The sequence below is a fragment of the Cupressus sempervirens genome, chromosome 11 (assembly GCF_028749045.1).
Source record: "Cupressus sempervirens isolate cs-2001-9-10 chromosome 11, ASM2874904v1, whole genome shotgun sequence".
Lineage (NCBI taxonomy): Eukaryota > Viridiplantae > Streptophyta > Pinopsida > Cupressales > Cupressaceae > Cupressus > Cupressus sempervirens.
This window is the reverse complement of record NC_143128.1, coordinates 86,224,187-86,296,275: the sequence shown is the minus strand read 5'-3', so window position 1 is coordinate 86,296,275 and position 72,089 is coordinate 86,224,187. Positions and strand designations below refer to the sequence as shown.

Genomic DNA, 72,089 nt, shown 5'->3' with positions numbered 1-72,089 from the left:
ATTGCAAAACTTCTCCTCATGGAAAATTTGAATTATAGCTTTACTTGAAGAACTCAGATTAGAGTCTTTTATAGAAAAAGACATTAAGATGCCTGAAGAAGAATCATAAAAAGATAAAACTTGGAAAAGATGAAAAAATAAAGCTAAGAAGATCATAATTGATGTTTTAAGGGGTCACATACTTCCTTCCATAGCAAGATTGAAAACAACGTATGAAGTATTTAAAACTATAAAAGATACATTTGGAATAAACAATGCAAATAGAACACTAACATTAAAACATCAACCCTTGAATATAAAAATAAACAAAGGAGAGTCAATGACAAATTATTTTTTAAGAATCTCTGAGATAAAAGACCAACTTGCCACAATTTGAAACAATACAGATAATGAACTTACTCTAATTGCTCTAAGAGGCCTACCTATATCATGGTAACCTTTCATTCAATGTGTAAGTCACCACTCTCTTCCTAAGTTTGATCAACTTAAGAATGAGTGTATTCAAGAAGAATATGGGTTAATCTCTAGAGGAATCTGCACAAATCAAGAAGGCGAGATTCAAGCCTTACATACTAACAACAAAGGGAAGAAGAGAAAATTCAATTCTAAGAGAGGAAATAATTCTCAATACTAAAAAGAAAAGGATATATCCAAAGCTCAATGCTACTAGTGTGATAAATTTGGTTACATCCAAAGAAATTGTCCTAAAAGGAAGAAAATTCAAGCTACCATATTGTAATCTCATGAAGTGGAAATCCTCTATTCTATGTAGCCTTGTCAAGTGAATTAAATGAAAATAATAATATTTGGATAATAGAAAGTGGAGCTTCAAGACACATAACTGGATTTAGAAATCACTTTGAAACATTTAAAGAGTATTACACAGAAGAAGTTACAATTGGAGATGATTCTACTCATCTAGTAAAAGGAATTGGGACCTTCTCCTTACAACTAAAATCAAGAGAAACTCTTCTACTAAAAGATGCACTATTTGTACTAGGGATGAAAAGAAACCTAATTTCCATTTCTGGCCTAGCAGACCAAGGATACCATGTCACTTTCAATGAACATAAAGTGTTACTCTGAACTAAAAACTCCAACATTAAGAACACCATCAACATAGGATCAAAAGATGGAAGTTTGTACAAATTAAACACTAAATAAAAATTTCAAGCCCTAAATAATGCAGTCCATAATTTAAATGAAATTTGGCATAGAAGTTTAGGACACCTTGGCTTTAGTGCTCTTCCTACCTTAGGGAAAATCACTATAGGTATACCTAATCTAAAAATTGATCACATTATCATTTGTAAAGGGTGTGCTCTAGGAAAAAAAAAGAAATGACACTTTCCTTGAAGTAAGCACAATTCAAAATTTGTACTAGAACTCGTCCACTCTGATTTGTGTGGACCCATGTCAACACAATCACTCAGGAGGTTATTGTACTATGTAACCTTTATTGATGATTACTCTAAGAAAACTTGGATATACTTCCTAAAACTAAAAGAATCTAATGAAGTCTTACAAAAATTAAAATAATTTAAAGCCCTTGGGAAAAACCACACTGGAAAGAAAATAAAAACATTAAGACCAAATAACAGAGGTGAATACACATCTGACATTTTTAAAGAATTTTGTATTTCTGTTGGGATTAAGAGGGAGACTACAATACCTTATAATCCTTAACAAAATGAGGTTGTAGAAAGAAAAAATATAACTATTATAGAAGCAACAAAAGAAATGATTCATGATCAAAATCTCCCTGTGACCTTTTGGGCCAAAGTAGCAAGTACATCAGTTTACATTCAAAATGGAAGCCCTCGTGTAACATTAGAAAATATAACTCCTAAAGAAGCCTTCATAGGAATCAAACCAAATCTTAGTCATCTAAGAATTTTTGGTTGTCCAGTCCACATTCACATTCCCAAAAAGCAAATGTCTAAACTTGAACCTTCTAGAAAGGAAGGAATATTCATCACCTACAATGAAACAACTAAGGGATACATAGTATATATTCTTGGACAAAAGTCTACTAAAATCAGTAGGGATGTTCAGTTTGATGAAGAGATTACTTTCAAAACATCTTTAAACAAAGAAGATGAGGAAGTTGAAAATTAGAGGGAGTTCATTATAGAAGATGATTATAAAACTAAGAATCAGAGGGAGAACACTATAGAAGATAATTCAACTGGAAATCTGAGGGAGAGCCTTTCCAAAGATAGAGAAACACCTACATCTAATGCTAAGAATGATGAAGTTTTTGTTGACATTAAGGTCAAATTTTTTTACTAGTGACTCACACTTAGTCAATTGGTTAAGCTACTACCGAGCCAAGCATTCTATATATAATTGCTATCGAGTTATATAGTTACTACCAAGTTTTACAATTGCTACTAAGTTTTAGAATCTACATTCAGTTCACACTGAGCAGTATCTACCAATTTGATCAGTGATAGTGCTAATCGAGCTTCATAGTATTAACCGAGTTGCATAGTGTCAACCATGTTCTCTAGTGTCTACCGAGCTCGTAGTGTCAGTGATGTCAATATAGTGTTGACCAAGGCAAGGAGAGTCAACCAAGTGATTCAATTTATACTAAGCTCACATTGTTAGTGTTGACCAAACCATAGAGTGTCAACCAAGTGATTCAGTTTATATGTCAAGTTTCACAATGTTCACCGGGTCACACAAATGCTGACTAAGTTTAAGCTACTTAGAATTGATTAGTATGAACCAAGCTTCTATGTCTAACAAGTGAATAATGATGTCAAGTATTGACAATGGTTGCCAAATATCAGAACATCACCGAGTTTGTGTTCAGAGCCTGAGTGCTAGCAGTTGGATTGATTTTGTGATCTTGATAGAAATCTATGTTGTAGCCGACTTTGATGAATTGTGATTTGGATTGATATATATGTAATGAATTGTATCATATCCAAATATATATGAAAGGAAGTATGAAGTGAATATAGAGAGCAAAAGTGAAAATTAAGAAGGCTACAAGCAGTATACAGGACAACAAAAATTTATCTATCATAACAAGGTGATCTTCACATTTCAAAGGAATCTCAACCAGAAAATTAGAGTTGCAGATTAAAGATTAGCCACTGGTTCGTCCTAACAAGTGTATCATTCAAATATTTTAACAGGGTAGACTTAACAGTCTTTGAAAAATCTCTTTATCGAGTGCATACTTCATTGTATGTTTTTTGAATCCTTTAACAAGGTGGACTTAGCAATCCTTATTGCTCCTAACAAGGTAGATCATCAAAAGTGATCAATTATAAGCCTTAATAGGCCAACTTTATACTGCAGTACTAAAGCTTGTGGGTATCATCCCCACCCCAATTTTACTTTCTATTTGGAAGGTTTCTGGGTCACCATATCTTGTGTCAAATTGCTATGAATGTTTATTTACTTTCATTCTTTGATGCATGCAATTAGATCAGAATATTATATGAAAGATTAATTGATGAAATAAGCTAAAGTTTTATTGGTTCCTGATTCACCCCCCCATAAGTAACCTTACCTACCTCATATATTCCAATAGTTTTAAACCACAAGAAAAGACCACTATGGGCGAGGAAAATGATTGAAGAAAACAATGTGGAACCAGATGAGGTCTCTAAAGAAAATAAGAAAACAAGAAATAAAAAATGTTATGTTGCTTTATTGACAAAGCTCACAAAAACAAAGCCAACTAATGTAGAGGAAGTCTTAAAATGTCAAGCATGGAAAAATGCAATGGTAAAGAAATATCAATCTATTCTAAAAATGATGTCTTGGATATTGTTCATAGACTTAAAGAAAAATCAGTTGTATCCTCAAAATGGTTGTTTAAAATCAAGTACACACCGAATGAAAGCATTGAAAAATACAAAGCAAGATTTGTTGCAAGGAATTTTTCTCAAAAGGCTAGAATTGATTATGAAGAAAATTTCACTCTAGTTGCATGTTATACTTTAGTAAGAATGATAATTGCCATTGTTGCATCCAAAGGATGGAAAATACATCAAATGGATGTAAAGACAACCTTCTTGAATGGTGTTATTGAAGATGAAGTATATATAGAAAAACCAGAAGGATTCACTACACATGATAAAAAACATTACTTATATAAACTAAAGAAATCTCTTTATGGGTTGAAGTAATCTCCCAAGGTTTGGTATGAGAGAATGGACAACTATCTTCTCAAATTGGGGTACTCCAAGAATGAAGCTAATTCAAATATACACTTCAAAATATCTAATAATGACATATTGATACTTGTTCTTTATGTTGATGACTTGTTGATAATAGGTGTAGATCATCTTATAGCCAAATGTAAACATGATCTCATAGCTGAATTTGATATGAAGGATTTAGTTCTTCCACATTATTTTTTGGGTCTAGAAGTACGACAGAAAGAAATTCACATCTTCCTAAATTAAGAAAAATACATTACAGATATATTGACTAGATTTGGGATGATGGGCTATAAGCTATTATTTACTCCAATGGAAACTAATCTTCATAAACTTAAGAGTGAAGCAACAGACTCAGAATCAATAGATCTTACTCACTATCAACAAATTGTTGGCTCTCTTATGTACTTAGTAAACACTCAACTAGATATTTTCTATCCTACAAATGCGTTAAGTCACTTCACGTGTGAACCCAAGAAGATTCATTTAATGGAAACCAAGCATATTCTAAGGTATCTTCGAGGAACAATTGGACTAGGGCTAAAGTGTGAGAAAATTGAGCTACAACTTCAAGGGTATACTGATTCAGACTGGGCAGATGATTCTACTAATCTCAAGAGTACATTTGGATGTTATTTTAGTCCTATTTCTACTATGATATCTTGGTTCAACATAAAATAGTTAGTTGTTTCTTAGAGCTCTACGAAAGCCTCCATAGGAGCACGTGAAGTAGTATGGCAAAGGAAATTCTTATATGGATTGTTTGGAAAATCACTAGAGTGTATTATAATTCATTGTGAAAATCAAAGTTGCATTAAACTATCAATTAACCCATTTTTTCATAACAGGTCCAAGCATATAGAGATTCCTTATCATTATATAAGAAATATTGATGTAGGAGCATCTTAGGATTGCTGGCAATTGTATAGGATGGTGTGGTTTGGCTTTCAAGTTGAGGAACTCAATCAAAGAAAGATGTCTAACTTGATCAAAGAAGGAGGAGGTACTCAGTTATTAAAGGCGCTCGACATGCACTGGAGCTTGGTGATTTTGGTTGTAGTGTTGATCGAATATCTTGGTCATTGAAGGGACTGGGTTGCCAAAGGAAGAACTCAGCATATACTGTGGCTCGATTTGCATTGGGAACTTGACAATAGTGTTGCCCAAGTTGGCTTGATCAATGAAGAGAGATCAGTTATGCTTGGCGAGTTGCTAATACTTGGTGGAGGTCATGATACTCCAGCATGTCTTGGTGTCTGTGTTGCCTAAGTTTTCTATGAGCCAAATTTTAGCATTTAATTTGGGTTGTGGGTAGTTAACGAGTGTTGTAGTTGACTTATGGCTTATGCAAATATTTAATGTAAGGGTTTATTTTAATTTATAATGGGCTAGGCCAACTTGTGGCTTAGTTGGGTATAAGTATGTTTTGTGGAGTCTTAAGTCATTTTAGATCATCTAGCTTGGAGAAGAGGATGTGGCAGAAGAGAGAATTTTGAGAAGGGCTAGTAGCTAAGGCTTAGGAAATAAGGAGATTTCTTGGTGGGCTTGCAAGCACATGTTGAAATCTTCCTTAGAGGTTTCTACCAGAGTGTGGATTTGGAATAGCTAGTGTTGAGTTGGATCTTGAGGGATCTTGTATAACTATTTTGTTGTAATTGCTATTGTATTTGGCCCTAACTCGGAAGGCCTTATAGCCAAACACATTGTATGTAAATAATTTTTATATGAATAAAGTGTTAAGAATTGGTATCAGATCTTGTATTGTTGTTGTGTTCCCACTATGTGTTTATTTGCAGGGATCCAACTTACCTCAAGTAGGGGTACCCTAAGATTATCAATGCATCAAATATGGTGGACATAAATATTATTAAGCTGATATACATCAGAACTAAAGAAAATAAGGATGACATCTTCACTAAACCTCTTGGTAGGTTTAAATTTGAATACTTTAGGAACAAACTTGGTATGATCAAAATGTAATTCAATATTTAGTAAAGTTATTATTGAATATTTAATAAAATCAATATTGTAATATTGTGGATATGTTATGGCAAGAAAGGTGATGATCTTTCATGCAGTTGAGGTCACTATTGTAAGATGACAATCTTAACAATAGTTGACTTGTTGTTATGTATTTTTCTATTAAATGAAACACATAATGATAGATGTATCAAGGTTGATTACATTGGGGTTAAAACCCAAGAATGTATTGAATATCTTGATATGGTGATTATCACTACATTCAAATTCAGTATGAATATGAATTATGATAATGGTTGATTCAAGTGCATTACTAGGAAGTATGCATTCAATCCTCTTTCTTCTAAGAGGGAGTGTTAAGAATATAACTTCATCAGATTGAAGAATTCGTATCATGAATAATGATGAACAAATGTATATATAAATATGATGTTGACAAGGAAAAAAAATTTAATCATCTTGTATTGCAAGTGTCCTTAACTAATCTAAATTGATAGTCTTAATGCATCGGTCTGCATTGGTTGTAATTAAGAGGAGTCATGATTATGAATGGGCATGACTCCTTATCTTGATTACATCATCATCATCATCATCATCATCTTGTATTACAAATGTCCTTAACTAATCTAAATTGACAGTCTTAATGCATCGATCTTCATTGGTTGTAATTAAGAGGAGTCATGATTATGAATGGGCATGAATCCTTATGGCAAGTGCCATGAGAGGAGTCAAAACCATTCATAATCATGACTCCCTATGGTATACTTATATCTTTGATGGTTTTGGGAGAGTACAATCAATAATAAGGCATTATATCTCTCTCCCAATAGTCATCGATATTAATAATATTCAATTTGTCCTTAATCAGTTCTCTATAATAAGCAAAGAAATCAAATAAGCATATGATCTATATTATAACCAAGGGAAAAGAAAAAGGTGATAAGAGAAATCTCATATAAGAGACATTGGAAATTGTTCTTAAGAAGTACAAATTTATTCTCTAGAAAAGATCCAAATTTAACAGTTCTAGATTACTATATGACCATATAACATTAGTTTGTAGTGTAATGACTATAAGTAGGCTTGGATAAGAGCTAAGAGAAATCACACAAGGCAATGGTATAAAAAGTAGTGTAAATTTTATATAGAAAGTTCTAATTCATGATGAGCTTATTTGAGGATCAACTTTAAGATGGGATGAATCACACTTAATCTTCAAATGAAACTATAGATTATTAAAGGAAATAGAGTTTTATTATGGCTCGTCAAAGCTACAAATTATAATGTCTTTGAACTTTTTGGTCATTTCCTTATGGCTCTTCTCCATTTAAGTTTTGAAACTCTCATGATCTAACATTCACAAATTCCTAGCTTATCAAATTATCAACAACCAAAATCTCAAAACACATAACTTGGAACCAAATTTAAGATTTAATTTCATATTTCTTGTGAGTTGTGTTGATTGTGAGTTGAACACTGAGAAATTTTCTTGAATGGAAATTAATAATTCCCTTAAAAGGGTTGAAAGTATATATTAATATTAGTATTTGGGTGGAATACTAGCCTTATAGACCATCTTGATGTACTAAAACAAATATAACATAGATTAGTATCCACAACACATTTGGATGATTTGGTGGAGTGCTAAGGTAAATGTTGTTCAAATTATTTTTTGTGATCCTACTATTTATATTTTCAACATTAAATGAGATTTTGAAGGGTTGTGTGAACACAAACATGATAATGAAGGTGGCTAACATGAATTATTTTGGTGTTTTAACCACACATTTCTCAAAATTTTATCATGTTATTCTATGGGCATATTATTACTATTCCTCTAACAACTATTATGGATATTCAATGTCTCTAGCTCAATAATTTTAAAAAAAATCTTCATTCAAGTTAGGTTACTTTATATAACCAATGCTTGGTCATGTTTCTTCATGATTTGTGATGTCTATGATCTCATAGACTATGTGGATCTTTTTTTTGAAACATGTCTTATGTACCATAATCATTAGGGTCCCCATTCACTTCATAAGTCTATGCCAAAATTAAAGATACAAGAAATTACAAATAACAATTTACAAATGTATATTAGAAGAAAAACTTAAAAAACTCCAAGGGGAAATTGTTGAAGGTATTAACATAGAAAGTGCAACTCAGGAGGAAGAGGTATATAGGAAAAAGTGGAAGGATATTAATTTAAGGGAGGAAATTTTCTAGAAACAAAGATCAAGTGTATAATGGCTTACAGAGGGGGATAAAAACACTACTTTCTTTCATAGGTCTGCCTCAAACCATAAAAGAAGAAATACAATCAACAGGTTGGATGGTGAAGGGGGAAGGATTTATAAGGATCAAGAAGAAGTGGGAAGACATGCCGTGGAATACTTTTGCAAGGCTTGCATTAAGGAAAATAAAGTTGGAAATTTGGTGATCAGAAGAAGCTTGATTAATACGATACCATAGGTGCTGGGTATGGAGGAAAACAATCACATTCTAGGAAACATCACGGAGGAGGAGGTGAAATATGTTGTGTTTTCTATGAAAGCTTATAAAGCTCCAAGTCTGGATGGGTTCCCCCTGGGTTTTTTCAGCATTTCTGGGAGGTAGTTAAATCTGAACTATTTTGGGCTACTAGGGATTTTTTTAGAACTAGGAAGATGCTAAAGAGGATCAATGAGACTTTCATTGCTCTAGTTCCTAAAATTCCAACACCACTGAGCCTGCTGGATTTTAGGCCTATAAGTTTATGTAATACTATTTATAAGATATTTTCTAAAGTATTGGTTCACATAATAAAGATTTTTTTGGAAAGAATAATTGGCAGTCCACAAAAAGGATTTGTCCCAGGGTGACAAATTCTAGATGCGGCGATAACTACACATGAGGTTGTTGACTCAATGGAGAAAAACAAATTACCAGGTAAGGCCTTCAAATTGGATATCTCCAAGGCCTATGATAAGGTCAAGTGGGATTTTCTCTATGATGTGCTTGAAAGAGTAGAGTTTAATAATAGGGTTATAAATCTGATCAAGATGATGGTAGGCTTAGTTCAATATTCTGTTCTCCTAAATGGTTCTCCCTCGGGCAATTTTGGAGCGGAGAAAGGTCTAAGACAAGGTGACCCATTTCTCCTTACCTCTTCATCATGGTTGCAGAAGTCTTAGGGAGGTCTTTCTCTAAACTAATGAATATTGGTTGTGTCAAAGGGGTCAAGCCTACTACTACTACTGAAACTAAAGTTCTTCAACAATTTGTAGATGACACATTCCTATTTGGAGAATCCTTGGTTATGGAGGCTCAAGCTTGGAAGACTATTTTGAAAAATTATGAAGAAAGTTTAGGGTAGCAAGTGAACTACCACAAGAGTAATATTTATTTCTTTAATAATGATGCCCCATTACAAAGGAGGATAAGGAACATTTTGGGTTGTTAATCTGCAAACCTCCCAGATACTTATCTCGGATTACCATTAACCACTAAAGAAGTGACTAATGAATTTTGGAATATGATAGTGGATAGAATTTAGAGGAAACTAGCAAGATGGAAAGGGAAGATCTTAAGCAATGCTAGAAAATTGCAATTGCTCTTGGTAGCTCTCCAGGGCATTCCCATTTACTTCCTATCCCTTTTCAAAATTAACCAAAATATGGCAAATAGGATTGAGAGGATACAAAGGAATTTCCTCTGGTTAGGAACATAAGAGAAAAATAAATTGAGTTTGGTCAATTGGGAAGAGGTTTGCAGGCCAAAGGAAAAGGGGGGGTTGGGAATAAGAAGACTTCATGACCTTAACAAGGCTCTTCTTACGAAGATTGGTTGGAGATTGGGAGAAGACAACACTGATTGGGGTAATATAATGAAAGCTTTAAGTATCTGTCAAATTCCCCCTTCAATTGGAATCTATTCAATAATGACCTCCCAGGATGCTCTAAAATCTAGATGAATATTGTTAGGAGTAGAGGATTATTGAGGGGAGGGACAAGGTGGATAGTGGGGAATGGTCATAACATCAAATTTTGGGAAGACAATTGGATGGGAGGGAAACCACTGCTCTTCAACAAATTCAAAAGATTAATGGAGTTACTTAAAGAAGACATGGGAAGGAAGGTAGAAAACTATATTGATCAGGGGAGGAAGTGGAATAAACTTTATAAAGATACTTACTCTCAGGAGGATATTCAGCTACTAAAGGAGTTGGAAGAGTTGTTAGGAGCACAGAGACCTCCAATTCTATTCCAGGAGGACAGTACAGTCTGGGACTTAACTTCAAGTGGTAACTTCACAGTCAAATTGGCTTACAAACACCTTTTTAGCAAGGACCCATATCCACCATTGTGGAGTAAGGTTTGGATTAGTAACCTTCTTCCTAAAATCAACTTTTTTTGGTGGACGGTTCAACATGGCAAAATTTTAACCTTAGACAATCTGAAAAGAAGGGGCTTTTATATAATAAACTGGTGTTATCTTTGCAAGGAAAAGGAGGAGAACATTTCTCACCTATTCCTTGAATGCCAGTATGCCTTATGGATATGGGCTAGGGTCTGGGAGAGATTTGGTTTGGACTAGGTTATGAAAGACAATCTGGGTCAATTCATGGAGAACTGGTGCTGTTCATTCTATCACCCAAGATTGATCTTCCTATGGAAAATTGTTCCAACATATATTTCCTGGCATATATGGAAAGAAAGAAATAACTGAATATTTAGGGAGGAGGAAAAATTGGTGGAGGTGGGTTTTGAAATAATGGAGAAATTATTGAAGGAAAATATAAGGGTTGCCAAATGTAATAAGCTGAAGGAAGAACCAAGTAGGCAAGAAGGACAAATTGTAGAAAAATGGGGTTGTCATGAGGATTTTTACCTTTTTGAAAACTCAAAAATGTTGAGGAGACCGCAAACGAGATGGAAACCACCTACCCTTACACAATTTAAACTAAATTTCGATGGTGTTGCTAGAGGTGGTATTGGAGCGATGGGTGTAGTGCTACAGGATAGGAATGGTGATGCACCATTAGTCTATGCTGGCAAAGTGGGAAATGGAAGTAATAATCTAGCTGAGGCAATAACTTTGTTTTGGGGGCTTCAACTAATTAGTGAAATGCAACTTAAGGAAATAACAATAGAAGGGGACTCCAAATTAATCATTGATCTGGTTGATGGGGTGTCCCAACAAGGATGGAATATCCAGACAATCATTATGGATATCAGGCATATTTTAGATGGGATGGAAAGAGTCCACCTACAACACATCTCTAGGGAAGCAAATAAGGTGGTCGACACAGCAGCTACCATGGGGTTTAAATCTATGACAGTCATGTGCTGGAGGAATATGGAAAATCTTAATGAAGATATTAAGTCCTTGATAAGCAAGGAAAGAGGAGGGAGTATCATTTAATAATGTCTATAAAATTTAATGCTAGGGCCAAATTTAGCAAGTTTGAGTCGACGTGTGCTAAATTTAAGAAAGGTTTTAGGGAAATGAGGAGAAGACATGGTCGTACAAACATAAATATGAGTGAATGCAAATTAAGAGGAATGTCATTTCATCATTATGGTAGCCCATCACGGAATTCAAATTTCTCCCCATTTAAAAGTATGAATGATATCATTTATTAGATTGTTAGAGATTTTTAGGGTGTTAAAACTATGATACTATACAATCATGATTCACATAATGAATTTTAAATGGGATTTTGAAGCTTATCAAGAACGAGATTGTAAAACCTGTTTGCTCATTCTTGAAAGACTTAGGGTTGATAGTAGGTGTAGTGCTTTCGCAAATAAGGAGGTTCAGATGTGCATCACTAAAGTAGGGGAACATGAAATTGGCAGGATAGATATGGGTGGGGATTTGAATAGGCTGGAGCCCACGAAAATGGAGAACTTCAAAGATAGGATGGCCACCTGAGTTCTGTTAAAGGAGGGGGGTTTTCTGCCCTACATGTAGTCGATGGCGAGGTATGACAAGAATTGTGCCCTCCAGTTTGTCAATGGCTAGAACGATCACAAGGTCACCATTAATGGAATCATTTTTCAAGTTAATGAGGAAGTGATTTCCATGGTTATTGGTCTTTCAATGAGAGGGAAAAAATGGAAAAAGGTCACTAAAACTGTGGACAAGGCCAGTATGAGTAGTTTTTTTGTGGATGGGGAGGAACTAGTGTGCTATAGAGGAGGATTTAAGAGGGACAAGCTACTCGTTCCATGGGATGATGTGTGCCTGGCACTCATGAAATATCTAACACTGGAGGGCAGGTTTGGTGTTTACTTCTACTACCATTTCCCTTTGTTGAATCATTTTAGGATTAGGGATTTCATTTCTATCCTATTTTTTCTGCTACATTCACTTGAAGATATGGTCAGTGATGTTAAGGAGAAGAGAAATAAAGAGCAAAAATTTACCATTATCCACCAAGGCCTTATCTTTCGCTTGTACCAATTCCATCTTGCCCTTTGCCCCCCCAGGGTGGTGGTGGTTGAAAACCTGTGCCATCATCAAAATTCACCCTCGAGCACCGGTACTGGAACTAAAATTCATACCCCGTGACCCTCTCCTAGCCATGAAAATAAGAAAAAGAAAAAACCTAATATGACTAGGGAACAAAAGGGTAGTAAAAAGATTAAAATGGAAAAACCTATGGAGGTGGAAGAGGAAGATTTAGAGGAGGAGGCCAAGGGAAAGGCTAGGAGAAGATCTAGGAGACTTGCCCAATCACAAGCGAGGCACAAACACAAATCCAATAGATTCAAGGTTGAAGAGGCTGAAGAGGAGAGTGTAGAAAATAATGAAGAGGAAGGGGAGGAGGAGGATTCTAAAAGAGAAGAAGGAAAGGAGGAGGTAGAAAAAAGTGTTAACTCAGTGGACAATTTTATTGACAATGCCTAATTTTATGCTGATAATACTCAAGTGTCAGCTGACAATGCTACTACCATGAAGACTACCCATGTTTCTGCTAGCTTCACCCTTTAGCCCATTACCTTCTGTGAGGATAGCAGCAAAGTGGACACTTCCCCCATCATTATTTCCTTGCCGGCCAAGGAAAAAGTTAAGTTTTTTACTAACCCAAAGGTTTTGTAGGATGATAACTAGGTATAGAATGCTAAAGAGGAAGCTAAAAAGGTGGAAATAGATAATAAGGAAGAGACTAAGGAGCAATTGGAGGTGTATGCCAAATTGGAAAAGAGGGTTAAAATCTTAGAACAAGGGTTCTTCCCCTTCTCTAAATTTTCCCTAAAGGTCACCCACGCTACTGCCACCACCCTCCAACTACTATCACAGGAGAAGGAAAATATTGGAATGGATATGGAGGATCATAAGCTCCTCTTTAAATTCCTTGCCGATGACTGGGCTCGGATTCTGTTGGCTACAAAGGGAAAGGAGAAAACTGAGAATTAAGTTTTAGTTTAAGGGGATCCTCATATCCAAGTTTTTTTATGTTAATATGTTGTTTCTAGATTTGTTGATATCCAGTTGTTGCTCAGACTTGGGTTGGCCTAGTTATGCCAATAGTTTTTATGATGATCTTTCATATTATGATAGACATAATAGACTTCTACTATAGTTTAGATGGTTTTGTTCATAGTATTATGCTAGTTAGTAACATGCATAAGTATTATTATGGTTAAGTGGAACTTTAGTTTATTTTGTCAATGTCCTCTATTGGTCTCTGCTGGTAATGTGCTAGTTACCAACTTTTTGGTTGTAAGGGCCGACTCCCTTATTTTTGGTCGCTTTTTATTTCAAAAACAATTTACAAATGTACAACTAAAGAGATGCATTGACAACAAATGGAGATTGAAAAAGAGAGAACACATGGAAAAGAAGTATATAATGGACCTTAATAATTTTTTTGAAGGAAGAAGTTAAAGTTCACATATAGAACATGAAATAAATTGAAGAGAGGTTTCTCATTGTGAGAAACATATAAAATATTCGCTCTAGCTTAAGACATGCTTATGATTTTGGAGGAATTAATAGAGACACTCTTGACCATAACAAATAGCTCATTGATACAAATTGAAATCTTAGATTGGTTCTTAATTAAAATTTGGAGCTTCAAAGTACAATATATAAATATTATTAGTTGAGATTGTGACATATATCTTTCTCATATCATTGAATTAATGAATAATTGCAATATGTCCTTAAATGAGTAGGACAATCAAAAAATAAGATTTCATTATTTGTAATTTAAGTTAGCATTAGATGCCCTTATCTTGACTTTTTCCTTGGGTTGAATGATTGCAACCAAATTATCTTAATAGAAAAATTAAAATACAAAATGGGTTCACATTCAAAGTCCACATGAAACTTCTTTTTCATCAATTTATCTTCTAATTAGTTTGATAAATGAGAAAACTTAACTTTAGATATTCTTTAGTTTATTTAGAGGGTGAATCAACATTCAAGACCTTGAAAAAGCCTTGAGATTTATTTTAGGGTAAGAAGGCATGCCAAGTGTCACCCTCTCACATGGTTAACGATATGCTTTGTTAGAATGGAAATTAATTGGAAAATATAATGAGGTATTATGGGTTGATAATACTAAATAACATGTAGTCCACGCTCGTAGGAAAGTAAAATACTTGAAAAGTATTTGTGCCTCTATGTGCATGTGTAAAATATGTACTTTTTCTTAACCTATTGTTTTCTTTCTATTTCATGAATTTATTATTACATTTGGTGGTGTAACTTGTATACTCAATTGGTGGTTAGTAAATAAGATTTCACTATTTGTAATTTAAGTTAGCATGAGATGCCCTTATCTTGACCTTTTCCTTGGGTTGAAATGATTGCAACCAAATTATCTTAATGGAAAGATTAAAATGCAAAGTGGTTTCACATTCAAAGACCCCTCCAAACTTCTTTTCCATCAATTTATCTTCTAATTAGTTTGAAAATGAGCAATTTTAACTTAGTGAATCAACATTTTGAGACCTTGAAATAACCTTGAGATTTATTTTTGGGTAAGAAGGCATGCCAAGTGTCACCTTTTCACATGGTTAATGATATGCTTTTTTATAGTGCAAATTAATTGACAAATATAAGGGGGTATCAAGGGCGGATTAGACTAAATAATATGTGATCCATGTTGGTAGGAAAGTAAATACTTGAAAAATATTTGTGCCTATATGCATATGTGTAAAGTGTGTACTTATTCCTAACCTATTGTTTTCTTTCTATTTCAAGAAATCTATTATTTCATTGAATGGTGTAACTTGTATACTTGTGGTCAGTACACAAGTTTGATGTTTATTTTCTTAGATAAACAACTTGTGATGCTTACTTTCGAAGATAAACAACTTACTTGTGACAACATGGAGCCTTACTAACTCCTTATTTATCAAATATTTCCCAAAGAAATATCTTGAGGACATGGATAAAATAGGTGGTTGCTTTCAATCAATTGATGCCAATAAAGAACAAAAAAACAATAAATACCAGCACCAAATATTTATTGTGAATTGCAAGCACTCTAATAATGTAAACTTTCTGTAAAAGTAGTTTAATCAAATTGACATTAATACAATATATAATCTTAGTAAATATGTTAAAATGACAAAAATATAATATGAAGATATTGTACTTAGTTAACATATAATTCATTACTAAAACTTCTTTTCTTGCTAAACAATTTAAAAACTACATTACAAATTTATATTCCTCCTTAATGTTTGACATTTTCAAATTCTACTCTTCCTTAATCACTTATCCGAATATTCTTTACACTTCCTCTTACATTATCTATTACTACTCTTTCTTTATCAATTAAACATCTCCAAATATTATTTACATTTCTTCTAACATTATCTATTTCACCTCTAAAACTAAACAAGTGCCACGTAGTGGCGTGTACTTGCCCTTATAGTTCTAATGTAGTTATAATTAATAAAATACAAAGATAATTATAATTAATCCAATAAATATGTAATTATAGTTAAGAAAATACATACGTAGTAGTTATAGTTCATATTTTAAATTTTATTTTATATGTTATAGATAGTTTATTCTTTTTTAATATAATATAATGTAATATTTGAAATAATAATAAATTATATCAAATTGTTTTTACAGTTGCACATAATTTATATAGTTTTCAAAGTTTTAATAATAGATAATTGAATTGAAAAGGTGATATAAGTGTTATAATATATAAATTAATGAAATATAATGAAGATATAAAGATTCATATACATATTATATTAATGAAATAGAATAGATTTACATATTGATACTTCGTATTTTTAAATATATGTAAAATAATATATAAAGTTACAACAATTTCTTATTTATTGTATTTGCCATAGGCAATATACTATTGCAATCAGTTTTACTTAAATTGTGATTAATTTTATTTATTTCAACCAATTACATTTCAGTATTTTTATTTTGAAGTTCCTTTTTAAATTTTTCTAATGTATATATGAGATATTTTTAATTTTCAAAATCCGTAAAATTATTTTACTTCACTTTTATTGGCTCATACCTTTGGGGTGTTATAGGGCAGATTTTCAGGAAGCATACCCATATTATGTGGCAATATTTTCGGTAAAAATATATGAAATGAAATAGATCAAACATATTTTAATATATTTTAAAAATACTAATACTTTAAATGCTAACAATTTATAAAAAATAGAATCATTAATTAAAAAAATTATAAATTGAATATAAGAATTTTTAACATTTCAAATATTATGAAAATATTTAAATTATAATTAAATTATATTATACATTATCAGTACCAATCAATAAATTAGTTGCCTTATAATTATTAATTATAAGATTTAATGTACTATTCTATCTAATTAATCTATTATCTAATTAAAACTATTATAACTTGACGGCAAATACAAGCCACTATGTAGTGCTTGCCTTCGTTCACATTTTTTTGGACACATTGTTGCTATTATTTTTGGACTATGTTAGACTAGTTTTATGTTGATGGTTAGTAGCATTGTTTCGAGACTATCAGACATTATGTTATGGATCCAGTTGATGTATGATGAGATTATTTAGACTCTACATTTCATGTATGCATGATGATTATTACATTATTTTTAGTTATTGATGATGATTAGTTAGATGGTTTATTATCACATGTGTTTTATTATGGATACTTACCCCATACTTGCATGTGTATAGTGTGTGTGTTTGTTCATATGTATTGGTGTTTCTGATGTGGTTAAGGAAGGGAGTCGTAGTCACTTGCTAGTCGGGATCTACACGATGCACTACTTCCTGCCATTGCTTGTTTAGGTTAGCATATATATATATTGTATGTACATGCATGATTTTTATGCAAGTTGTAGGTACCAAGTATCGACTTCCCTGAATTGCTAGGATGAGTGCACCCTATCACACTATCTCAATGGTAAGAAAGGGGAGATAAATTCTCAAGTCCAAATCCTAAACCCTTAAACCTTTTTGTCCTAGTGAGGTGGGACAAGTATTTGGATATTATACCTTTTCAATGTGTCGGATGACATAATTCATGATTTTTTAACCCTTTAGACTGATTTTGTATGGATTGTTCTATGATGGGTTTTCATATTTTATCTTGGAGGTTTATGGTAAATTTTATATTAATTAAGTCTTAAATTAAAAGATTTAATTAATAATTTAATTATTTGGGAAAAATTAAAATAATATCATGATCTTTAGATATTTTGATTATAATTAATTAAATGAGAATTAATTGAGAAAATAATTAAATAAAAAGAAATTAGAAATTAAAGTTAATAATAATAAAAAGTAATAAATAAATAATAATAATAAAAGTAATAAAATAATTAAAATAAAATTTATAAGCTTGCCTAGGAGTAAACACACTTTTTGATTGTACATATGTCAACAACACAGGGGTTAGCACACAAATTAAGCACATGGTGTCTACAACCTTGTGACTCATCTGGAAGGTTGGAAAAGACTCATGCTTAGTTGTCAACACCTTATGGTTGTTTCTAGAGACATTTTAGGTGCTTCTTGAGAATTCTTTATATTCAGACACTCTTAGGAGTTTAGGGAGAGCGTGTTTGGAGGACCCAGAAACGTGGGAGAAGGAAGGAGCTTGCTCTACAGTTTCTGAGGAGAAGCAACTTAGTATTAGTGTCCAGGTAGACACTTGTGAATTTTGCATTTGAAATTTTGCTTCTTGCACTTCCTGTCTTCTTCGTGTCTTCCGAATGCTTTCTGAGGATTTTTCATTATTTTGGTTGTATGCATTTTGTCATGGGTAGTTAAATTTTACATAAGAAATTTTCATATGCGTAGATCCGATGAAATTATGGGGCTAGGGTTAAACATTATAGTCAAACCTATTGGAAGAATTATTGGGTAAATCTAGGGAGCAAATATTATATAGAAAATTCTTAAAATTGGAAGCCTTTTAATAATGGTGTATATGTTCTCTGTAGAAATATGCATTTTTAAAATATTTTTCAAATCTGCACACACACACACACACATTTATATATACATATATATATGTTTGTTCTGTAGTGCTTAATAAATCTCTGCGTGTGTGTATATATATATATGTACATATATATATATATATATGTACATATATATATATATATATATATATATATATACATATATATATACATATATATATATGTACATACATATATATACACACACATATATGTATATATACACATATATATGTGTGTATATATATATGTGTATATATACACATATATATGTATACACACACACACACACACACACACACACACACACACACACACACACATATAGATATAGATTCAAATAATAAATCGCAGTGAAAAATATATTTATAAAATTTGAATTTCATTTTGCATCTACGAAAAGCAATTTCGAAAAATGTTATAATTTTTTTTTTATATAAATTTGGGTGGGGGCGGATTGCACCCCCCCATAGCCCGTACCTTTAGTGGTTGCATGGTACCTGTGACAGAGCATTGAATGCTTAAGTCGCAGGGTACCTACATAAGCAGAGTAATCGCGAGAGAATGTCGCGACAACGAGTTCATATTTAAAAATTTGATTATGTTTTATAAAAAAACGTGTATGATATATGTGTGTGTGTGTGTGTGTGTGTGTGTGAGTGTGATACAACGATTATTAATCGCCAAACACTTTGTCACATGCCATATTTTATGATTTGTAAAAAAATCGAATTTGTTTTATGTTTTAATAAATGTGAATTGATCTTTTTACATTTCGATTTTTTATAAAGTTTATAAAATGTTATTATTATTATTATTAAATGTGTATATATATATATGTGTGTGTGTGTGCGTGCGTGTGTGTGTGTGTGTGTATGTTATTAATAATAAATAATTATTACATTTAAAAGTGATTTGAATAAATGGATCATTCTTTATAATAATAAATTATTTTATAAAGATGATTTCTCATGTTGAAAATTTATAATATAATTTTGATGGGGGGTCATTTTCAAATAAGATTTTTATAAACAATATATCATTAGAATGATTGGAAAATCGATTCTGGAGTTATGGGTAATTTTAAACTAGTACGTGGGTTAAGTAATAATGTACAAATTTCTCCACTTGATATCTAAATTTAAAAATGAAAACTGAGACCTCCACACTTTACTTAACTATGTAATTTAAGTAAACCAAAACATGTGCTTGCATTGTGTTTTCTCTATGCTTCTTGTTTTGAGTTTTTGGGTTGACTAGTTGTTGACCAGTTATAGGACGTCTACCAAGGCTCGAGGGTTATGATTTTGATGTCATGGTGATGTCTTGATTTTGATCTTTATAAACCCAACCATGGTTATGTGATGGTATGCTCTATGAAATGTTGTATTTATTGATTGTTATTGCTTTTCAGTCTTCTTGTGTGAAGCTGAGATTCATATGTATGACACTTGACTTAACCATTTTGAGTCATTGATCAATTATACTTGGGTTACTTTCCAGTCATTTGATGGAATTGAAGTTGTTTATCTGATCTTGATGATGTCATGTTGTAACATGTTTTGACTCGACCATTTTGGAGTCTTCGATCAATATTACTTTGAGATACTTTTGGTTGCTTATTAAGAACCAATGATTATTGTGATTATCAGGGATACCTTCAGTTGCCAATAGAAAATTGTTGTGGTCATGATTATCTATGGATGCTTTTCAGTTGACTCATGGAGATTTGATGTTTATATTGTGGATTATCTTTTGATATTTTGTGATTTACGATTCCATGAGTCTAGGGTAGCTTATCTACTTGTAGTGACGGGAAGTGGCTTGCAATGGGGGCCGGGGCCCTAAGAGGCTGCCAGGGTAACTCATTGTAAGTTGTTTTAATAAGTGAAAACATTCACACCTAATATTGACTTAATGAACCTAAAAAGATAATTGTTTTGTTCTCGCCCATGCCTCGAGTGCTAGTACAAATTAGGATGGGAGTAGAGAGAACGCTTGGTTGCGACCTTGCATTCTGTAGTATACCTCGTCTGTATGAGAGGATACTAGTGGCCGCACAGGGATCACTAGGGGGCCAGGGTCTATTAGGAGACTACCAGGGTAACTCTAGTGTGATCCGTGCGATGACACTTTCTCGCTTGCATAGTAAGTTTCCTACATGTCTTTGTGTGCCTCTGGGATTAGACGTTGGTTTGTGATTGGAACCTTTGAGTTAGTATATTTTTTGGATCCCTTGGCGGGGCATTACACACTATGTGGCACTTGTTAAAACTTGAAACTTGATATATATATATATATATAGAGAGAGAGAGAGAGAGAGAGAGAGAGAGAGAGAGATTGTTTCATTTAAAAATGTAGAACTAAAACTTATTTCTTTAATGTTCATAGGCTCACCTATTTAAAAATAATTACCATTGAACCATATGATAGATATAAGATTGTAATGAAGCAAAAACACAATACACAAAAAATAAATCATAAAGAATATGCAAACTTTTATTAAATGAAAAACATTACCATTTACGAGGTTAATAATAGTTTACAGTCTGTACAAACCAATTGAACCAATTGTATAATTTGCATAATTTATAAATTATATACTTAAATTATAAAACTTTAGAAAATATTGTTTAATTAAAAAATAATTATATGTGATTAGCTACAACTAATTGAATTTTCAGGCAGGCAAGTACAATAAGTATATAAATCAGATTCAGATTTATAAAACTTTTATAATAGAAAACAATAATATATTAATAATAAAAACATTTGATTTAAAATCCATGTTCCAAATAATTAGACCGATAATACTGAATTTAAATCTTGTTTCAAAAAAAAATGAAATAGATTTAAAAATTATTAAGGCAGACACCAAATATGGATGGTTCAATTTTTTGTGGAGATTGGATAGGCATATATTCCCTAAAATAGCATACAGAGGACATCAACGACTATGGCGCTAGCCATAACACAGCCGACCTTGGGCTTGAGTTGCAGGCATTTCTTCAAGCCTAAAAGACATTACGACAGTTTCAGAAGCACCCAGAGATTGTCTTTTGCCGCATGGTGTCTGGATAATAATATATCCACGAGAGGAATCCATCTTGGCTCTCAGGTTCTTTATATTCTTATCAGCTCTCTCTGTTAATTAGGATTTTTAGAGTTCAGTATTAAAATTAATTTATAGGTACTCAGGTGCTATTACCAGTATTATAATTAATTTTTTTTCCCTGAAGCCCAAGATGCCGGAAATAGTGTTGGCAGTCTGAAATCGAAGAAATTAATATTCACCGCAACTCCTGTTGCTTATGAAATTATGGAACCTTATCTAACTCAGTTTACAGTACTGAATAACGTAGATCTTAGGTTCCCAAAATGGGTTTTATAGTATGGAGTTACAAAAGTCATAGATACCCAATACAGTGTTGAGGGCATTCAATTGAAACATCTTAGATTTCTAGAGTTGGGAAAATATGAGCTAAAAATAATCTTATATAGCTATACTTAACTAGAGAATATTTTTCCCTGGATAATTCTATTTCGACCGACGATGGAGTGACTCTGTTGCGAAATTTCAAAGTTAAATCTACTGTTGTTTTGAAATTGGTATTCTGTCTCAGAAGCCTGACGCTTAAATACCGGATGCATGTTGAAAACCACCAACAATTCTCCTTGCTGGATACGGTTTGCTCATCTTCTGTACAGATGGTAAATTTTTGTTTTTTTTGTTTACATCGTTTTGAACGTTATGAAGGAACTTTAAAGGTAAAGATGAAAGGTGATTTTTAGGCCATGGATTAGTTAGCACGCTTCTCGTGCACATGACACCCACCTAGTGGACGCATGGAGAGCTTGGAACCGAACGAAAGCTTATCAATCCACCTGGGTGGGCTCTAGTTAATTATGTATAAATTGGCTGGACACAAACATGAACTTGAAATGCTGCCTGGAAGCTCAGGCTTCACTCCATGGATTGCTTTTCAGGGATTGTTTCTAAGTTCTGAGTTAAGGAGCGACAGAGTGAGACTTTCTTGGATGCTGTTGTCAATTTGAAGTGCCAACTCTGTTGAATTTTAATTCAACTGCATAGTGGCACATTGGATTGATCTCAAGTTGTGGTACCCTGCAAATGAGATCAAACCTCCATAGAATGCCAGTTTTCTGTCTACCCTAGATCCAGCAGTGTTGGTCCAAATTCAGCACTGAATGACTCTAAAGCTAGCCATATTCTATCATATTGCAGAGAGAAAGGGGAGAGAGTTAAATAGAATGACAAAAGGATCGTGATGCATCAATATTAAAAATGTTTCTTCCTGTTCTCTACAACATAGAGTATCAATTAAATTACCAAAGAGACTTGCACAGTTCTCTTTATGTTGATTTCTAGAGGCGTGTATGAAAGTTAGTGTTAGACAAACACCATGAGGGAAAACATAATCCACAATTAGCTTTTGGCATTTGCAAATTGGCTTAACACAGACAAAACAACAAAAAAGTCATTCAACATATGAAGGTAAGGAGGTGATACATAACATATCAATTCTATTCTTATAGAAGAATTTAGCCAGTTTACTGTTGCAGAGATGCTAATTGCATGTATTTGCTAGAGAACGAGGAAAAACCCTTTACAATAAGCACTGAAAATGCTCTGATCTGTTTATCAGGTATAGGAGAGAGATAGGACATGTGGCAGGGAAGAAATTGTAGTTGTGAGCTTCCTAGAGTTTGAGTTTGACATATCTGAACCCAAATATGAAATCTACTGGTGTGGAATCCTCCCCAAATGGCCTTGCCATACTTGCATTGATGAAAAAGGGGGAAAATGCAGAAATCTCCCTCAAAGTTACATGGCCTAGGCACAGTCGCCTGGCAAAAAAGAGGACTTACAGATGAAAAGGGATGTGAGCACCACCCTATGTAATGAATTTATGCAAAACAACATTAAAATTACCAACAAGGCATCATGGATTGAAAATGAAAAGCTAGGGAATCATTGCAGTGTTCATGGGGTTGTAGAGAGGGTAGGTGTAGGAGGACAAGGCCTTTTTGCTTCATCTTGTTATTCTAGGCTTCTTCTTTCCTTTTGCTTCTTTTTTGATGATTGGAGGAGACTTAAGAAGCTTATTGGTGGTTCCAAGGACCATCGGAACCACTGACAAACACTTTGAAACATTAGCATTACTTCCCCTTTTGTTGTCATCTTCTTGCACCTTTGTTGGGGATTAACTCAGATCGAGAACCTAAGGAACCTTTGATGTCCTTTCTTTAGTTTTGCCTTGGTGAATCCAACCTTCTTTCTGTTCTTCTTGGGCACCCTAAGTCCTTGCTTTATTTCCATTCACCTGTCAGAGAGAAGCCAAGATTTGGGAACTTCATCAAAGGTTCCCATGGTTCCAAGAACCATGGGAAGCTTCAACTCTTCCTTGTCTTGTTTTATTTTGTACCGCTTCCTTTTTCTTCTCCTTGGCTCTTTTATGTCGGCCTTTTGTTATCCAACCTTTTCACTTGGCTTTGGTCTCTTTTGTTTTCTTTTTGGAAAGCTACTACTATAACTTGTTTTGTTTTATTTCCAACCGCTTCCCTTTCTTATCCTTGTGTCCTTACTACTGGTCTTCTATTATCCAACCTCTTCACTTGGCTTTGGCTTCTTCTTGATGGTACCCTGTTTCCTTCGTTGGGGGAAAATATATGAATAGGAACTACTTGAAGGTTTTTAATGGTTTTAGGAACCACTGAAACTATAGATAATACCTGCTTTCTTTATGTTAGAGGGAACCTTGTCAAATTGGAAGCTTCAACAACACTAACCTTTTTCTTCACACAACTTTTATGGCCTTGGCCAAGGGTTCGCTAGGATCTAAGAATAATTGGTTATTCCACTAGTACCAAGAAAATGTTAGGGTTTGACAAGGTTCTTGGAACTTGTCAAAGTTTCATCTAGCTGTAGCTTTCTCAATATTTCCCAAAGTGCCTTGAATTTGAATTGGGGGCACCCATTTGGGCCTTTTATTAGATGGAGGATTAGGATTTTGACTTTGGGGATTGGGGGGCTCAAGAATGTGAAGGGCAGCATGCAAAAAAGGAACAAGGGATAGCGGAAGTTCGATGGTCAAAGGCTTGATGAATTAAAACACTAAGGCATTTTAGGCTTGATGGGGTTGGGAGAATAAAGGGGGGTGTGATTGAAAATAGATGGGAGTATGTGTTACTCTTGCAAGTAATCATAATACCAATTAGTGTCAAAATGTGCATAGCAATTGAGCTACCATATTGCCCGAGCAATGAAGGAGGAAATGAATGAGTTTTACTAAGTATACCCGAGCTCAAATATTCACCGAGTAATTCTACATGTTCGAGCAGTCAAAATTTTACCAAGCACAGAGCCTACCGAGCTACAAAGAGGACATCGAGCAAATGTACATTGAGCGACAGTATATTAGAACATTGTTTTTACCGAGTGATACAGACGTGACATCAAAGTCTGAATTGGTATGTAATCCAATTCTACACGATCATACTGAGCAGGAGCAACGATTTACATTGATCAAGGTAAAGATTTGAAATGATTTTCTTGAAGAATGAGATTTGATTGTTGCCGATTTCAAGTTGTAAGAACCAATGATAATAATGGATGAAGAATGAAACGACATAATTCTAATCGTTTATCATGATCAGAGAACAATTTTGGAATGTTCCAAAACTCTAATTAGGTCGGTTAGTGAAATGACAAAAGGAAAACTATAAAAGGACATATCAAGGACAATTTTGTTATTGTTGAGATTTTTAAGTTTTGGTAAGAAGATAACGAAGAGTTCTGCTACTTTTGCAGAAGGTATTGAAGCGAAAAGACATAATAGAGGTCAGGGATCAGGGTTGAGGACAAATTTGAAACTAGTTGTAGATCTATCACATAAGGTGATAATTATAGAGCAGAAGAGGGATCTAATCAAGAAAAGTAAGTTGTTATTATAAAGATCATTTGTTGCTATTATTTAGCCACTCTAGTACTTTCTAAGCAAGAAATTCATGCAGTTTGCATCAATATGACCATACTTTCCACATGATCATATTGATGCAAGCTACATGAGATTACACTTTGGAGGAAGATTTGGAAATTGGAGAAATTCTGGTATGGCATGTTATCACTATCTTAAGGTCGGTCATCTAAGCAAGAATTGTGGAAACCGAGTGTCAACACCAAAGGAAGTAGATCCAAAAGGTAAAAGCAAGATGAGTGTGGATGAACTTCGTGAACAAATGAATAAGGCATGGAGAAGGAAGTCAAAAGAAAATGAGACATCAAGTGCAGCAAATGGTGACACCCCATCCAATGGATTGGGTGTAATCATCCGCTCCAACTAAGCCTTAGGAGAAGGCAAGGAACTATATGACTAAAGATTTATCCTACACCAGTTCCTGAAATGAAATGGAAGGAAGTCCATATTTGCATAATATTTGATGCATAAGGACAACTCATGAAGTCTTTGAAATTAGACAGCCTTATCGAGTTTGTCAATAACCAAGTGGGAGCAGTGGCGACCGAGCCAGTAGTACTAAAGGTCTGATGATGCTTTACCAGAGTTTGAGTCAAGTTTACTGCTTTAATCGAGTAACGATGGAAGTGTGAAGTGATCAAGCAATTAATGGTAATCGAGTTCATTAAAGATGGTAGAACGTGGAGTACGATGCATTTAATATGCCCTAATGGTCATAAAGGTAACTCTATCGCATATATATTAGGGTTTTCAATTTTTATTATTTTACCCTACATTTGAAGAGCAAAGAGTGAATTCAGGCGATTTGTGTGAAGGATTAGTTGTAGAAGCTTTGTAGTAAGAATTTATTAGCGAATTTGTGCACCAAGGAAAGTTGTAAGAAAATTGAGTGAAAAATAAAGTATTTGCCAAATCCCTACCAAGTGAAAATGGCTTCAAGTTCCACCAGTGTGAAACGACAGACCAAGTTGAAGGTGAATCGAGTCAAGTTGATTCAGAATGATGCATGTGAAGAGGCAAAGTATAAATTGTATCCGAAAATTGCCACACAAACAAACAAGGTGGGTGCCCTATCTATTATTCCACCTATGGTTTTACTTGTTATTGATATCCGTTCTTTTTATCATTGTAAAATTGGCGAAGTCGGAGATCATGAACTGTGTGAAGTGTATGGGGAAATGTGTGTTGATGTGTGATGACCCCCTTTTGAAGATACAATAAATAAGTAAATAGTAATAAGATAGGTGTAAATATGAAGATCATAAATAATGAAATTACAATATCATAATAACATTAAATAGATATAAATAATTAACTATAATATATATTGACATGGAATCCCTTGTCAAAAACTAGTTAAGAAATAAGAAGAGTTTGATATAATTCTGACTATATGAAAAAGACATATCATTATTAAAAATATTATATAATATATATCATATAGAAAATATAGAATCTCATATATATATATATATATATATGATCTATACCTTAATAATATCCTAATTGATAATAATACATAAGTTTATATTAATATAAGAAAATGGTTAATGAAAAGTGGTAACCAACAGACACAACTTATCTGTCCATGGAAAATATAGTTTGAAGGATGATGAATGTAATAACCCTGACAGGTTATTGCTTTTTCCAGCACCAAAAAACTCAAAACTTCAAAGGTTTGACATTTCGTCAAACAGTATGCACAGGAGAGTATCTCAAATAATAGATGTACAAGCAGTAGATAATAATGCCAATGGTGTCCAAAAAAACAAATCAATGTTTCATAATCCAATAATCAACAATGAACCAGACTATATAAGAATAAAAACCTGAGGTTGCCGGCTCCATCAATGATTATGAAGGGCTGTTGTTAGAATATGGTGTCGGCTGAACAGCATATGCAGATAGACCTGGAGGATATGTCGAGTAACCAATTGATAGGGGTGCAGAAGCTGGTGCCTGTGGTACTGACCTATGATATGACATCATGCTTGGATACTCAGCTGCATAACCTGTCTGAATTTGTGGAAGTGGCTGTGCTTGTGGAGATGCTGTAGGTTGTGGTGCTGGTTTCTCCTTCTGACCCTCGGCTGCAAGTTTTGCACTAACCCCTCTACCATCAATGGTTTTGTTGGGTTCCTTCAGAGCCCGCTTTGCAGCTTCCACAGTCTTAAAAGTCATAAATGCAAATCCCCTGGATTTGTTTGTACTCTTATCATATGCAACTGAACCTTCCTCAATCTCTCCATACTTTGAAAATACTTCCAGCAGTTTGTCAGTAGTTGTGTCATATGAAAGACCACCAATATAAAGCTTCCTCTGTGAGAGATCACCAGTTTGACTAGGACTTGAATTTGCTGCTGCCGCTAAATTGGATATAGTATTCCGACCCTCACATTTCTCAATACTGAGATACCGATCACAGTGAATGCACCCCCAGCGTTTGCGGAACCAAGGTTGCCCTGAATCCGACTGTTGACTATCTTAACCACTAGTCCAAGGTGAATCGCTCTTGTTTGTAATCCGCAGAATGGCGCTCGCCTAATATCCGGGTCATGGCAAATCGCGCAGTCGTCTTGAACTCCCTTCCTGATCGGGATCTTGTTATTGTCATTAAATTGCTGCCGAAGACAGAGGGTTTCCGGACTGCCAATCTTCTTGCGGTACCACGCTGGTCTTAATGTTATAATGAGGGAGGCCGCCCTGCCGGATGTCAAAGCTCTTACATGCTTTGCAACTGAATTGGATTATTAATCACCTTCGAATCTTCCTCCATGTATACGGAAATGCTGGCTGGGAGGATTGTCTAGGAAACTTGCCTTCTTCCCTATTCTGTCCAATTCTGCCACTGATCCTGTGAACTTTGTAAATAGATTATATCTTCGAATCTCAATACTCAAAGTGATCCTCAAAACTCAATCTTCCAAATTTGGCCCTAAGCCACAAATAGTCGCCCTGATGAAATGACTGAATGTCACCTCCAATCTGCAATAATTCAGATGATATTTCACACCCTCAAAATTGCGTACCAATTGAGAGTTATCGTTCTCAATGGCCAACTGTGACAATTGTAGAAACCCTAGGTTCCACAATGCACCCGTGATTGAATCACAATCTGAAACACAAAGAGAGATAATCAGCTGCCTGGTTCGAATGGAGCCCCGGGGTGCCTATTTATTCTTTTCCCTCCATCCTCTCCAGAGACTTCTAGAATCCTTTTTGATCTTATCTCTTAAGTGACTTTATTAAATACTTTTATAATCCAAGTCACTTTATTAAATTTAAAGTTATCTTTTAATAACTATTTATTTAATTAAAATAATTAATTAGTCGTCCTTGGACAACCATTAATTAAATTAATTAAATTGAATTGTCACCAAAAATTGGGGACATGACAATGAAGGACAAGGATAGGGAAAAATATAAATAAATTTTGTAGCAGACACAATTCAGGAAAAGATACTTTCATACTCATTAAAGTATCGCACTATAAGAACTACAAACAGGCATATAAATGGAAGGAAGTTCACAGTTAGTGAAGTAGTATACAGTATATACCAGAGCCAATGATGGACGAAAATAAGAAGACCTTGATCAAATCATATCTAAGAAGACAATCAAATATCAAAGGTTGGAATATCCATTTTGACTTATACAAAGAGCATCCACATAATTGATAAATCATGGCAAAGATGACAGCTAATGACAAGGCATAATGGACGAAGTAAGTAGACCAAACACACTATATGAGGGGAGGTGATCAGGATTCAGAAATATTAAAAAGGATGAAAGACATACAGCTCAAGCGACGACCACAATCAATGACATATAGGTCACGTCATAAATGGAGAGACAAAGAGTCATGATCATATTCTGAATGATATTGAAGCAAGTTCAATGAAAAATATGAAGAGAGTGCAAGGAGCATACCGTCGATGGGAAGCTCTGAAATTTAGAGAAGAGATATCGGAACAATCTAACATTTTTATTATATTACTTCATATCCATGTTGGTCCACTCAAGTGAGAAGGAAAGAGGATAATTGTCTAAGGATAATTATTGACTATTCAATAAGAAATTGATCCCTTACCATTCAATTATTTACAGGCAACAGAATTATAGGCATTGTGATTGGCACGATGATGTTCTTGGATATTTTAGAATTGTGAACTGCCAATACATTTATTCAGTGTGCATTTACTAAGCCACAACTATAATTCGATCACTCAGAGCAAATGACAAATGTCCAAGTTACTAATAACTGAAGCAATTATCATACACGGTTTGTTTATATCTGCATTGGACGCTAATACAAGAACTACTTTACCTTGAATGATATTCAAATGCAGTAATGAAAAAAATACTGACGTGCACAGATAAGAAACAAGGCGGACAAAGGAGAATAAAATAAATTGAACCATGGAGCCACGTCAGGATCCAGACCACCTAACGCTGCGAATAAGACAAGTTAAGGAAAAATAATATATTACATAAGCAACAATGAAGGTAGCATGGACGACGGGATTACCATATCTAGAAACATCACAGTCAGTGTGAAATAAGTCCCCACACAAGGATCTCAGATATTTTCAGCCACCAACAAATTTGGATGACGGGATTACCATATCTAGAAACATCACAGTCAGTGTGAAATAAGTCCCCACACAAGGATCACAGATATATTCAGCCACCAACAAATTCAAATCAAACAAAAAAGACAAACAACAATAAGAAGATTGTGGAAATAAGTTGCAATATCATTCAACAATTAAGTTAGAAGATAGTGATAACAGTGGGTAAAAAAGCTACAATTGTATACAGATTTTATTGCAGAATTATATTACAGATTTCTAACAAAGAGAAGTAGATATAGCTACAGTTCAAAGACAACTAAAGGTATATCTTATTAATGCCGATAGGCATTCTACAATGGCAGAATGGGTGGAGTGGGATGGTGTGAACGTGTTAATGTTAACTTTTATTCTTCTAGGGTAAATTTGACAACCATCTACATGTCAAAAGTTTAAATCTTATTATAAATAGAATATACTTTTTTAAAATAATTTAATAAATACCACATAAAATATTTTTTTTAAATTATAATATTTGAAGATATAAATCATCCTTTTTTTTAGAAATTAAAATTAAAAGCTTAAGTTAGTAAAAATCTAAATAAATGGAGATGAAGGAAATATAAATAATTTTAAATGTAGTAAAATAAATTATAATTATTTTGTAGTAGATATCTATCGGCATTTCTTTAGAGAGATTTATTTAAGATATCTATACTAGTTTAACATTTAAACCTCAGGGAATTAAATAGAGAAATTATCAATCTAAGATTGATAATCATATAAGAGCTATATAGTTCTCGTAGAGACCAAGTTCATCTTGGTAGAGGGCATCTATTATGGATGTCGAGTTTCTCATAAAGAGAACTTAGAAAGTAGAGGACATTCTTAATCGAATGTTGAGATTTCAAATTGGAAATCTGGGAAGAGATTTATAGAGAATCTCTTAGAGACAATATATATTGTAGTGGTCAAACATATGCATATGTCAGAGATAAGAGACTTGGTAGAGGTGGGATCTCTACCAAGTAGTGTTACCAGAGATCCCAAAGAGGCCTAAGGGAGAAACTCTTTCTATGACAATTACCTAATCGAGATGTAGTTCTCACTAGAGGTTTAGGAGATTGGAGAAAAGATCTTTTCCTAAGGATTAGGAAGGGTAGCTTGGGTAGTTTTTAGATTACCATTTACTTAAATCTAATGTTGCTAATATGTTTTACATACAATTTTCGATATTGTACTGACAAATGGTTGTAGGTTATAGCTTTCAAACCTAATTGGAAATTGGGGACATTACATGATGGAAACTTAAAGGACAAATATAAGCATTTGGAATTAACTGGTCTCATTCATGCCCTACATTTTCTAAAAGAATTCCAAGCAAACTGGAATAGGGTAGTATTGAGCAGAGTGCATGATATGCACATGTTTCTAGATGAACTAGTCAAAATCACTAAAGATGTTATTCATATGGTCACCAGATACCTTGTTACTCAAAAAGTCAAAACCATTCAGACATCTACAAATGAAATTGAAGAAAATACAAAAGCACAATGGGACAAAAGAGGTCTGAAAGTGGACACCATAACTGATTTGGAAATAAAATTCGGAGTGTATGTGGTTGCATATAAGATATTTCAATCCAGCAGGTTGAATAGTGTTCTGTGCATGGTAGTTGACGTAGGCTACAAACTTGTGAAGAAAGGACATGAGTATGACATTGCCGAGCTATAGTTAAAGCAACTTGCAGACAGCATGAAGACAATCCGAGTTGCGAGGTCAAATACCTGCAAGTTTGGCTCACTTTTGGTATGCATTTTCTTTTATGTGCAAAACTATTTCCTGTCAGTTGGTCAAGTAAATTGGAAGACAGATACCCCAATAATCTATCAAATTAATGAGTATATTCAGGCATTGAGAGATAATTTTGAAAGTGTTATGAATGAATACTTTGAGAATTTCAAGTTGAGAATGAACCAGAGATTCAGGATACCCCCTACATTAGTTGAGAAATACCATGATGATGTTTGTTTTCTAGTTGACACTAACAATACGCTTACTAAAGCTGTTCTACCGAGGGTTGCATGGCTTGAACCCATGGACTATGGAATAAACATAGATTAGGCTACTAAGGCCATTGAAGCTTTGTTGAATGAGCTAGTTAATAAGGAGGCCTCACACTTTGGGACGTATGAGGAGGCCAAGGACAAGATAAAAAATGACATAGTTGTCACTAAGGTCGGTAAGAAATCTCAGAAGATGTTAGAGTACACTTGAGAGCACATTCGGTGGTAGTGAAACTGACAAACCATTATTGATCATGGAGGGAAAAGGGGAAGATGAAGCAGGATAAGAGGGAAAAGGCAAAGCAATTGTTATTGCCGATCCACAAATAGTAAAAGGTAAGAAAAGACGTGCAACTACCTTTATTAGTCCAAAGAATACGAGGTCTAGAACTCAAGTTGCACAAGAAGTTACTCCTACAATAAAGAAGGGTACTGTTAAAATCACAAAGCCCATTGCACCATAGGTCAAAACATATCAGAAAAGGAAGCAAGCCCCCCGAGTCAACAAGCAAACAAGTTAACTCAAAGGAGGAGAAAGCTTATAATAAAAGATGATGATGATGTTGATGGCAGTGAACGTACCGAGTCTGATGAGTTAAGGAATACCCAAGCTGTTGCATACAAAAGACCTAAAATAATAGATGAGATTGTACATGCTCTAAGTGAAAGTAGTGGTCTGGGAACTTTAAATACTATAAATATGAAACAATGAGTGATGAGGACAAAAGTAAAATTGAAGATGCTCTAATTGTCATGATGACAAAATTCAAGTATGCAACACTGCAAATTGGAGATCAAATACCTGATGAATTATACCAAAGGATTGATAGTCGGTGGAAGTATGCTTTGAGAACAAAGAAAGAAATGAGAAGTAGATCACTGGCTAACATTATGCCCGAATTTGGTCTAGAGGATATTACTAAAGCTTCGGAGAAACACAAGGACAGATTTGTACAAAAGCACAGAGCTATTTATGTTTTATCCAATAATTTGAAACTACTTGATGAAGATTTTTAGATGATATGGAGACAAGTTTATAGTATCAAGGATCCAAATGAAACTATTGATGTGGATGATACTCAAACCGAGCAAGATGCTGAACTTTATAATAAAGAAGATGATGATATCAACATAACCCCACAAGATTTTGCAGATTTAGTGCATAAAATGGTTGGTGACATAATAGGGAACCAGGAAAGTGTAACAATTGAAGATTTGACGGATGTGGATTCTATTGAGCAACCAAAGAAGGATGAAGATATCACAATAACTACCGAGCTAGAACATGCCCACATACCTGGATTTGAGCCAATCATTTAACAGATCAAAGAGTTTCCCAAGCCAAAGGAACAAAATGTAAATGATGTACCTATTGGTTCCTTGCATACGTTACCAGATACTACCGTGAGTACCGGGGGACAATAAATGAATGTAGATACTGAGCAACAGGCACAACATACATAAGGGGGAGATACAAAAGATAGTATTGGAAATGAAAACACTGATCTTGAACATGCTCACTAGAGGCGACTCAATGGAGCACAATGTAGACACTTTTGCTATAGGGGATAAAGCACTAGCCCACGAACCTTGGAGTGAGGGAATGATTGGGCAAGGCGAATTAATCATTGCAAAGGAACAATCAACTGGAGGACTTACTTTTATGAGGCATTTATCAAGTTTTTCTATTAATCCTATGTTTTTATAAACATCACTTTTAAGATAACCAAAAGTCAAGGTATAGGAGTTACCAAGAGATGAGCACAAGAATAGTGAAGCAGTGAATTCATCACCGAGCATGGCTATAGTACAATTCGTGCCACCACTTGCTGTATCTAATATTGAACTAGTGAAACAGGAAGGCGAACCACAAAAAGAATCTAGAGTCACAATGCCAAATCTGAAAATTCAGTTCCAATGCTACAAATTGTTTCATCAAGCACCACTAGAGGAAAGAAGCTCAAGAGGAAGGAATCACATGCATTAAGGTCAAACTCAGTGACTTTAGAAGAGTAAATTGTCATACTGAGCTAGGATCCAAGCACTTTGGATGATGACCAAATGGCTATTTACATTGAGCTATGTGAGAGAAAGAAAAACAAGCTAGATTGAGGAAAGAGCACAAACAACAACAGGTTTTACATGATGTGAAGGATATACTTTTGGAAGCAGTGCCAGAAATTGAATTGAATGACAAAGGACCTATATTGGATCAACTTGTACAAATTGTTGATAAGCTGAATTATCTAGATATTGACACACACTCACTGTTGATGCAAAGGAATGAAAAGAAATTTGAAAATAAGGTTTTGAAGAAATTCTCCTTTGATATTGCAATGAAGCAAGTAGCACTGTCCACTTACATTGTCGAGTTGGAGAGAATTGAACAGATTGTTTCATTATTCTTTTATAAGTTGTGTGATATACTATTTCTTACAAGTGGAGTGAAGCCAAAGTTGTAGAAAGTCAATGATGATATGTAGGCCGGTGCAAAAGAATTGAAGGAGAACCCAAGTACATCTTCTTTACACTATTCTTGGGTCAGATATTTATCAGGTTTACAACATGAGTGTTTACAGGAAGAACGCAATATATGGGCAGAGATAAATAAAATTTAAGCCTTACTATTACCTCATCTAGAGGTTATTTAGACACATCTCAAGATTGCCAAAGAACTTTTTTCTGCCCTGAGCTTATCCATAGCTGATCATATGCAAGACTTGGCGGCTAAATTGTTAATTGAGACATAGGCTATTGATTTGATCAAGACTAATTGAGATAGCACCATGGCTATATTGAAGATGCACCATAAGGATCTTCTTGATTATTATGGATTTATCCAAAGTAAATATTTTTCTATGCTAAGAATTTTGTTGACGTAAGTGTGAAAAAAGGGGGAAATACATGTTTCTCATCTTAGTATATATGTTTGTTTGTGTGTATCTTGGAGTTATAAGGAGATATTATATATGTATACTACAAACAAAACCAATTTTGAAAAATGATAGCTATATCGAGAGGAAGCATATGTATAGGGGGAGTGTATATAAAGGTCAAGTTTTCTGTGTACATATTGTTTTTGACACTGATGTTAAAAGGGGAGAATGTTATTCCTACAAGTAATCATATTGCCAATTAGTGTCAAAATGTGCATAGCAACCAAGCTACCATATTGCCCGAGCAATGAAGGATGAAATGAATGAGTTTTACTAAGTATTTTCGAGCTCAAGTACTCACTAAGTAATTCTACTTGTACTGAGCAGTCAAAAGTTTACTGAGCACAGAGGCTTCCAAGTTACAAAGAGGACATTGAGAAAATTTACACTGAGCGACAGTGTATTAGAGCACTGTATTTACTGAGTGATATAGAGGTGACATCAAATTCTAAATTGGTACAGAATCCAATGCTACACAATCATACCGAGCAAGAGCAATGGTTTATATTGATCAAGGTAAAGATTTAAAATGTTTTCTGGAAGAGCGAGAATTGATTGTTGCTGATTTCAAGGTTGTAAGAACCATGATAATAATGGATGAATGAAGAATGAAACGACATACAGTTCTAACCGTTGATCACGATCAGAGAACAATTCTGGAATGTTCCAAAACCCTAATTAGGTCAGTCAATGAAACGACAATAGGAAAACTATAAAAGGACATATCAAGGACAATTTTTGTTGTTGTTGAGATTGTTAAGTTTTGGTAAGAAGATAGCAAAGAGCTCTGCTACTGCTGAGGAAGGTATTGAAGCGAAAAGACATAATAGAGGTCAGAGATTAGGGTTGAGGACAAATTTGAATTGAATTGCAGATCTATCACAAAAAGTGATAATTCTAGAGTAGAAGAGGGATCTAATCAAGCAAAGTAAGTTGCTATTTGTAAAGATCACTTGCTACTATTGTTTAACCATTGTAGTAGTTTCCTAAATCCTTGGAAAAGGTGGACTTAATGGTCTTATATGTAAATCTCTTAGCCGAGGATACACTTGAAGAGTGTTTTTAATTCCTTGTAAAAGGTAGATCCTTACAGGTCTTATTGTATACTCCTAACCGAGTAAGTCATCAGAAGTGACTAAACATTGTAGCCCTAACAAGGCACCCACTTACAACAATAGTGATGGATTTGTAGGTACCACCCCCACTGCAGTTTTCCCTTTGACCAAGGGTTTTTGCAATGCCAAATGAATGTGTTGTGTGTTATGTTTCATGAGCATATTTGTTTAAGTTGGTAAATGTTGAATTAGATATGCATTTCATCTACTAAGTATTGTGATAAAAGATCAGTGATTACCGAGTTATAGAAGATAAAAAGGAAGAGTTCTTAAATTTGTTTAAAGGTAAAGTTTTAGAGGATATTGATTCACCCCCCCGACCGTTCCACCCCCCTCTCACCATCCTTTATATTCATTCTATTCCAAAAGTATGGAGAATGCTCATGGCTCAAAGCTGAATAAGAGAAACACTTGGTTGTTTTTGTAAGGTGTACTTTAAGTGTTGGGGATGCTTGATGAAGGGGATTGAAATGTAATACGGAGGGAGGGTGAACCTTAAAGACTTGAAAGGTCATCAAGCCCAATTGAGTTTTGCATGAGGAATAAATTGGATCTTGGGTTTGATAGAGATGTGGCATGATAGCATCAAGGTAAGCAAAAGTCCAGAAGTTTGAAATATCTTAACTTAGTCAATTTTTTGCATTTAACAATCAGAGTAATTAACTAAGGCAAGAACGAAGAGGGAACATGCAAGGAACAAAGGCATAACTCATAAATGTGGTCGATGCAGGATCTCTTAGGTTGATTATAATTGTTGGACCACAAGGGCGGCATGAAATGCCAACATTTTGGATGATTGCTTGCTAGTCATGGAAATCAAAGACTTTATCAATCCATCGGACATAGTCACAAGGGGAACAACAATTGAGTAGGACTTACTCAAAAACAAAAGAACCCGACATATGTGTAGGCTTGCGCTTGGAGGGGGACAATAAAACCTAGGCCATGCATTCACTTAAGGAGAACACACAATGTGCAACAACACTTCCTAGAAAATAGCAACAATTAATCTAATGTGTACATGATTTTTCACAAGCCACCTATTGGTGTGAGTTTTGTTCCACTATAACATACTGAATTGAATACATAGTATTCTTGGATGAAACATCAAATCTCCAGTATTCTTGGATGAAACATCAAATCTCCAACTCTCTCTTGAATACAAATGCTCATATGGTAAACAATGCATATGGATCGTGTGATCAAATAAGACAACCTCAAGATTCCTTATTAATTTTGAACTTCATTCAGTTTTATGATGTGATATGTTGGTTATGATAAAGAGACTTACATTATTCATTCAATGGATATCAACTTGACTTTAACTTCTTCAATCACTTTCAACCAAATAATTTGCAAGGAGAGGGTGTAGAAAGCTAATTATAAGAATGTAGGATATTGTTGGTGATGGGGTGAGTCTCTAATCAATCCATGCTTTGCCGTGTCAACTAGGCATAGGAGGGTGCTATCTTCTATGGATACAGGAATGTCAATATTCATCCAAATACCCTATGAAGGTGCAATCTAAATGAACATCTCCAATAGAAGTTAAACACTCAGAACTTAGGCCCAGACTAACTTCACACTGTTACTTACAATCAACAAGTGCCAAGAGGTATGGACACTCACTCCCCTATTAATCACTATTCAACAATGTCTTCCATTCATCTACTTTTACTTAACATAAAATGAAATCTAATCTAAGTTAGAAATTGAAGAAACCATGCAATAATTCAAAGAAACAGAAAGTAATCCACTATGAAGACCAACAATAAATCATCAATTACTTTGATAGCATTATGGAAACAATTTCATCAAGCATCCTCTCCTACTCTACTTCTGCTAACTTAATCTCCTTTCTAATGAGTTTAGAATCTAATTGTTGCAAACGAGAAGTCTTGACCTTTTATAGTTGCTCAATTACAAGGAAGGAACAATATCAATTCAAGATCAAGGGCCAAAATCTACCCATTACATACTCTAATTAGGGTTGCCACACTATTATCCAATTACATGAAGGCACTACCCTGTGGGCCAACAAGAAAATTACAATGTACACTTGGCATAATATGATTGAGTTGGCTTGAACATGTGTAACTGGAATTTTTTGATTGGTAAAGACATGTAGGCACCACCACAATATCCTTATCTTGTAGACTTGATCAATTCTTTGTGATGAGAAAATATCTATAGACATTTGACATTATCAAGCCTTTAATTGTGATGGCATGTTTCCAAATTGCTTAATCTTCTCGAATCTTATCCATCCTTTGTAATGCCCTGTCCGGAGGATAAACCAAGGCTAATCTCTCTCTCTCTCTCTCTCTATATATATATATATATATATATATATATATATATATATATATATATATATATATATTGAGGTAAGATGAAACAACAAAAACAACTTACACAAGAATGCAGCGAAAGACTAACATAACCCAACCACCAAAGACCCCCAAGTGTCACTACTGACCAACGCATTCATTAACCAACTACATGAGTTAAGCATACAATGTTCATTCCCATCTTACAAGGAACATTCATTTTAAATCCCACATTCGGGATTCCTAGGTGTTTAAACCATACAAGTCAATTTACCAATTTATGACGATGCAACGAAGGTTAAGAACAACACTCAAACACTAGAACATCCCGTAACCAAATGGTCAAGGCATAGGGAGCAAGAACTCCCAAAAGGGTATCCAAGTCACCTTTTGGAACATACCAGATAAGTTGGGAAATACCCATTATTTGGCCGAACAGGTCTTCCAATAGACCCAGTATGATACTCTACATAACTGCTAGATGATAGACCTCAAAGAGGTAGTACAAAATTTTACTAGTTTCGTCCGATAGACCACATAACTCCAGTACGAAACTTTGTCAGTTTCATATGATAATTTACAAAGATGAGTACGATATTTTCCAGTATTGTATGATAATTTAAAAAGGTAGGTATGATACTTATCCAGTATCGTATGATAATCCACAAAGAAGTAGTACGATAATAGGACAACACCAAACAAAATTGTCAAATGGTCGCCCAAGATACTCACAAGGCCAATTAGCCAACTCAGAAGGCAAAGTAGGGTTGGAACCTCCACACTGGGGAGTACCGGAACCAGCAAAGTTGAGGAGTAATCACTCAAACGCATAAAAGAAGATCCAATAACCTTAACATGCTAGAAAGTGGAAACAAAAGCATCTATCCATCAAACCATTGCATCCTAAGCAAAACATAAACATAAGCAACACTACAATGAAAGGAAAGAGGAATCATAAGATACTATCCCACAACATGATATCAAAAGAACTTAAATCACAAGGAAACATACTTCGAAAACCATAGATAATCCAAGTGAAGCATCAAGCTTCGAATCAACTGGAAGAAGGCCAACTCTGTATGTTGGTCCCTAGCAGTGGTATAGGTAGTTGTGCCTCCAACCACGTGGAACCCTTAGGCCGACTCCTACCTTTTTGAAGGAGATAGTGATCTGACCCCAAACACAGAGTACAATCATCCAAGGCTAATGCTCATGCCAAGCATAACAAGGGACTGAAACCAAGATCATGAGACAGTGTAATACAATAGGTCCTAGTCAGACACTCTATGGGATAGCTATGTAGGGAGTGTAGGTTGCTTGGCATCAAAAAGCCCAAGCTATGTCAGTGCGGTAATATCAACTCCAATCAGAAGGCCCTGCACCATGCCCTCGGACCCGCATGCCAATCGTACAAGCACACACCCTTAGACCCGCAAGCAACTGTACATGTATACACCCTCAAACCTGCAGGCCAATCGTATAGGTGTTCTCTTATCTTATCGTTAAGTTTTATTATGTGTTTATTCATTTATGATTATCACTTATTAAAACCTCTTTACGTTACCTTGTCGGACCACTTCTAGACTTGGGGTAAACGAGAGAAGCCACTCCACATGCCTACCCTACATACCCATGCTCATAACACGATGAGTACCCGTAGGCAATGCAATTTCCCAACCTAACCCCCAAATTAACAATCACTCTATCGGCTCATGTTTGGGAGTTCCAGTCTTGGAAGGTCTCGTCCTAAACTCGTGCACATGCTTATGTATGAGCAGAACTATCCACACTAAAATCATAGATGAACAACAATGGGATGAGACAAAAGAAACACCAAGTGTAAAACACACTCTATTGAGCAAATTGTCGGGAGTATGGACTCAACACGAATCCCAATGAAAATAGAGTGAAAACATGGTCGGATTGGAAACCTAGCATACATTCCAAATCCATGACCAAAATCAATGCCAAGAGATACCTGAGAAAATTGGGTGGCACACAAAACGAGGCAATGCAAAAATTGCTCAAAATGAAGGTTGTAAAAAATCGATGAAATTAAACCCCTTTTTCCTAATGGGGGTAAAACATCCACAAATCCAATACAAATCAAATTCCAAGCTTTTAGGCAAAAATAGTCAGCATAACAGTACAAACGTCCAAATTAAAACACATAAAAAACCCTAATTACTCATTCCTACTCCACACGCCTACCCTACATACCCATGCTCATCACATGATGAGTACCCGTAGGCAATGCAATTTCCCAACCTAACCCCCAAATTAACAATCACTCTATCGGCTCATGTCCTGGAGTTCCAGTCTTGGAAGGTCCCGTCCTAAACACGCGCACATGCTTATGTACGAGCACAACTATCACAACAGTGGTATGAGAGAAAAGAAACACCAAGTGTAAAACACACTCTATTGAGCAAATTGTCGGGAGTATGGACTCAACACAAATCCCAATGAAAATAAAGTGAAAACATGGCCGGATTAGAAACCTAGCATACATTCCAAATACATGACCAAAATCAATGCCAAGAGATACTTGAGAAAATTGGGCGGCACACAAAATGAGGCAATGCAAAAATTGCTCAAAATGAAGGTTGCAAAAAATCAAAGAAATTAAACCCGTTTTTCCTAATGGGGGTAAAACATCCACAAATCCAATAAAAATCAAATTCCAAGCTTTTAGGCAAAAACAGTTAGCATAACAGTACAAACTTCCAAATTTAAACACATAAAAAACCCTAATTACTCATTCTTGCCCAATTGGACTAAATTAACTTATGAAAACAAAGGGGAACACTAGTTCTTATCCTCCAACTATAAAACAATCGAAAACGGAAACAAAAATGAGCAAAAACTATTAAAATAGAAAGGCCCTACCTCACAACAAAATGGGCTAAAACGGGAACAGATGCCACAAAGTAATGGAGACGCAAATAGCAATGATACGCTTGACAAAGGAGGAGTTTCTGCTCTGAATACAATGAGCCTACTCTTGTGTCGATCCCACGAGCGTAGCTCCCACAATGAACAAATCTCTAAATTGCTCACAAAGGGTTTTTGGAGGATTTGCTCCAAAATTCTCAATTCAAAATGTGAGAAGTGAGAATTATCCCACTTTTTGGGCCATATATGCACTTTTAAACAAAGCGACACATAAAAAAAGGAAATCATAAGTAAACTAAATCCCTTTTAACCCAGATAAATTAGGTAATTCCAATTAGATCGAATTCAACTACAACAAATTTGCTGGTTATATAAAATAAATTTAAATCAAATATAAAATTCCCTTTAAATAATTAAATTGCAACATTTAATAATTTCCGCGAGCACTATGGATTCATAAATGCATAGATTCTGGAAAACTATTTAAGCGGGGGGTTTATTAATTTAGTTAACATAGATACATCACCCATATAGGGACAACATTGGCTCAGTTTGAACAGCTAAATCACTAACTCCACGTGCCACTGTTGGGGATATAATTCCTACACAATAAACAACCCAATCAAGTGTACATGCTCGATAATAATATAGCCGAAGCAATGGTGCATGAAATCAGATAAATAATCATTAAATTACTGTCATTAAAATAATCTATTCAAATCATTTGTTGCATGAATAATAAGAACGATATAAATATCCATAGCACAAAATACATCTATTATAATCTGATAAATTCCATCATATATCCATAATCAAAGTTTATATCCGAATACAAAACAACCATACATCATCGTAAAGCATCATTTCACATCACTAGCATCATCATGCAGATATGATCAAATTGAACAGAGTAGCATCTAACGTCTATCAACTATGATATTGACAATCAAAATCATGTCAAATCATCAAAGTATCTCAAATGCACATAGACATGAATATCATAGAGTGTCACTGAACAAACTAGACCATGGTACATAATGTAAACATAGGAGGCACTACATTCTTGCCAATTTTCTTTATCTTTGTTCTTGGAAATTTTCTCACGTCAAACTTGAACCTTGAACTTCTTGAAGTGATGAAGTCCTTCATGCAACCAAGATCCTTCAAAATGAACTTGGACCTTTGGAGGAAATTCAAGTCGATGATGTTTCTTTCACTTGTGTTTCTTTTTCACTTCCTTGTACTCCATTGTTGTCTTCATCTTTGAATTCGCCTTTTGATAATCTGATTTTGCACCTTTCTCATTTGAAGTCCTCAAGCTTGCTTGAAATTTTGAACTTGACCTGCCACCATCTTCTTGTTCTCCTTGAAATCTTGGGTTTGTCCTCGCCATCATTTCCATCTTTTTGCTTTCTAGGCCTCTCCTTCAATGATTGTCTTGCAAAACATAAAACGGAAATTGCATAAAGCTTTTGAGATGATGAAATGAAAGAAATCTGAATACTTTTATAAAAATAAACGTCAGACCAAATAGGCAAAATAGATTTTCTTAACCTTACGATCAAATTTCTCTTTTCTCTTGCAAATTTTGAAATGAAACTTTGTTAAAATATGGAAATCAAATGAATTTTAAATATAGTATACCCAGATTTTATTGTATCACCACCCCTTTAATCTCAGATTTTTGAGAAATCTGCCTTAGACATCTAAAGAAGTAGTCTCTTGAAGCCTTCAAATGTTGACCAAGGATGATCTGCTCCCTTTTCAAAATAATTCTCTGCCTCTTCTTAATAGTTGCCTGTCTTGTTGGAGAAGTCACTGCTTAATAGGAGAAATCGCTGTATATAGCAGAGGTAGAATTGTTTTTGTATTGATGTTGAACTGAGTTCATGCCTCTTCCTTTATATAGGCAATGGACATCATGAAGAGGCAGGACCCATTGTGGAGGCCAACTTGGCCTTTTCTGGCCATTCTGTCTTTATCTTATAATTGTTTCATAGTTATTTACATTTCTTGATTGGAGGCTTTGTGGTATGTCTGCTGACTATATTTCTTGAGTAAGCATATAATCACTTCATGCTATGCACAAGTCTTCAAAGACGACTCTTTATCCAATCCCTTTGATATCATATTTGCCAACAGTGTTCATTGTGTTATCTTGAATTGGTTCTGGAATTACCGATGCTGATTTCAACGTCAATTGCTGTGTATTGGTTTGTCATAGCTAATGACTGTCGGTTGCTTCTGTTAGAAGAGGTTATATATTTACGTTAATAGGTAGGTAGGTAGAGAGAGAGAGAGAGAGAGAGAGAGAGAGAGAGAGAGAGAGAGAGAGAGAGAGAGAGAGAGAGCATAAAATCAATTTATATATTTACACATTCCCCTACTTTGAAGTAGAAGGCCCGTTATTCTAGGCTGAAAACCACGTGAAGTGTGGCTTATTGTGTATGGTTTATTAATCAAAAAGATGTATGAACTATTAATTGAAGGAGATATGCTTGACGTCACTTATCTTTGCTCATTGATATATTTGTCTGATCATTATTATCAGTTGCTTCCATTGGTTTTAGTGGCTGTTATTCATTGGTCTCATCCTTATCAATTACGAAATCAGTAATATGTCTTCATGCAATCTCATGTTTATAGTATCTTGTTTTTACAGATATCTCCCATCAGCAAATCCTCACCTCAAGCAGTAGCGACCACTATGATATCTGATGTGTAACAGTGCTGTCAATATAGAGATGCCATGTCAAAGCCTTAGCTATTAATTGATACTCAGCATCTTGTATTCTTTACTCAACTAAAACATCAAAGAGGTCATATGATTAGTCTGCATATCCATTTCTATCACAATTTTGATTCTTTCTTTCAAATTCATATCCATAGGAGACTGAATAATGTTTATCAGCACTAATTTTAGAATGTTTGTTTAGGTTGGATGAAGACATTACATAAGGCCTGCTGTTCTAAGCCTGTTGCCTTTCCATTGTAAATTTACTAATTGCCAATATTCTTGAAGAAGGTTTTAACCTCACGCAACTCATTTGAACAGACAACCAAAGTAGATGGCTAACTGGTTGACGTGATGGTGGAGGAGCCAAGGTAGGAAGTTGAGGTGGAAATTCTTGGAATACAGGTGTTGGAGGCCTTGGAGCTATCTTCCAGCCGTTATCAGATAGTTTTGTGTCTTGATGGCAATGTCATATTTATTTGCCAGAGTTCCTCCACCCTTGTATTATAACATACATCATTCTTAAGAACCCTTAAGGAATATATAAGAAGGCACAGCTGGGAGATGGTTTCACAAAGGTAGGGTTTCTATCCCAGGTCTTCTAAAATTTGAAATTAAAGTCTCCCATAAATTCATGGGGGGCCTTTCTAATTTTGGTCAATTGTTCTACCAGGGACAAGCAATCACTCTTGACCTCAAATGCTCAAAAAGATTCTCACTTAACTTGTACCAATCGTGAATAATGTTGGGCTGTAGACCTCTATCAATGTAGGAGATTATTGAAGTTGAGGTGAAACACTAACCAGTCCTTGTTTCACCAAATTAACTACACTAGGGAGGGTGCTTGCTTCTAAGGATGTGTGGATGATTTTCATATTGTCAATACTCATTCAAATACCCAATGATGGCAAATGGACATTCCCAATTGAAGTTAAATGCTCGCAATAAGGCCAACACTAACCTTATACTGATGCTTGCAATCAACAAGTATCAAAAGATGTGGACACTAGTTATCCACCAACAACAATTACTTCTATTCATCTACTTATTCTTCTACTCAACATAAATAAAACTGTACTCTAAGTGAGGAATTGTAGAAACCATGTGATACTTCAAAACTTCACAAACATTCACCATGACAACAGCAGTGAATTAGGAATAATTATTATAATGACAATTTCTCCAAAATCTCCCCTTTACAAATGGGAAGGTTTTTCCTTTTATAGGGAACTCAAGTTCAATGAATGGCCTAAATTGATTTGAGATCAATGACCCGAATTTGTCCAACAATTCCCTAGGGTAACTACCACAAGCATTAAATGCTTATTCAATTGCATAAAGACACCACCTTGTGGGCCAATGAGAAAATTACATTGCTTTAATTGACCAATAAAAAAATAGGTAAGGTATAAGTATTCAGTGGACTTCACATGTACACATGGAATGATTTGATTGGATGACTTTGGACACATGCAAGTGGAGCCTTCTGATTGGATGAAGATGAATAGGCGCCACCTCATCATGCTTATCTTATTATTTTGATTAATTCCTTGGAGGTGAATAATTACTTGATACCCAACATCATCAAGCCTTCAATAGATTGTGATGGTATATATTTTTAAATTTTCTTCATCTTCATGGATTCTCCTTATTTCTTCTTGGTTTTGAAAATCTTTTTAATGACATGCTCTTGATCTTGTACTTGAAATGTTAATTTCTTGTCCTTGACATTCAGAATAATGAGGTACTTCATGTAGCTGGCTGCTGGATCCTTCAAAGTGAACTCGGATTTTCAAGGGAAATTCAAGTCTGTGATAACTCCCTCTACTTATAGCCTTGACCATTCTCTTTGCACAACTTATTCCTTTTGAATTCCATCTTGATCTTAATCATGAACTTGAGCTTACATCTCTGTTTTGATCTTAAACCTCAAACTATCATCTTCTTGATAAATATCTTGCCATTTGTGGATACTCAAGTCCTTGAATTCTCTGTGTTGCATTTGCGTGAAATCTTGAACTTCATCTTGCCATTGCTTCTTATCTTCAAATCCTCCATCTTCCTCTCCTTGCAAAACAAGATATCAACACTAGTAAAAATCTTGGATTTCATACATCATAAAATCAAAATTCAATTCTAAGAAATGAAATTCAAGAGGAAGTCATTCTTCATTGACAATTCCAATTTATATTCCACCTGATTGAACATGAAGGATTGAGTTTCCCCATCTTTAAGATCTGATCACATCTAGATAAAATGAGAATCCCAATTAAAAGATTTAGTCACAAAACTCACCAAGTTCAAATTTTCCAATAAAAATGCATCTACATTCCTCTTCTTATATATGGGTTCCCATCAAATCAAGTACCTTGTGTTAAGTTTTTGCCCATAAATTAGGATAAACAACAATAAAGAAGAACAAAACATGTAGAAAAGGAGACAAGGAATTATCCTGGGAAAACCCTTCCACTTGACCCAGCTACACTAGCAAAATATGACTTTTATTGATATAAAAATGTTCGAGTAGAAGGCTTTCCACTTGATTGAATTACAATATACCAAGCAATCGCATAAATAGATTGCATAAGACACTTCATCTTTCACATGAAGGTCTCTTTGAATCCCAAAAATAAGACCCTTCATATTTCCACATATTCAACACTTCACATTTCCATACGCAATACCTCTTCGCATGATGTATGACACGTCTTTTGCATAATATCAACATAAATATAATCACAAATATCTCTTTCAGCTGAAGATGACCATAACGGTCATAACAAACATATTTCTATCTCATAAAATCAAAGATAAAGATATCTATCACAGCTGCAAACTTCAACACTCCCTCTTAGGAAGAGAGAGATCTTTAGTTAGGCACACACACATAGCTGTAACCAAAGATGATAAATTCACATATGTTATCTTAGCATAATATAATCTATCATAGTTACTTTATAAGCACATAGAATAGAGTCACACACATGACTTTCACCATGCCTGCTTGTAGAGGGTAGAATGAAGACTTTTATCTCAAATCCATTTCCACCATGCCTACTTGTAGAGGGTGGTGCACCATACCTACTCGTAGAGGGTGGAATGAGGTGTTTCACCTCAAACTTCTCCTAGAGAAGAATACATTAATAACTAAGATTTTCTCTTAATAGAGACTCCCTCTCGGTAGGGACAACTTTAATAACTCAGATTTTCTCTTAACAGAGTCTCCCTTTCAATTGGGACAACTTTAATAACAGAGTCTCCCTATCAGTAAGGGCAACTTTAATCACCACAATAAGATGATTGACTATTGTATAAGTTTGCAAAGGATTGGACATCTCCCTCTGTCACATAATCTCCCTCTGAAGTTGAATAGTCTCTCTCTAAACATGATCTTCTTTTTTTAATGGAGATAATGTGCCACCAATGTAGTATCAGGACTGCAAACAGTGTTGAATAATCTCTCACCATCCCATTGCATCCTACAACCAAGAGAGATTTATAGCAACTCATAAGATCCACTTATCATAGAGATCAATGCAAAGGTCCTTTTCCAATTAGAGACAAAAATACTTCTCTTTGAAGTATGATCTCAACACATAAAAAATGCAGCCCAACATCCATATGATAATCATAGTGATAATCATAGTACTTGTTGAACAAAATGTGCTACTCAATACAGATGTTACCACCATAAAAAAATTGAGAACAAGGATCTTCCAGAATGACTTGTCAGTCTAATCAAAGACTTTTGCACAAAGTCAAGTTAGCTTACACATGATGCAATCATAACTGATGGCACCAAACATAATAAAAACTCTTATGTATAGTTGTTCATTTAACTAATCATCAACATCTTGCTAATTGATACTAATCTTTATGTTGATGCCAGCCTATAGTCCATTATTTTGTAAATCTCTTCATACACATAGAGTAACTCTGTATGCACACAACAATGAAGATGCACAAAATATACACAAATAACGATAGTTACCGATCCATATAAAGAAAATATTACACACTAATAATCAATAGCCTGTATTCTTGAGAATCATAGCACGATTATAATACTGATTTTAGCCTTTTCTAACGAGTTCCTTTTAAATCACAATAGATCACATAGAGGATAAAATTAATTATGTCCCATGAACAAAATAGACATCTTTACTCAGAATATCAATTGCTTGACATTGCTTGCTCATCACTGATTACAAGAACAATTATTATTTATATACAACAGACATGAATAAAATAAAAGAGATCTATCTAAATAAAAAACATACAGGCCCAAGATTAGAGAAAATGATTAAAAAATACTTAGCGTGCTAAGCACGTTTGTCTTGTCCTGCTCTTTCCATGACCTTCATTATAAACACAACATTTCAGCATTAGAGCAGCTTAGCCCAGCCTGTCCATCATATTACACTCCAGTAGCTGACCATCCTAGAATTAGAATCAATCCTCTTGCAGCCTAGACACCTTTTTTCACATAGACTGACCTTCATATGATGATCAGAGCACTTGCTAAACATAAAGTGGTCATAACAATCTGATCCATGATTTGATTGTATTTGCCAATTTTACCTCACACAAATCTATATGATGAGTGTCAACAATAAAACTACTGAAAATCAATCCAAAGCGCCACAAAAATAATTCAAAAACTATAGACTCATATATGCCATGCACTTATAATAACAATGAATTAATCTTGAACTCCAATCATGAGAGTATAAAAGGTTCATACACAAGACTTAAAAAAAACTTTTGACAATTCTTAGAACAATCAACCAACTCACAATCCAAGACAAGACACAATTAGAGACAAATAATCTCTTCCTGAGAGAAAAAAATGCTTATAGCAAAAGGTAAACGTATTCAATACTGAATACTGAGAAAAATACACTTTACCATACCTTTATATTCCTAACAGATTCTTTGGCGAAGAAGAAAACATTACGATCCATAAGGACCTCATACAGGCATTTACAAGCAACACCGTACGACAACCTTGCAGGCGGAAAACAACAATACCGTATGGCATACAACAACCTTTGAAGCAAATATAATCAGGTTGAGGTTGATAGGAGGTATTGCATGGCACACAATTTTGGACGATGCTCATCGAACAAAAAACATCATATGAATTGTCAACCATAGACATTGTACACCCGTATGGATGAAGGGAAGCTGGGCACCATGCGAAAAACATTATAGGTATATATAAAGGTGAAGGCATTGAGTGCATCCATAAGAGATTGACTACAAATCAATGACTTCATCCATCTATCTCCGTCAAGGATTGAAATGGCATTAGGAAAAAAGGCACAACAATTGAACCAACACCCATGAGAAAGAGACCTTGTACGACCTCAGGGAAGAATACAAGACGCACAAAGTTGCTGAACCAAATATATGTTAGTCATCCGCATCTAGAGTAGAGGAGATGAAAACCACCAGGTACCATGTCCTACAGGTTCAAGCAACATACCGCATGACAACCTCAATGACATAGACGTCTGCATAGTGAAAACACATTAAAAACAATTGTGGAAGACCATCTACCGAGAAGGATTTAGTGTGGGAATATAGAGCCGTACCAACTGAGGATAGTGAAGCTTTTTAGTATATCCGTTAGGAGAATGCTAAGCCCTAATGGTTTTTGCAGCCGTACCTGAAGAAAAGAAAAACTGTAATTGTTTCTTGCATCAGCCACAAAAATAAAAATAGTTATGTAGTCGGCTGGGAAGAGGAGTTGGAAAGCACAGTTACAAGCAGGCAATTCAAGTAACAAAAATATGAATGCAATTAAGCACACCCAAACCTTGTCCTCAGGTGTGAGAATTGCAGGAAGAACGAAAAAGAAAGTAAGGCCACGGATTTAGGGACACCATATGGCATCGACCAATTCTCAGAGAGAGTGTGTCATGACCTAGACTGTTACATTTGAAGGATTGAATAGTTTGGACTATAGAAGATGGTGGTTCAAGAGTGAGGATACTCCAAATAATCTACTCATCAAAGATAATTTACGGAGAGCGCAGGTGGAATGGGTTATTCAAATGCCCATCTTTTGCATCAAGGATTTTGAAGGTTTGTTGTGGGCGACGATTAACTCCTTTGACAGATTTTCAAAGCAGAGCATCGTAACCTACATGAATCAGGTGGTAATGGTTTCCTTTACGACATCAGAATTCCGAAGGGTGTTCGGGTTGCTAGCAAAGGGGGTCAAGGTTGATTTCAAGCCACAAAAAATGCCTAAGGAGACTAAAGATTTTTATATTTCGTTGGTTTATTGCGAAGGAGTCTCTTTGAAAGTCGTCACACAATCGAGGTATTAAGAAGATATTTATCTAGGAGGGACATTGGAGATGGTTCATGGATGCCGTGAAGAGCAGATTGACAGGTTCCAGTCGCGCATCCGACATCCACTTCCCACAGGTATCCTTGATGAATAACTTGCTGGGCGGAAGGATGTATGATTGGACTACTGTATTGGCAGAGCGGATGTACAAGTTTGTCTCTCCACCACAAGACTTTCTACATGCCCCGTTACACCATAGGACCGCTATTGGAGGCCATGGTGGACCAAACATCGCACGATCGTTTGTCAAAGGAGATCCGGATAGGGCAGTTGGCATATAGTGAACTCTTATTACAAGATGGCGGCACCTAGACACTCCTGGTGGGCTGGAGGTAGGCACAAGACAAAAGTGAGCTCGATAGGAGATGGGTCCAAGCTTGGAACATGGGGACATTGATAGTGGCCAATAGGATACTTCTAATAGTGATAGTGTTACAGATAGCAGTTAAGATGATGAGGAGGATGAGGTGGAGGTAGTGTGTGTGCCCCAACCAATATTTGCATGATTGATGCTATCCTCCATGACATACTGGAGACCTTTTGCCAATATTGTTCCCATTCCAACATTTGGCCAAGTTAGGGCTCTCGTGATCATGACTTCGTCAGAGTGACTTCACCTGAAGTGACCATGGAGAGATCCCAAGAAGTGCTACCTGTTACGGAGACTCCAGTAGCAGTACTAGACATAGCTTCAAGAGGAGTTACAAAGACACACCAGTTGCCATCCAGAGCGGTGATTGGAGTGGTGGAGCCTCAGAAGATAGCGATAGCATGTTGCAGACGCCTCAGGTTAGACTTGATGTAGTGTGATCTGATGCTGTGGTAATAGTTGATGCAACATTATTGGTTGACCCAGTGACTATCGCTGAGTAGATTGAAGAGCCTTCTGCATCAAGAAAGGGGCATGATGTGGTGGGGCTTGCCAGTGATTATATACTGCGATGGTTTCAGACTACGCCATTGTTTGGGGGCACTACTATCTAGTCTTTGATGCATGATGACCTCCTTTCCAATAAGATGATGATGGATAATGCAACACCAGATGTTCCAATCCCTAAATTAAAGGGTGCCGGAGGTGGGGAATAGACAACTCCTGCGGTAGTAGTTGATGGTGCTAAGGAGGGATGCCTTTCAGAGGAACTAATTGAGGTTGGGGTACAAATGATAGAGAAAGAGCCAAATGATACATTCAATGATGATCTCCAGACATATATTGACACTCTTATTGCTACGGTGGATAGAGGTTGGCACATTGTGCAAAGTGTGTTTGCGGTGCAATGCAAGGAGGATAGGGAGAGAGCTATGGTAGTTGCAAAGAGATTTCAGGAGGAGATGGCTACCTAGCTAGCCACTTAGTAGGCGACTTGGGCTCAGGAGCACACAACACTCATGGCACAGTTAGAGGTAGCCACCTAAGGTAAGAGTTTGTTGGAGATGCAACTAGCAACCATTACATAGGAAAAGTGCCTTATAGAGACCCAATTGGCAGCAGTTACAGAGGAGAAGTGTCTGACAGAGACACAATTGACAAAAGTTACACAGGAGAAGTGTGTATTAGGCACCCACCTAGCCGAGGCCAACGAGGCACGCAACAAAAAAGAGGCTGAACTAGTCAATGTGATACTCATGTTAAAGGAGGTAGTCGAGGCAAACTCCAAGATCCAAGCCAAGTTGGATGTTTGGACCCAACAGCTGTACCAACTTCGGAAGCTGTTGTCTCTAGGGATGCCTCCTATCCTCCTTCGTTCATGTTTTGTAATTGTATCATTCCCATTTTTGTGTTTTCGTCTTGAACATTTTAAATGTTATTGTCCAGAGGCAACTTTCTTTTTTGGGGGGATGATGTTGTTGAGAAACTTGGTAGTTAGATAGTTTGGCATAACCGAGGCAATTGCACAGGTGTGACACTTCATTTCGCACCCCCTCAAACACTATATGTATGTACCTTCATAAGTGAGGGCATGTTGTGCGTTGCAAATGTAATCTTGTCTTCAATGAGTGATGAATATATTAGTTGCTCCTGATTTCTCTACATTTCCTATACTGTATACTTGTTCTGTATTTATGCATTAGTTCCTGTTACCCATGAGGGCAAACACTCCCACCAAAAAGATGCATGTCCTTTCAACTTTGTGCTTGCAATTTTCACCTTATTTTCATCTTCTATGTTCTCATACTCAAAATATCTCTCCATCTCAGTGATCCAGTCCACCAACTCATCTGAGTCTAGCTTTCCATTGTATTCGGGAGGGTTAAACTATAGTGTGAAATTCAAACTTGTCAATGCTTTCAACAATCTCACTTCTCCTTGATCCATTCAGGTGCGACATTCTCCTGCACTTCCTCAACTTCATCCTCACCAACATCATCAAGATGTCTTCCACGATGCTGGGCTGTCTCAACTTCTGCTAACCTAGCAGCAATCTGCCTTAGCATATCAGCCAAGCCTAGATCTGCATCTCTCCTTTCTCGAAACATCTTGAAACCCTCTACAGTTGCACGCCAGATCGCAATTTGCCACCCCACAACAAATCAACCAACTAGGGCTTACAAGGAGGAACCTTGATCAAAGATCTAGATTCACAAAACCTAGGTCAAACCACGCTTTGATACCACCTAACACAAGTAAGGAATGAAATCGGGGCCAAAGGCTCTCCCAATTATAAAAGCCCCTTGCTGAGTCACGCAATGAAAACAACACAAAATAGGAGAGAAAGAAAGTAGATCAAAACTTTATTTGCACTAAAACTTCATACATGCTAGGTTGTAAGGCCTTCCTAGTTACGACCAATTACAACAAAAAACATTTATAGAGATAAAACAATCTTCATATATGCCAGATCCACGATTTTCGGCCTTCTAGCTTCTTCTCCCTAAAATTCTCCCTAAACCTAGGAAAGACTCGCTATTAATACTGCACAAAACAACTTACAAAACCTTCTAGATCCGCATTGGAGGAAACAATGACCCAAATATAGGTCCACACGCTTTCCAATAATCGATCCCTTTACTTACTCATGACCACAAATTAAATACACAAGTCGGCTCTTAAAGAGAACCAAAGAGGACTACCAGGTGAAACAAGAAACAAGACATCTGCGAACAAACATAGAACAATCACCGAAGTCACTTGGTAGACACAAAACAACATATAAACCGAACCAACTCCGGATATGAAGATAGGAACACTTCATCGAACCAACTGCCCAAACAACTACTGAGAAAAACTACAATGATAGTCGAGCAAATCTACCGAGTAGGATTACTACTCAACCCAAGATGCTCCTGCCATCATTACCACAGAAATGAATATTGTTGCAAACAAATTTAGTAGATTTGCACAGAGAAGAGAACATCTAGAGGTAGTTCCCAAATGCCAGTGACACAACATTCATTACTTTCAAATCCAATACTTGAATTTACATCAGCATTGGACAAAATCCAAGCAGCTACAAAGTAGTTGCAAAAGACTTCAATTAGCAAATTTAGCACATATAGTGAGATATTCGAGCAGTACGTCCAATGAGAGAGTGGGGTGGCGCCAAACCACCAAAACTACGAGGGCAGAATAGAGAGGATCTTCTATCTCTGAAACTGTGCATGAACTACCTTCAACCTCTGGAAACACAAAGACAAATCCAATCCAATCCATGATCCATTTCAATGCCCACACATCTCTTTATAAAGGCCTTCAAGAAGCATCTAGAGATTTACAAGTACATGCCAACAATATTAATAATATCATTATTTTATTAATTTGGGCTCCATATTTATTAATTAATTAATTGTTCTTTATTATTTAATTTAATTCTTGAGACAAATAATTAATTAATTAATTATTACATTAAGGGACATCACAATGTGTTACAAGTTCTGGAATTAGGGAAGACTTAGATGACCATCATGGAAGGTTTGTATCTCAACACAAATAGGCTCCTTGAACTCACCATGGATGGCTAAGTGTAGGACTGAAACTGAATCACCCATTTCCTTATCTACACATGCCTGTCTCACATTGTTGCTTGGTCCAGAGAATGGTTGCTCAACTATCCTATCCAATTCTATGACTTGAGCCTTCAACATGCTCTCCAAAAGAGGCAACTCCTGATCCTCATGATGCATACAAATAGAAAATTCTGAACCATAACTCTTTCCACACAAATTTTAATTTTCTTGCTTGCTCAACTCAAGAGGATCATCCACTGTATGTTCCACATCCATTTCTTCTTCTTTTACAAGAAATAGTGATTTAAGATTAGCCTCTTTGACCTCTTGTAAGAGCTGTCTTGTTTGGGCAGCCAACAATTCTGCCCCTTTCATTCTTTTTAAGCATCCATCACACATTCTTGGTGTCTTCTTTACATCTTTCATGCTGAAATATACAAACATAGAGCTCTTGTGGCTTGGATCCATAACAAATGCCTTATGTTTGACTCTCAGATATTGAGTGCCAACATTGGGAGACTCCATAATATTATCATCTTCATGGGTTAGGGCTGCCAACTCATGATTGCGCATGGGCAAGGGATTGCTGTTCCAAATCAGGAAATCAGTCCTTTCATCATGCCTTTGTGTGATGTCTTCATTGATCTTAATTGCCTCTCCTTTCAAGAGTGGATGGTTATCAACAAGTACTAGTTTAAGTAATGTCTCTAACTGAAAAACAAATGCACCACCTATCATAATTTCTGTTCTGTCGTGAGGTTTTAACACCATTGGCCCATTACAAATAGTGACCCCCTTGAATTTTTCTTTAACAGGAGTAGTGATCTTAGGTGCTTTTCGGTGGTCTCAGGTGTTCTTAGTTGGTAGCAATTTTTTGAAGTCTTCAAGTCTGAGGGTGAGTTTGAACAAATTTGGCGTCGTTGGCAAGTATTTCTTGGATGTAAGCAAAAGTTGGGCTAAGCTAGTAAAGTATCAAAGTTGAAACCAAGTGGTTTGTAAGAAAATGAGTTAGAATCATTAGAAAATCCTTGTCTGAGCTTCAATTTGACTTTAGAAATCTAGGAGAAGTTGTGTGAGGTAGTATTGCTGAAGGTGTGCTAAATCCTGGAATTTGGCTAAGTTCGATTTTTTTTTTTGAAAAGCCCCCAAGTCTAGAATCTTTATCACAACTCCTATGAAGATGAAACCTAACAGTATCTGTAAATAAATAACTTTAATTATAAGGAATGGATTCTTATACTTAAATGTTATATTTATATAAATCCTCCCACCCCTTGAGGTGAAAAAATGACTATGAAAAGTAGTGATGCAAGAGAGAATCCTTGAAGTGGTAGAATTTTGTCACCCCAGAGGATTCCAAAATCCTCTTATTACCTCAAATCCCGCCCCATGTGCAATGAACATAAGACTCAACCAAATCAGATCTGCACTATGGAAGATGAAGACATTGGCGAAGTTAAAAGGGAAATGTCACAAGTTTTGGAAATGAAGCAATACCTAAGGGATAGTGGAATTCTACCATCCTGAAGGATAAAATCCTCTCCACATTATGAATCCTGCCTTACCATAAGGATGATCAAACACCCATTTAGCCTTTTGAGTCGAGTCTTAGCCAAATACAAATGAAGGAGTGAAGCAAATATGGGATACAAAAGTGAGGATTGAAATTCCCTACGTCACCATAATTTTTGCCTTAGATGGCGAGGCTCAAATTTTGTCTCCAAGGCACCCCTAATTTTGCCTTAGATGGTGGTGCTCGCATTTTGTCCTCAAGGCACCGCTAATTCCGCCCTTTGTACAAGATGGAAGGGAATGGCGATGTAAAAACATGGCAATGTAATTCAAAAGTGGGAAAGTCTAGAATGAGTAAGTGAAATGAGTTTAACTAAAGCAATTCCTTAGGGATGGCAAAGTTCTGCCATCCTCAATCAAGGATTTAATGTCCCTATTTTTAGGAGGTTCTTGCAGTTGGCTTGGTTAATTCACCATCGCAACCCTCATGAGCTGATAGTGGGATTTGAGAGTCTCAGTTGTGGGGTTATAGGCTTTTCAGCAGCCTATGGTGTGTTTTGGCTTTGTTTGAGGGACTTACTATTTATAGTAAGACAAATTGTTGGATCTGATGAGCTCAGTTGAGTTGGAGGAGTTGAGTGATGCTCTCAGTTTTGATTTCAGGCTTTTGGTTTGGATTCCAAGAATCTTGGAGGGAGTATCTATTTATAGTAAGTCACCCTTTTAGGTTCATTCTGATGCTTCTTTAGTTGTCTTTGCAAGACAAGTGAATTATTATTATTATTAATCCAAAGATGTTGAGGTTGCTATTTTTGTTGGTATTATATGTTGGTCACCTCAGTATCATAGCTCATTGGGACCGGATTGGAATTTTTAAATCTTGGATGCAAGAAACAATGGCCTTCTGTGAGAATATTTTGATATGGTTGAAAGTCATTTTTGGGAGCCAAAATAAATTAATTGATTATATTATATGGCACATTATAAAATAATGCTGTGTTGTGGAGGCTTCTTAAGTGAAGTTTCGTTTGGGAAACTTGTGCCATTGGATGATTATAAAAATGAGCCCATTCATGGACAAAAGCATCCAATTAAATATTTTCTTTTGTTGCTTGTGAAGCTACAAATTGGTTCAATATCTATTTGGTGTAATTCTCTATTTTTAGAATTGATGAATTGTTTCAGCATATTGTCTGAAGCATAGTGAGTTAATGAATAAATTCAGAATTTGTTGCGAGCCATTTGTTGTTTCAGATTTAATTGTGCGAATTCACATTGTAGATTTATATACTAGTGCTTGATATTTATTTGAGCAATGTATAAGGCTAAGGTTAATTGAGTTTGTGAACAATTGTTGCATTTTCCAATACTGGGTTTTGGAATTATAAATACCATATATTCAATGATAATTGGGTTGTCTGCCAAGTGTTTGTTGAAATGTAAAATGTCTGAATAAGTGGTATTATTACAGCCATAACCGAATACAGAGAATAAAACCCCTCTTCCACCTCAATATTGCATCTTGAGTTGAGAGGCTCTTCTTTACACAATTGAGGGAAAATAAACATCAAAAGTATAAGAACATAATGGAGTTAGTGAAGGTATGAAGAAATGATGAAGGTTTGAGGATTGGAAGAAAATTTTAAAATAAAGATTCCTCAAGGATGGTGGAATTCTGCCATCCCCGAGGAGAAAATCCTCTACCACTGAAGATTTCTGCTTGAAAGGAGGAGAAGCCAAGACCATCCATTTTTTTCCACGAGATGATAATGCTAGAATTTTCTTTCAAAATATTTACACAAGAAGATGACAGGGGAATGGTAGGCATTTGAGAAGTGAAGTTAAAAGTTTGGGCTAATAAAAGATTCCTCAAGGATGGCAGAGTAGTGTCCCTGAGGATAAAATCTTCAAGCACAGCAGATTTCTGCCCCCTCCATATGAAGGCTCATCCAAGGATTACCATGCAGCGATTTTAATAAAAAATGGCCAAACAATTAAAATTGTCATTTTACCTCAACCAAGGTGGCGTAAGGGAGCTGAAAATTAATTAATTTAGATGTTTTTCATTGGATCAAAGAAACCAAGTCGGCCTGCCTAGAGGGTTGGGCCTTTTCAAATCCACGTTGTCCATATATAAGGAGGGAGTGGAGATTCATTTTTCAACATCAAACCAAGTAGATTTATCTCTGCCATTGACACAGAAATATCTTCCTAAGAAAGCAGCAAATTATATGATTTAGAAGACAGAGAAGTCTCTCTTACAAGGTGGCAACTGATCTGATTCTTCTTAAGGCAGAAATTTTGCACATAAGGGGAGATTTTTCTTCGAAATCAGGGATGAAGCATGGCAGGAGAAGTAAAAGTCTCAGCATGTCATACATTGGAAAACTCATTTACAGTCCAGATTTTAAAAGAATATTACAAGAATATGATTATTATATCAAAATTAGAACATGGGATTTGCAAGAAAATGAAGGATTTAGTCCTAAACTTGAAGGAATCCTTGAGTAAATCCTTTTGTTTGGTGTTAATTGATTTCATAAAATTTTCAAATTACTTTCATTCCATTACTTGAAGCAAACTTAATGCAACCTCTTTATTGTTGTTTTGCAAGGTGAATTGTTGTTAGGGAAGCGAAGAGTGGCTTGGAAGGTGAGACATGGAAACTAAAGACTTCAAGCAAGCTCAATCCCAAGAGTTCAAGCACGAGGAGATAGGCTAAGCTCAAGGACTCTAGATGAGAAGAAAGGATTTAGAGGCAAATTATGAATGGACAAATTCAAGGCAAGATGAAGATCAAGTTCACGAAGATGCAACTGAAGGAAGAAATTTCCATCAACTTGAATTTCCTTCAGAAATCCAAGCTCACTTTGAAGGAACCAAGTGCCCAAAGACTTCATGACTTCAAGAAGTTGAATATTCGAGTTTGCGAGTACAAGTAGGTTCGAATCATGGCAATGAGAAAATTTATAAGAATGAAAGATTGAGAAAATTTGAGAAGATGAATCAATTTGGGAATATGCCATCACAATTGAAGGCTTGATAATGCTAAGTATCAATAGATTTTTTGCCATCACCAAAAGATTGGTCAATTCTACAAGATAAGGATGCTGAGGTGGCACCCACTTGTCTTCTACCAATTAGAGAATTCTAGTTCAAGCATAGTGAATCATGTTATGCCAAGTGTACAATTTCTCTTTGGATCTCAAATGCATTGTAGTTTTCTTATTGGCCCACAGGGTGGTGTCTTAATGTAATTGGTTGATATTAGGGTTTGTAGGGATTAATCTTGGCCTTCTCATTTCTAGTTCATAAACTTCGGAGATAAGATTAGGTTAGCTAAGGGAGAGACTTGTTGAAATTGTTTCCATAATGCTATCAAAGTGATTGATGATTCATTGTTGGTTGCCATGGTGGATTAATTAATGCTGCTTTGAAATGTTGCATGGTTTCTTCGATCCCTCACTTGGAGTAGATTTTATTTCATGTTGTTTAGAAGTAGTTTAGTTGGATGAAACAAATTGTTGATGTTTACTTGATTGATTTGAATAAACTAGGCCACTAGCCTCTTATTGATTGTAAGTGTGCCTTGTATGGTGAGATAGTGATTGTACTTTACTTCAATTGATATTTAATCTTTACTTTGCATCCATTGATGGGATTGAAGAGGAGGTATTGATTTGAAAACCATTTGAGCATACCTTAGAAGCTTGCACTAGGTAGGTAGAGTCGCTAACAAGATTGCATCTAGTAGAGTCCAAGCTCATCCATACTTACATTCCTAATTAGAAGTAGAAGTTAAGTTGAGAAGTTCAAGGTTTGAAAATCAAAACCATATTTTCATTGCATATTGTGAAGCCAAATTTGTAGAAACAATTTATGTCCATTGAATGAATAGCATATATCCCCTTAGTGTTTCCATTACATTATTTCACTAGGTGATAATCCACGATAGAAGGACATTTGAAGCTATTTCATGATCTTACTTTACAAGCTTCGCATGTTCAAGAGAGAATTGGAGATTTGGTATTTCATCTCGGAACAATTAAGTATTCGATTTTGTATGTTGTAATGGAAAAAAATCACATCAACATGTCCAATGGTTGTATGTTATATCTTTGTCCTCTCCTCTAATAACTTCATGTTGAGATTCCACAAATTCTCCATCCATGCATCTACTCTTCACAATCTTCATATTGAGTTGTTACTCTTTAGAAGTGGCTACTATAGATGACGAATTCTTGATTTGAGTGATAAAGAATGTGTCAAGTTTAACTCCAAACCAAGCTTATCAACTTGATTTTCTGATTCTTGAAGGGCCATTTGAGTACTCTTCCAGGAATCCATAGTAGCTTTAAGCTTATCAACTTCGTCTTCTTATCTTCTCAATGCATCAAAATATATTTCATCAAGCTGGAGGAGATGATCTCTATCTGAAAGTAGGTGTAGGTGATTTGATTTCATCACAACCAGAGCTTCTTTGATTGTCTGTAAGTTTGCAAGAGATAATTTTCCTTCAAGGACTTTTTCCCTCCCTTGAGTCTTCCGAAAATAATCTGTCATCCTACGAGTTTCATCAATGTGAGTTAGAGTTGTAATAATCATGTCTTCGTTTAACCTCAATTGACCCTCCAAGTGATGTGACTCTTGAGTTTTAACATCTTCAAACAAATATTCTGATGTCTTTATAATCATGCCATTCAGCAACAGCTCCCTCCACAACATCTTTTCCACAGAACTCAGATTTTGAGGTTAGGTCATCATTAAGCTCAATCAAAGAATCACCAACACAACCATGAGTAGAATCATTTTTCTCATGCTCTTGTTTGACTGTTGATAAGAGAATAGACTATGAGAATCTGAATTTCCAACTTTTACCACATACTTATCAATCCTCTCTTGGCTGGCCTCAATACAAGACTCTTTATGACAAAGAACTGCTGGTCAAACTCAAAAATTTAAAATCATATTCATGCCTTTTTAAAATGTCTTTGTTGTCCTTTATTGCGTCTTCTTCCTTGGCAGATTGGTTCTTCACAAGTTTTGCCCTATGGGCTCTGTCCAGCTGAAAGTCACATGTTCTTTCAGCTGCCTTGGCTGTCATTGAACTGATCTATTGCTTGCACCTCCTTAGCTGCTGTTATATTTGTTGTGTTCAACCAATTCCATGGTGAAGCATCAATGCCAAACCAAACTATATCAAATTGCAGGAACTTCTTGTTAGGCATTCTCTTAGTCTCTACAATCAGCTCTCTTAGACAATACACTTTATATGTGTAAACAAGTATTCCTCCAAATTCCAATGTAATCATGCATATGAAACAAGGGAAATTAATCTTACTACATGACCAAATTTCTGTATTGCTTTCATATGCATGAACATCATCATTATCCAAATCATAAATGATTCCTTACCAATAAGATGTAGAGTTGTTTCAAGAAAAGAAGCATTATTAGAATTCATAACTCTGGTCAATTGATGCTGGTTTGATGAACCCTGTGAAAGCATTTTCTTCAACCTTGTGGTTGCCATGAGACTTGTATGTTCTCCACTTGTAGATGCAATAGTTGATTCGTACTTGTCCATATCCTCATGTGGCTCAAGTGAACTTGTGAACACGGCTTCATCCTTCTTGGGGCTTCCACCTGTTCTGCCAGGAGTCCAAGCTTCTAGACATTTTGGCTGATTTTTGTCTTTTCCTTGATCATTTGTAGCCTGCAAGTCACAAGCAAGCAAGTTCTCTTTCTTTACCATCTTTTTTTCAATAGTAACTTTTGAGTTTTTGTCTCTCCTCGGTCACCATTTGTTGTTTCCATTGTGGGCTGGCCTTTTGCTTTGTTTCAGCAGTCCCTTGGACCCTCTTTGTGGGCTTTCGTTGGACATTAATAAATTTATCTTATCTTCCGTGAGTATTTCTTTAGGCTCTTCACTCTTCTCATTGCTTTTAGTCTCTCCACCCAACTCGTCTTTAAAATAATACTCCAATCACCATACTTAGAACTTGTGTCTTTCGTAAGCTCCTCAAGGTTTTGATCCTATTCTATATCCACAGGCATCAACTCCCTCTTGACTTAGACACATTTGGACATTATTTTGACTCTTATTGAGATTCTAATTCAAATCTCATTTCCTCTTTCCTTTTTCACATGTAGTACCTATCAAAATATTGGGTGGTTTGACATCCTAAGGTTAATCTGAGTATTCATCAAAAACTCTAATAATCCTGTCATTCACGGGTATAATATTTCCTGTCAGATTTAGATATATTTGAATTGCTAGTAGATTCTTAAACTTTTGATATTTATTATGCCATACAGCAATTTTAGAAGCCACAATTTCATTATCCCTTGCTTCCATTTCTGTAATCAACCTTAGCATCCCACAGGCTAGCAGGATCTTGGTTTTGATACCGCAGTAAGAACCCTACTATAATTTCACCCAAATCACGTATTCCGCTACATACAGATTTTGTCAATCACTTTGCATAATTCTAAGAAGGGTTCTATTGAAGATATGTTTATGCAATATGGTACTGGTTTCATTCTATAAGAAGCATGGCATATTCAAAACAAAGCTGTGATGTTTCTTTCAATTGGTGGCAGATTATTCATAACAAAATAGCTATACACAAGAATCCCGAAACAACATTTCATCTATTCAATAGCTGACTGCAGTATTGATTCACAGAGCTAAAAACAGAGATATATCTGAAATTGATTGTCTGACCTCAATGAGCAGAAAACTGTTAATTCTGGGTGCTTGATACTGACAGAACCTTATACATTTAACGGACTTTAGGTTTTTGACTTCATGTACTTAGCATGAGCTTTTATCAATGTTTACAACAAAGGAATTGGACCAGCAACTACATATGATTCAGATGTGTTCAGCCAATTAATGAAGGACCAGGAATGGTATTGAAATTTAGAATTTCAGTGATCGCACTCTAAGCAATCCACCTGTTGCCAAATACTGATGTTGGATGTTTTAGGGCACCAAGAGTGGCAGACCAAGATTGGGATTGTAATTCAATCAAGCAGACAGATAAGCACCTTGCTAATAATATAGAAGGTCCCTTTATTTATGATAACTGATAATGTGGAAGAACAAGATAATACTGAACCTCAATATCTACAGATACCTTATCACTGCAAATTTTTTTCTATTAAAGACTTCACAAATTCAACTCCAGTCTAGACTCTTTTACCGATTCACCTCTTTTTTGGAAGAGCTAGGTTTTCATCCAACTTTCTTGTCAAGCTCTTGAAGGTTTTTGTTCCCAAAAATCATTAAACATTTATAAAATCTATCACATGCCTTATTTCCTCCATCCCACCTCCTTATAAAGAACTCCAAGGAGCATCTAGAATATTATGCCAACTTTACCGACTTAATTATTAATCATATTTGGAGAGCTCTATTTAACAAAGTAACATTTTCTGACATTTTATTATTATTTACTTAAATTAATTAATAATAAGTCATCATTTGAATAATCCATTTATTTTTCGACAACTTAATAAATATCAATTTAATTAATTGTCACCTTAAAAATTGGGGACATTACATTAAATCATCGAACTCTAGCATACTTTTTCTACCTGGGTATAAATGATTTATATTTCCCATCTTCGTTTGAAGGCTAAAAGGTCTTTATTGCCATAGAAGATGAATCAGGTTGAACCATAACCTTGACTATTTGACAATTCCTTTGTCTCTTATGAGCTAGCATGATCCATAGAATTGATCTACAGCGGCCATGTGACTGCATTCATCCTTTTTAGGACATAATGAGCACATGAGCTCAATCTGAAAGAAGAATGCCTGAGCAAAATGAGCACTGTGATTATTGCGAAAAAGGGCTGGGAGGTCTCACAGAGGACTGAAACTAGTGGAGGAAAGAAATGCCAAAATTACAAAGTGAATTCGAGCCTCAAATACTGGTGGGGACTTGGGAGGACAATTCATCATATTGGGAGAGTGGTTGGGGTAGTCTGAAAATGTGACCTGTGTTTGCAGGTTGTGCTGCATCCAATGCACCAAGTGTATGCCTTAAGTATTTTCCCCTTAGCTCAACAGATCTGATTGATATTTAATAGAAATTAGAGACCTTGTACCACATTTTTTCCTCAAAACTGAGTTCTCAAACTTACTTTGTCTAACTTCATATTTGTTCTTGATATCCTTTTGCTGGATGGATGAACAAGCGTCCAGAGGAGTCACAAATCAAGGCATAGAAAAAATTGTTAAAGTCAAGATGCAACAAGAGAAGTGCACCAGATAGTTATCAATTTGACTTTAAATATCTTTAATAATTAACTCACAAACTAGAGTCTGGATTTTGTCAAAATTATATCTGCTTCTATGGTCGTTCAGGGTATGTGCAGAATGAAAAATTAAGAAACCAATTATTATCCTGACATTTATTTAAGAAGACTGTACCAGACTAAAGCTTTCACTTGTGCTTTCTTTAAGAGATGCAATACTCTATGGAACATACAAGTTCTGGAGATAAATGGATTAGAAGGGGATAACCACTCTTTTCTTCTGAGAGTATACGAGAAATCCAACTGACTGAATATTGAAATCCTCTTTTTTCATTATCACTTTAGGTTTCTTTTGTATATGAAGATCAATTATCTTCCTCCTTTACTTTTCTTGAAATTTGTTTCCTGATTCTATGTTAGAAATCTTTTGGTTCACTCTGCTCTGCACTTGCGGCCATATAAAAGACTGACATGCCCTTGCGGCCATTTGGTAGATGTTGAATTTTCTATCTCCTGTGCATATTTTCTCCGGTCTAATTTTATATAATAAAATTTTGTTCAATAAATAAGGCACCATCCTTTTACAATGATTATAAAATGAGGATTTTGTCATTTTGCTAGTTCTTATCTCATTTCTTGTGAAACAGAAACCGTTCAAAGTATTTAATCTGAGCAATTTTTCTATGGCTTTTTTTAGTCTTATTTTATTTTAGCTTGAATTTTCCTTCTGATAATGTCACATTGTTAAGCATCTATACATCTTAGAATGTGTTCTTGTAGTACCCTTTTCTATTAATTAACCAAAAAGGCTGATGTACTTTTTCATTGTTTCTGTTGTTGGAGGAAAACAGTTATGTGGGGCAATGGGAAATCTGCAAACTATGTCTGTAATCAATCTAAAAGGTAAAGATGTCTCCACATTAATCTTTTGGAGTTGATGACTCTTTGATTGGTGATTTTCTGAAACTCATCTTAACTTGTTTGAGGATGATGAGACACCCCATCTCCCGTACTTGATATTGGCATTCTTTTTTTTTTCCAGCATTGCAATTTTCTTTTCTCTGGGAACACGATAAAGTTTTTTGGCTTCTGGTTTTGACTTCTGTGCTACTTGTTTAATTTGAGTGTGCCAAATTACATAATTTTGATTTTTATCAGTGATTCACCAACCACATCCTATGTTTGGGCCTTACAGATTCCAAAATGAATATACATTTAGAGGAGGATCACAAGGGAAGTGAAGAATATCAGCCTTGGGCTTGGATGTTTCTGCCTGGACTTTCTTCTGCCTTATGTTTGGCAGAAGTTGCATATGCTAGCGAAGGAGCCTCAAATGAAGTTTTTCTGGTTGGTGAATTATTTGAATTTGGAATACAACTGATTTACCTCGGTGCTTTACTTGCACTTCTTGGAATTGGAAGTTTTTTTGTTGTTCGACAAATACTTGTTCGTACAGAGCTCGAAAATGCTGCCAAAGAATTACAGGTGAATCCATTTTCTGTGTGCCACACGTTTATGATTTGTCAAATCTTCTTTTAGGGTCATTTGATGTAAGATATCCTCTGAAGTGTACCATTATGGTACGGGAATTTTCTGTTTTACCCAACATTTCATGTAACATGTATTCTGACATTTCACCCCAGACTGGTAGGTTTCTCTTTCTATGAATTGACTGCAGCAATGATTTAGGTGTGGGATGATATAACCATTTAAATCTTTTTTCTGTGTTAATGCTGTTTTTACATTACAGTCTGCAAAGTTTGAAAACATATTTATAAGTGAAGTTGTAAAGCTTTTGGAGAAAACTTTGTGGCAGACTCTTGCATCAAGGTTTTGCGTCGTACTCTGTGACCCATCATCAAGACAACAAAAAGGGAGAGAGACTTGCAGATTCTAGATTCACAGATATAATATTCAAAATGCGAAAAAGTGTATTTGGTCACCAATGGAGATGCAGGGGGCAGCAATGGCCTTAACTTTTAACCTTCATACTCGATTTCTTGAAAACAAAAGATATTGAAGGTATAGTTAAATTGGAAATAGAAAACAATTCAAAAGTTGTGCATCCTATCTAAATTTAATATCAAACAAGGAAAATCAAATTTTGAAGTAATAATTGTAAAGATACACCGTCTAAAGTTGTTGAACCTAATTATGCATAAATTAATGGAGCACTCCTTGACTTTAAACATGGAAGGAAGAATGAAGAGTTGGAACATCAGGCAAGCTTTAACGGGGAATGATGTCTTAAGGCTTAATCAATTGAAAGGAAAGAGGAAAAATAATAGAACAGAGAAGCTCATTGAAATGAAACAAACGGAGAAGATCAGTGTACAAATAATATATTTTCAGGTCATTTGTTTTTTATGGAGTTTATTGGTGAACATGAGGGGTTGACTACACACCCCTCATCCTTGTTAAGATTGTTTACTCAATGGCTTCTCTTAAGTGTCTTTTGAAGTAGTTATCTTCTTCTGCTAAGATCTTGATATCTTCACTACAAATGTTATACTTTGTCTTGGCAAATTGTTCTGTTAGGTCTGATTTGTTAGCTAGCCCAAACTTTATGTCAACTCCATTCTCTTTGATTTTAGTTCCTATGGAACAATTTTTTTCCTCTGATTTACTAGAGAAGTTCTTCTTTACACAAAAATAGATCATACAACATATGCTAATGTCAACTTTGAAACCTTATTAGCATCTGTAATTACAAAGATAATAATTTATAAAATTTAATTATTATTATAAAAGAAATTATCAAAGATATCTTGTAAAATATCACCTTTAACATCGAACAATGAGTAACAAGCAATAGTTTAAACTTGTTGAGTATGAGGTATTTTTTTAATTCAACAAAACATGCATCCTAAGAATACGAAATTGATAAATTCATTGCTTGTTACAAATGATAAATTTATATGCAAAGGAAGGGCCTGGATATATGATTTGATAGGGTGCCTGTCATACACTTTATGATGAAAACAGTCAAGGAAACATCTGGCCAACTATTTACAGATTTTAATAAATTGTTTTCTTAAATCATTTTTTTTGAGTGTTAACATGCAGGAGCGTGTCCGAACTGGGGAAGCCAGTGCATTAGAATACTTTGAATTGGGTGCTGTAATGTTGAGGAAAAAATTCTATTCCCTTGCTGCTAAATATCTTGAGCAGGCTATTGAGAAATGGGAGGGAGATGTTCAAGATCTAGCACAGGTGGATTTTTGGTTCCCAGATATTCTTTCATATTATCCTTCTTGTGAAAGGAATTTTCTTAAGGTTAAAATTGCATCTTCAATAGTCTCTGCATTATTTCAAATTTTACGTATCAATTTGAATTTAAAGTAATTTTCTGTTCGTAGACATTTGTTTAGGGGAGTGTTTGTGATTTATAGCTTGGATATTATTAGGCTTTTTTAATAATAATTTTTAAGTTTTGTTTGGCATACACTGTTCCATGTAAGCCCACTTTCTGTAAGTTCTTTTTTCAATTGATTCAAAAGGATCTTTTGTTTTTCTGGTATCTGCTATTCAGGTCCACAACACTCTTGGCTTTAGTTATGTAAGTGAGGGCAAGACAGATAAGGGTATTTCCCAGTTTGAGATGGCTGTGAAGCTTCAGCCAGGATATGTGACAGCTTGGAACAATTTGGGTGATGCATATGAGAAGAAGAAGCAACTGAGGGCTGCTTTAAAAGCATATGATCAAGCGCTTCTGTTTGATCCAAATAATAAAGTTGCGAGAACATGTCGAAATTCTATCAAGGAGCGTCTTGACCTGTTTGAGGGAATTCCTTCTAAATCAGAAAGATAGCAAAACATGCAAGCAGCGGAAGTTAGACCCTCTTGTATTTATATTTTTGGGATAGCATAGACCATTTTTGAGTATTGGATAAAGTCTTTATCCTTTTGAGCCTATGATTTTTATAATATGGGTTGCTTTTATGATTGCTCAATTAAATATCATAGCCCACTCGTAAGCCATAAGGTGAAGACATAAATTTGGTTTCAACTGACAAGAATTTGGGCTGTGAAGGTTCTGTAAAATCTCTTTCTTTGTCACATGCATGGCTAGAAGTTTAGAGCTGGAGGAGTCTGTAAGATAGTGAATGCTCTTCCAGAAGCTAGGATGCAAATATAACAAACTAAATTAAATGGTTGTTATAGCTTTGATGACGTATTTATCCTGAAAGTAAGGTTAGTATAGTGAATGCTATTCAGAAGCTAGTATGCAAATATAACAAACTAAATTAAATTCTATAGCTTTGATGGTACATTTATCATGAAAGTAAAGCTAACAATTTGTTCAACACATCAATCTGGACAAGAACAATACATCATTGGTCAACATTCAAGCTCACTAACAAGCACACATTCCATCTTCACATAGGTAAGTACTAGAGAATTGTTGAGATAGCTGCATAATGTCTTTCTGGTATCAAACAAGGACAATGGTATGGATTATTTTACCCCATATTAGGAAAGGCAATCTGTTTACATACAAAATTGTGACAAATAAAATCTTTGGAAAGGAAGCTTGTAGTACTATTATACATCATTGAGTACAGTCCTAGTGAAAAAATTGCAATCATATAACTTCAGATTAAACTCTTAACATCTAACAAAAAAGTAGAACCGTATAACCTTCACGCTAACTACCAATATACTAATTTGCCAACTTACTAGAAGTATTCTAAGAGCTTTATGGTTTGTTTCCTTGAGTGGCTACATCAAATTATCATTGTTCTCTTTTCAAATGTGTAGAAAGTCCATACACTTTTTTTTCTTTATATCATTATTTGATGTTTGGATCACTATTGCATTCAAATTTCATTCACAAATTGCCCACAGGCATACATCTTTTCTTGGCACAATATTTGCATATTGAATTCTTACGCTGAGAGTGCACTTGTTGCTCCTTGGATTTGCTCACCCTTGAGTACATTCCCTTACATCCTTATCTTCTTGAATTAAAACCATCACAAAGCGAGGCCTAGATATGTTGCACAGTATAGATGAGAGCCTTAACCTTACATTTTTGTAAGCTTTGTGGTCTTTGCAAGCATTTGTTATTCCTCCTTTCATTGCCTCAAACTATAGAAGGCAAATAAATTCACTTGTGTAAATTCCCCATCCTTCACACTAGGTCAACTAATTATCCTATTTTTGTGAAGTCTGAATAGATAGACTTACAATAAAGTTTCTTCATAATGGAGTGAGATATGTTACTAAGGATATCTAGAGACCAATATCTAAGAGGCAAAAGATACCCAAGCAACGACCAGAGAAGACTATTGCAACAATTGATAGTCAAATGGAGGACACATCGATATCATGAAGGAGGACTTTCCATGGTTTATTGATAATCAAACATTCTCCCCCATTAGAACACACACACACATGCACACAGGCACACACGCATGCATAGGCACACACACGCACATGCACACACGTATAGGCATAGGCATCCACACAGGCACACGTGCACACATGCACGCACCCACACAGGCACACACAAGCACACACAGGCACACACACACGCATAGGCACACCCATGCATAGGCACAGGCACAGGCACAGGCACCCACAGAGGCAGACGCACACACAGACACACAGACACACACACACACACACACACAATGTCAATCCAATAACACTTACAAACAATAATGAAGAGCTGGTGATTAGTAACGCTTACAAAAAAAACATATTTTCTATGCAACAATGGACAAAATAGAACGTTGAGTTGATATAAAGGACTAAACACAAAGTTTGGTTGAGAAGATAACAAGTTGAATTGGCTAGGGTCTTAGAGCTAGCAAAAATTTGGGGTTTGAGGTCCCAGCTGAGAGTTGTCAGATTATGACCTCTCCAAGTCCAAGGATGTACATGGATGGATTGGAATTTGAGCTCTCCAACTTCAACGTCACTCAACATTGATTTTCTTCCATGTGCCTTTCATTTCTCTCCTTGGATTCTCAGCCCAAAATGTGAGATTAATTCATAAATGTTTTGCTTGATAGATTTGATTTCATGCCTCAGATGGAGAAATTTCCCTTTTTGCCAACCCAAATCAGACGTCATGATTGGAAACCTTGTACTTACACTAAAAGCTCATATTATGTCAAAATGTGGTGTATCCTTGAGGCAGGAAGTTTGGGGGTTGACTTCCCAACTTGGACTTGGGAGGTTGAAATCCAACCTCTTCAAGTGCCAGGTGAGGTTGGAATCCAACCTCTCTCCAAGTGCCAACTTCATGTCTTTTTAAATTTGAATTCACTGTCACCTTGTCTTGAAACAACTCTACTCATTTATCACCGTCTTTGTTGTGGGGGAATTTGATCTCCTAAAAATGTTGAACTTAATTGTGTCTTTTCTTCATGATTGCAGGTTTGATCACAATGCATTCATGGAAAGATTGATCCTCAACCATCTTGAATCAGATTTTTTCAGTGGGGAATCATGATTTACACCTTGAAACCCCCATATTTTCATGCAAGAAGTCACTTGGATTTGAAATTTGATCAAAATAGGATGGAATTTTGGGGACTATGTCCTTATGTAGTTGGGTAGGTTAGATTTTGATTGGCCCAAGTAAAGGGTTGTACTTGGGGAGGTCGAATTTCGACCTGTCCAAGTACAACCCTTTACTTGGGGAGGTTGGATTTTGACCTCTTCAAGTACAACCTTTTCCAAGTTGTCTTCTGCCTTGGCTTTCCAAAGTATATGCTTTCCTTATGCAACTTCATAAATTTACCTCTCCTTTTCCTATTCTTCTTTCTTAATCACTCTCCAAAAGACATCAGAATTCCAAGTTTTCATGCTCCAACTTTAACTTATGGTTGCATGTTGACTTTATATCGAAAAGTGGTCTCCATTGTCATCCTAATTGCAACTCTCCATCTCCACTAAACCTCCATCTCTCTCGGTGATTAGATCTCAAACTTAGATCAACTTCCCCACCATCATCTCAAACTCAACCTTCACTAACACTTGACTAAGTGTTGGGTTCCTCACTCACAAATTCATCTTATCAAGTGCCTTGACTCTCAGGTCTACATGATATGCACCTAAAGTTACTAAAATTCATCTCATTGACCTGGAGACTACCAAAGATGGTAATAAACTAAAGCTTGTGAGTGCTAATTATGGCCCTCTAAATCCACACATACTTCAACATGATCATTACATGTCACAAACATCTCGAAATGAGCATGGGATTGTCCATTCGGTAAATTTGCACAAGGCGATTTGTTGCCTTCTAACTATATGGAGTTTTACTATTCACTCTCAGGATTGAGAGATCAGTAACCAGACCAAACTAGTACGAAGGATTTAGAAGAATGCAAATGCAAAATAATTAATTTTTTTGATGTTTTTTCGAATTCAAAGATATTAGATTAATCTAATTACAATAGAAAGTAATAATTAAATGAATGCAATTTAGTCTAAATGATGAGCATATGAAAGCAAGAGAAATTCAAATGCAAGGCACTTGAGTAGTCAAATTAGCATCAATTCAAACATTTCATGTGCATCCTCCAAAATGAGAGATTGAAGGTTTCTTTTATAGAACCTTGGACTTGATCAATGGTCAAGATCGAACTGCATGGACCATCCTGACTGAAGGTGAGATTGAGTCCTCCATTTTTAATGGGGTTGAATGAGATGAAATAGGGGATAACATTGATCCATTCAAATATGTGCTCATAATTATATTTCTAAATAATTAAATAATTAGTTTCAATAAT

At 35.4% G+C, this 72,089-nt stretch overlaps 2 protein-coding genes across 2 annotated transcripts; one reads left to right on the top strand and one right to left on the bottom strand.

Annotated features, from left to right (window-relative positions):
• The first annotated feature begins 21,556 nt into the window (after positions 1-21,556).
• Positions 21,557-68,509, top strand: LOC149528341 (Tetratricopeptide repeat (TPR)-like superfamily protein). Its single transcript, XM_089808923.1, has 5 exons — positions 21,557-21,728; positions 65,193-65,244; positions 65,537-65,826; positions 67,408-67,554; positions 67,874-68,509. The coding sequence occupies exons 1-5, from the start codon at positions 21,567-21,569 to the stop codon at positions 68,150-68,152; spliced, it is 930 nt and encodes a 309-aa protein (XP_089665049.1). The 5' UTR covers positions 21,557-21,566; the 3' UTR covers positions 68,153-68,509.
• LOC149528342 (uncharacterized) lies at positions 27,463-30,308 on the bottom strand. Its single transcript, XM_089811121.1, has one exon. It carries the CDS (start codon positions 27,787-27,789, stop codon positions 27,463-27,465), a length of 327 nt encoding a protein of 108 aa, XP_089667247.1. The 5' UTR covers positions 27,790-30,308.
• Positions 68,510-72,089: the final 3,580 nt, after the last annotated feature.

Excerpts from the sequence above, each read along its gene's own strand:
- LOC149528341 (XM_089808923.1), top strand. The coding sequence starts at position 21,567 with ATGGCGCTAGCCATAACACAGCCGACCTTGGGCTTGAGTTGCAGGCAT. Across the intron at positions 65,827-67,407 it reads ATGCTGCCAAAGAATTACAG|GAGCGTGTCCGAACTGGGGA; the intron begins GTGAATCCATTT and ends GTTAACATGCAG. Across the intron at positions 67,555-67,873 it reads ATGTTCAAGATCTAGCACAG|GTCCACAACACTCTTGGCTT; the intron begins GTGGATTTTTGG and ends TCTGCTATTCAG.
- LOC149528342 (XM_089811121.1), bottom strand. The coding sequence starts at position 27,789 with ATGACTTTTAAGACTGTGGAAGCTGCAAAGCGGGCTCTGAAGGAACCC.